This window comes from Gossypium arboreum, chromosome 7 (assembly GCF_025698485.1).
Source record: "Gossypium arboreum isolate Shixiya-1 chromosome 7, ASM2569848v2, whole genome shotgun sequence".
Taxonomy (NCBI): Eukaryota; Viridiplantae; Streptophyta; class Magnoliopsida; order Malvales; family Malvaceae; genus Gossypium; species Gossypium arboreum.
Genome location: NC_069076.1, coordinates 34,138,447 through 34,210,535, shown reverse-complemented (window position 1 = coordinate 34,210,535; position 72,089 = coordinate 34,138,447). Strand labels below are relative to the sequence as shown.

Below are 72,089 nucleotides of genomic sequence, written 5' to 3'. Positions count from 1 at the left end.
ACCAAATCAACCTCAAGAATTTACCTTCACTAAGTTCATCCGAATAATGGGGTACGGCATTTACGACCGTATATAAAGCCTCGTAAGGCGCCATCTTAATACTTGATTGAAAGCTATTGTTGTGCGAATTCAATCAAAGGCGATACTGCTCCCATGAACCACTAAACTCAAGGATACAACATCTCAACATATCCTCGAGTATTTGAATTATCCGTTCGGATTGACCATCGGTTTGGGGTGAAAGGCGATGCTGAAATGCAACTTGGTACCCAAAGCTTCTTGCAACTTTTTCCAAAATCGCGAGGTAAATCTCGGATCTCTATCCGACACGATAGAAATAGGCACCCGTGTAATCTCACAACTCGAGAAACGTACAATTCCGCTAATTTGTCCATTGAAAAATCCGTGACGTCACGGGACAAAATGGGCCGACTTAGTCAATCGATCTACCACGACCCAAACCGCATCCTTCTTACTTGCGACAATGGCGGTCCGGATACAAAGTCCATTGTGACTCGATCCCATTTCCACTCGGGTATCGTGATTGGTGAAGTAATCTGAAGGCACCGATGTTCCGCTTTCACTTGTTGACATATTAGACATCTCAAACAAAGTCGGAGATGTCTCGCTTCATACCATGCCACCAAAACCGACGTTTCAATTCATTGTACATCTTCGTACTCCGGGTGGATTGCCATTCGGCTACAATGGGCTTCATTCAGAATTATCGAAATGAGTTCAATTCTTTGGGACACACAGACGACTTTTGAACCTCAAACAATCGTCATCGTCGATTTGAAACTCCGAGTCCTTGTTCGAACACATGCAACTGTTTTGCAACCAACTCGTCGTCGACTTTACGAGCTTCTCGAATTTGGTGTGTCAATAATGGTTTGGCTTTCAATTCAGCCACTAACACACTTTCGGATCGGACGGACAAGTGCACATTCATCGCTCGTAAAGTGAATAACGATTTACGACTCAAGGCATCCGCAACCACATTCGCCTTTCCCGGGTGATAGTCAATGATCAGCTCATAATCCTTTAACAGCTCGAGCCAACGTCTTTGTCGCAGATTTAAGTCTCTTTGGGTCATCAAATATTTGAGACTTTTTGTAACAGCCCTAATTTGACCCTAGTCGGGATGTGGTTTCGGGACCACAAAACCGAGTCATAAAATTTAGTTAAAATTTTATTTGCATACCTTATATGTGTGGTAGTACTAGTATAAAAATTTGGTGATTCAATTTTTATCTTAGGAATGTGAATCTTGCTCGAAAGGATTTAGTTGAGAGACTTAGAAAATTTGATAGGTAAATAAGTGAGGACCAAATAGTATGGAATTATGAAAAGTTGGGTTTGCATGTCAAAATGCCCCAAACTAAGTTGAGTGGCCGGCCAAGCATGGCTTCATCTTTCCAAGGTCATGTTGTTATAATTATTTAATGTTGGTAAGATATTAAAATAGAGGAAATAAAGATTAATGATAGGAAAATGAACAAAAAAAAAGGTGTTCATCCTTGCTACCTCTTAGCCGAAAAACCAAGTGAAAGGAAAAGAAAAAGCTTTGGAGAAGTCGGCCATACTAGTATCCAAGTTGAGGTACGTTGGAGTTATTCCTTTAAATTCATGTGTATTGTTGGTTGTTAGTTTGAATTCTATCTAACCCATGGTGGGATTTGGGGTTGTTGGAGAGTTGGGATTTGACAAAAAAAATTAGTAGATACCTTGATGCTATTGACATGTTAGTTGTGTGGATGAACTAAGTTGCTTGTTATGTTAGCATGAAAATGAAGATGTTAGTCTTTTGTTGGAGGTGAAGCTATGCTAGATTGGAAAAAAAAGGGGTTGGTCAAGTGTGCATTAGAAGAATTTAGGTGTTTAGATGATGTTATAGATGACACTATACATATATACATATTCGCCATCAAAGGGAGTACATAGGTGAGGTTGAGTCAAATTTTTTGTGCACAATCGGGTATGTATATATATATATATATATAAGTATGCCCATTCATGATGTTACCTTTAATCATGTGTATAAACTACTAAATGAGTAATTAGTAAGAGAGGTTGCGAATCTACAAATATACATATGCATGTGTAATTGAAACTATAAATGTATAGCAAGATGATTAAACTAGTTTATTTATCTATTAAGCCCGAGAAGTTAAAGAAGGAGAAACAAGCAAGGGCAAAGCCAAGGACATCGAGTAGCCGGTCGGAACAGTTATACTCAACACAAGGTAAGTCTTTAAGCACTTGTTGTGAGAACTCCTTGATAGATATTTTTGAGTGATTCTCCTACTTATTAATATGATTATATGTACAAATTGAATTTAGTAAATTGCTTTACCATGATGAATTGACATAAGGCACAATGTGTGCAAGACTATGTGGCACTATGTGTGCCGATTGGAAGGTTGAGGCATGAGGCTATCTCAAATGCACTATGTGTGCGATTTACTATGGCACTATGTGTGCGATTCACTATGGCACTATGTGTGCGATTCACTATGGCACTATGTGTGCGATTTACTATGGCACTAAGTGTGCGATTTATTATAGCACTACGTGTGCGATTTGCTATAGCACTATGTGCGCGATTTGCTATAGCTCTATGTGTGCGAACATAATAAGCACTATGTGTGCCACATTCGGTTGTGGAAATAAATTGTGCATGAACGAGGTAAGTGATTGAGTTACTAACTAAATATCGAAATTGGGATTGTACGGTGTACGCATAAAATTATCTAGTGCATTGTTGTTCCAACTTGAGGAAACGGATCCAAATCGATTGGGCTGACTTGGCGTTTGATTTGGTTGAAGGATTGGGCATGAGATCGAACCAAAAAAGTTTAGAAATTGCAGTATAGTTTGTTATGGCTGGAAACATCTATTTTGTATTATTTGATTATTCACTTATGATTGCTATTGTTGATGGTAGAGTAGTGCTTACGACTTACTGAGTTATGTACTCATTTGGTGTGCTTATTTGTTGTTTATTTAGGTTCTTGATCCATTTTGCGTGCTCGGGACTGTCATCGAAGTCATCACACCGTCTAGTGACTTTTTGGTATTTTCTTCTTAGATGGTTTAAGAAAACATTTCGGCATGTATAGGCTATTATGTTTTGTTTGAACTTGGTATGTAAAATATTGAATAGCGATGCGAAAATGGCTTATAAATGTTTTGAGCATAATGTTATAATCTTTTGGTATGTATATGCTCATTAAGAGGCATGGAAGTGTTTGGCAATGACCAGCCATTAGAATGGGTCATCATGCTTATATTTTGGACCATATATGAAAAAGGGTGGTTGAATCATAGAAGCTATGTGTCGATGAGAAAGTCTACCCTAGAAAATGATGCTGGCAGCAACAGTGACGTGGATGTGAAAAATCACTAAAAATAGTAGGAATGGAATTAAATAGTGAATAAATTATGTAAATGAACCTTTATGAATCTATTTTCATATGGAGGAAACGAAACGGTTATATGAGTTGTATGTTAAGAGATATTTGGGTTTTAGTGAAACAGGGCCAGAACGGTTTCTGGATTCCCTGTTCCGACTTTGAAAATTCATTACAAATTAACCAGAAATAATTAGGAGTCATACCATATATGTATAAATTCCTCCTTTAGTCTAGTTTCTATAGAAACAAACGGCACCAGTATTGAAGTCCTGCACAGGGAGTTATTCGAGTTGTAACGCATGAAGGTCAGTGTAGTCGGCCCCTGTAACATGGGGAGTTTAACTAATAAACTGTACTAATTGGCTTGACCAAAATTCTAGAAAAAATATGTAGATGGGAATATGAGTCTAGTTTCAGAAAAAAATTACAAAGCTGATTTTCGAGTTGTAAAACTCAAGTTATGATTTTTGAAGCGACTACCACACAGATTGGCAGCTTGTCTGGAACTTCTCAATAAGTGGTTTGAAGTCTGTTGACACCTCGTGTTCGACTCCGGCGACGGTCTCGGGTTCGGGGTGTTACACTTTTGTGATCCGAGTATACATGGCACCTTTCACCAAATAAGTAATGTCGCCAAATCTTTAAGGTGAATACGATGGCGGCCAATTCGAGATCATGAGTCGGATAATTTTTCTCATGTGGCTTTAATTGCCTCGACGCATAGGCCACAACTCGACCTTCTTGCATTAATACGCAACCTAACCCAAGTAGAGATGCGTCACTATAAATGACAAACTCTTTGCCCGATTCGGGTTGCACTAGAATTGGGGCTTCAGTCAAATAAGCTTTCAGTTGATCGAAACTTTTCTGACATTTCTCCGTCCATTCGAACTTAACATCCTTTTGGAGTAAGCCGTCATTGGCGTGGCTATCGTCGAGAAACCTTTACAAATCGTCGGTAATAACCGCAAGCCCCAAAAGCTCCTAACTTCGTAACATTCCTTGGTGGTTTCCAATCGACTATGGCTGAATTTTGTTCGGTCCACCTCGACACCCGACGCGACACCACGTGCCCCAAAAGCTAACCTCTTTCAACCAAAATTCACATTTATTGAACTTTGCGTATAATCGCTTATCTCGTAAGATTTGCAACACTAGCCTCGGTGTTCAGCATGCTCGGCCATCTCTCGAATAGACCAAAATGTCATCGATAAATACAACTACGAACCGATCCAAGTATGGCCTGAAAATTCTATTCATTAAATCCATAAACACCGTAGGGCATTAGTGAGCCCAAACGGCATCACCAAGAATTCAGAGTGACCGTACCTCGTTCTAAAAGCGGTTTTGGGTATGTCCGATTCTCGGACCCTCAACCGATAGTACCCGACCTCAAATCTATCTTTGAAAACACCGAGGCTCCCTTTAATTGATCAAACAAATCGTCAATTCGTGGCAATGGATATTTATTCTTTATCGTCACTTTATTGAGTTGACGATAGTCGATGCACAACCTCATGGTTCCGTCCTTCTTCTTCACAAACAATACAAAGCGCCCCATGGAGAAAAACTCGGTCGAGCGAAACCTCTATCCGTCAATTCTTGCAATTGAACCTTCAATTCCTTTAATTCGTTAATGCCATACGACACGGGGCTATTGAAATCGGCGTAGTACCGGTACAACTTTGATGCCGAATTCCACTTCTCGAACCGGTGGCAATCCCGGTAACTCCTCAGGAAAAACATCTGAATACTCACAAACCACTGGTACCGATTTGAGTTTCCTTTCCGTCTCTTTACTTCCAAACACATACGCAAGGTATGTTTCACACCCTTTTCACATACCTCCGGCGGTCATAGAAGATATTATCGCTATGCCTCCTTTTAAATCGAGAGACTCGACTCGGACTACCTCATTATTTGCACTCCTCAAATCAATGGTTTTCCTTTTGCAGTCCACCACTGCATCATGTACGGTCAGCCAATCCATACCAAGAATAACATCGAATTCATTAAATGGTAGAAGCATCAGATCGGCCGGAAAGCAGATTCTCGAATTGTTAGGGGCATCTCTTGCACACTTTATCAACGAGCACGTATTGACCCAAAGGGTTTGACACTCGAATTCGAACTCGAGAGACTCAACAGTAGAGTCTTCTTTGGATGCTAAGGTTTCACATACATATGAGTGAGTAGAGCGGGGTCAATCAATGCAATCACAATAGTATCAAAGAGAGTAAAAGTACCAGTGATAACGTCGGGGAGGATGCCTCCTCTCGTGCTGGGATGGCATATGCTCTAGCAGAGTACGGGTCTCGGATCGGACAGCCAGTATTAGAGGCTCCTCTCGATTACCACCCCTACCTCCAGAGATTCTCGGGGCCTACCTCCACCGTCGTTCCACTAGGTCTTGCACCTTGCGTCTTATTCCTCTCATCTAGCTCCGTGCAATCTCTAATGAAGTGGTCCTTCAACCGCATCCATAACAGCCCTATTAATGACTTACCCCAACATTCACCTAGGTGTCGCCTTCCACATTGGGGGCATTCGGTCTCTCTTGACGATTATTGCCCACACTAGCTACTCAAGTAGCTCGAGTCCGTCAATGGTCGGGCTCTAATGGAAATTCCCGCATCGTCCTCGACTTCTTGGTGTCCTCCACGAACCTCTTTACACCGAGAACGGATCTTTACTCGTCGATCTTTTACGGTAATCTATTGCTTCAAATTCAGCCTTCTTCTTCTCCTTCCCAAGTTCTTCCGCTTGCGTGCTCGTTCGACTAGTGTCACGAACTCCTTTATCTCCAAAATTCCCACTAGTAACTTTAACTCTTCATTCAATCCTTCTTCAAATCTTTTGCACATCGCAACCTCATCACCACACACTCCCGAGCATACCGACTAAGTCTTACGAACTCATGTTCAGATTCGATATCTGATCATCCGGCCTTGCTTGAGTTCCAAGAATTCCTTACGCTCGATCGATGAACCGTTGACTAATGTATTTCTTTCGAATTGGATTGGAAGAAATCCCAAGTAACTCGTTCATTTGGGACTATGGAAATTAAAGTCCTCCACCAATAGTAAGTCGAGTCTCATAACAAGGATATAGCACACTTAAGACATTCGTCGGTGTGCATGACAGATCATCTAACACTCTAATGGTGTTATCGAGCGAACTCGGCCTTTTCGGCATCATCGGTAACTATGGCCTTGAACTCCTCGCCCCACGCTTCCTAATCAAGTCCACGGTGGTTTACTCAAATCACAGATCGATGAATCGGAGGCATTGCGGGCTCTTGGGTGGAGTATTTAAATTCGGAATGGTTGGACAGCCGGGTTGGTTCGGGCATATTAGCGACCCACTCATTCATCATGGTGAAGAAGGCTTGTTTCGCCCTTCATTTTGATTATTTGCGGATGATCGAGGCTCAACAGGCGGTGTCCCTTGCGCAGAGCAGCCGCTACACTTTCAACGCATCCGCCAAGGGTCTCTCTACCCGGGTTCCATTGCTAATCAAAACAAAAATTCCAACCGTCAAGTCATCACATTATTAAGCGCTAACAATTTGGCATGTATAGCTAGACTCACACGCGCTATGGTAGTCCTAGAACCGACTAAACCATAGCTCGATACCAATAAAATTGTAACACCTAACTCGTGACCGACGCCGTTGTTTTACACGAGGGTTAACGAGACAAATCCTCTTAAAGTACCGACCAATTTGGCATTTCGGACAGTTGGAAAAGCTGCGTCACCGTCAGCTTTAAAAATCATATCGAATCTATACCATAATACCTCGGACCTTTCGGTCCAATCTCGCACTAATTCATACATCCACATTTCATATTCTACACAACAAGATAATCAAGCATTTTTACACATTAACTCAATTTCCAAAGACAACCATACAATTTCAATCATCACATAGATTTAAGGCTTACCAAATTCAACCCCGAGCATGAACATATTTTCTATTCACAAGAGCTCGAGGTACTTACCCGATCCGCCGTCCGGGATTAGCTCGATAATGTCGCACACTCAAGTGCCAATTGTAATGCAAGAACATATAGTGAATCCGCACACTTAGTGCTATATGTATTCAACTCGCACACTTAGTGCTATATAATCAAACTCGCACACTTAGTGCTGTACAATTTTAAACCCGCACACTTAGTGCCAATCTTGTCACCGTGTCCATTTATACCCGCACACTTAGTGCCGAGACCAATACCTTATGTATTTTGCTGCCTTTATACATTCAACAATGGCATCATTCCTTACACATACATTTCCATTTACACACCAACTCATTTAAACACATTTGCATATATATATATTGATCATTTAAATCAACACCAAATATACGCTTAATGACTTACCTTGTGTTGGGTAAAAGCAGTCCAAGTCGGCTACTCGATGACCTTCGTCTTTCCCTTGCTTGATTCTCCTTCTTTAACTCCTTGAGCTTAATCAATAAATCAACTAGTTTAACCCTCTTGCTAAACATTCATAATTCAATTACACATGCATATGTATGTTTGTATATTCGCAACCATCCTCACTTATTACCCATTTGGTCAACAATCTAAGCCAAGATAAGGCTTCAATATGGTTGCCTCTAACCGAATACATGCACACCAATCTACTTCCTTTGGCCGAATATGCATGTCTATGTGGAGGCTAATTTTACACTTAATACTACACAAAAAAAACAGCATACATTTTCCTAATTAACGATTACATATTGTAGTTCTATACACATCTCTCATTTATTTCATAACCGAAACAACATCACAAGCAAATAGACACCTTAAAATAGTATACATGTCATACCAATTCATCATGTGCAAACATATATTCATGTAGGTGCAATGGCCAATTCTCAAGTGGCTTATATCCAAATATACACACATATCCAAAGCTTAAATCTTACTTACCATGCAACATGCATGAATCATACTTATGGATACAACATGGCGAATACCACAACACCATACCGCTTCAATTTGGTCATGGTTAAACAAAGAACTTAGTATCTCATTCAAAATGCTAAAAGAAAATCTAAGAATCCTCAATCTACCATCACATGAATCATTATCAAGCTTGATATTTAGCATGCAATGGCATTAACACCATATTCACTTTGGCCGAATTTCATTCCCATGACATAACAAAGATTTGAACCATGGGCTAACAAGAACATCAAGCTAGCAACTAAAATATACATGAATCTCATGGCAAAACATCAAACTTACCTTAATCTAGGTACAAGTATGGCCAAACCTCCTCCTAAACCTCTTCCAAACCAACATGAAACAAGAATTCCTTCCTTCCTCCTTAGAATTTTCAGCCCAAAGGAAATGAAAAATGATGAACAAAAATTCTTCTTTCTTTCTCCACACTCACGGCAACAAGGGGCATCCAAGCTCATCTTTCTCTTTTTTTTTTCATTTTTTTATGCTTATTTTTATTATAATACTTCCTACATAACTCACTAGCCAAACATGTTGGAAACATGTTTTCCCTTGCCCATCATGCCCACCTTGGCCGGCCACTATAGTCAAATTTGGGGGAATTTGACATGCAAGGACAACATTTCCTAGTGTGCATCAATAGACCACTTCCACATTTGCCTATCTCAATTCTAAATTTTCTCACACAAGTCCTTTCTAGTGAAATTCACCTTTATAACACTAAATCAATCATCATAAAATGTCATACATGAGCACACACATATTATAGGCATCAAAATAAATTTTTAATTATTTTTATGCCTCGGTTTTGTGGTCCCGAAACCACATTCCGACTAGGGTCAATTTTGGGCTGTTACACTCAAAAATGAAACAAATTAGATGCTTGCCCTCCCTCTTTAGGAGGAATCCATTTCCAAATGTCACATTCACAAAAATGAAAGAGGTTAGTGACAGCATGGATGATGAACTCGAAAGAACTTTCGGAATCGTTATGCACAATTTGAACAAATGTTCTTATGTCGGGATCAAAAATGGAAATCGGACTTACCTTTTTATCATGAATCAAAAATTACAATGAAGACAACAAACCGGAATCACTAAGTATTCAAGAGTTAACAATATTCCAATTTGCAAATCTTCAATGATCACCAGGATCAAATACAATAATTCTTCTTACCTTCTCAAGTTGACTCGAAAGTTTCATGGCCTGCAACTCAGAAAAATCATGTAGCAACTGAGAAACATAATCTTGCAAAACATGATTAAATCTTTTAAACCAAAATATAGGACATCCTTCGGAATAAAAAATGTAAGTTTGACTTTGCAAACCAGCAGCATTTATATCTTCACTTAACATCGACTTATGGAAAAATACTCCAGGTTTGAACACATAATTTTGATCACTTGTGTCACAATGCCACAGAAATTTCTTTTTCATCAAAAAGTCATACATGCCAAATAAAGAAGATGAAGGAAAAAACAAATTCAAACAATCATATATCTCAAGTTTTATTCGAACAAACTTACACAAATATGCGGAATTTACACAACAAATCAGCAAATTCAAATTTTCATCACACACAAGCAGATTATGCGTTTGACACGTCAACCTTTTATCGCTAATACCCAAATTTTGTTTGGGCTGATTTATTCGTACTTCATCAAAAATCTTGCCAATGTCAAGCCTATTAATAAGCAAATGTGTCGTACCACTACGTAACACAAAATCACCATCAATTAAAATATGACAATAATTCAAATCAAACTTTGTATGTGAATAATCTTTATGACACACAATCACACTTTGTTCATGCAAATTTAATCGAAAGTCTTCAACAGAATTGCCAACAACAAACTTATCATAGGGAAAAATTTTCATGGAATTAGTTGAAACAAAGTCATTAACAATAATAGATGAACGGCAATTAACCAAAACATATTGAGGAGATCTTTTGAAAACTAACTCATCGACATTTATCTCAATAGCATTCAAATTTGGTTGCCGTGATTCAATAACTAAAGACTCCTTACCTTGCTTACCTTTGAGCACGTGGGGAATAATTTCACCTTCAACCTTACCTTTTTCGATCAAATGGAATCGTCTCTCATCGAGAAGGTAATGAAGTTGAAAATTGTCATTTGAATTTCCAGAATCTTGAAAAGAAGAAATAATATGAGAACAACTCGCATGTTGGTTAGCAGAAACATTACTCATGTTTTCTTGCTCACTTTCACCTTTTCCACTTGTTTTTTTTTCAGGCTCTCTTTCATTTTCCACAATCTCATTTTTTTCTGTTGAAAAATCACTTTCATTCTTTATTTTGCTTTCTTTTTCAACAACTACACTCGTTTCTTAGACACTTTCTTTTCTTTCTTCAATCTCTCTTTCTTTTTCAACTTTCTTTTCTTTCACACATGATTTTGCAATTTTGTTTTTTTTTCATTCTCTTTTTTCACACATTCTCTTTTTATTTCCTTTTCTTTTCTTCCATGTCTTTTTTTCTTCTCTCAATTTCTTTTTCTCATTTTCTTTCATTACAAGAAGAAGTTAACGTAAAAGATTCAAAAAGTGTAACACCCCAAACCCGGCCTAGACGTTATGACCAGATCAGATGCGCCACATCGAAGCGTTCAAAACATTCCGGATTACTTAGTTTGGAAAAACTTAGTTGGTGTTGTAAAAGACACTTTTAAAAGTAGGTTAAAGTGAATGGAAGCTGTGAACCAGGTAGGAAACCGGGAAGAAGAGGAGGTGAGTCCGTCGGACTGCTTAAGTACCAAGCTCCCTTCGGATCCAATCCTAGACATGCACACCGCCATTGCCACACTCTAACATCTCGTATAATTTTGAGAGAACCGTTTGGTTATGTCCATCTTAAGAAAATGGTTAAGGTTGAAAATGTTTGCTTAGCGAAGTCTTACTTGTATTCGGGTTATTTTGAAATCACTTAATGTTTTTGAAAACGCGTCCTAGAGCTAATCCATTTCGTTAGTTATCATAGTTTAGTTTTATCATAATATAATTAAATAATAAAGAAACAACCCAAACCATAAAAATAATTAAGCGGCCTTATTACAAAAAAACCCAAAACCATAAACGAAAATATGGAAAATCTAGTTCACCAGAAGAAAACGAATTTGCGTAAAACGTGTGGCCACTCAAATCCCGCCTGACTCAAGTCCACCAACTAGGGCTCACCGCAAGGATGGAAGAAAAAGGGTGAGTTTGGGAAAACTCGAAGTATATCTGAAACCCATCCAAAGCCCAAATCAGCTCGAGCCCATTGGGCCTAAGCCCTATCCAGATAATAGTACATAGTGGACTGAAGCCCTATTCAATACAGTAGCAAGGCCTTCGCCCCTTTTTACATAACAGTGTGGCCCATAGGCCCAATTCAGTAACATAGGTAACAATAGTAGTAATGCATGCAAACCCATCTCGGAGACTACTCAATCCACCAACCGCTACACCGCCTGTGCACCACCCTACACTCCATGTGGGGAATATCTCAACCCACCCACCCTACACTCCACAGTTAAAAGAACGCCGCTCAAATATCAGTAAGTTGAGGCAAAGCCTCCAGTACGTGGATGAACCACTTTCAATACTTCCTCCATCAATACCCCAATCCCATGCAACAGATATTAATAGTAACAAGAACTTAAATATTCACGAATTGAACTAAGAAAGGGTGTTCGGTACACACCTGATTCGCGACGACTACTACAGAGATCTCTTCCGATGTCCTACAATTGATTAGCACAGTTCTTATTTACAAACCATAATCACTAAACCCCAAAACTTACTGATCCATGATCGAACCATGTCCCTAAAAGCCTTTGAAACCTTACCTTTTTGCTAAAATCGATAGCTAGCTCTGAATCCGATTGGTCCAACAACCCACGCCTTCAATCCAACACTTAAGAAGACACTAACCATTGACAGAAAACGTCAATTAAAAACCCTTAGAGCCACATGCCCAAATCGACAGCCTCCCTAGATTTTAGGTACTTCGGCTTTTCCTAACTTTGTAAAATATGACCAGATCTGAGATGATGAACACTTACCCCTTACTCCTTTTTGATCTCCACGCAATTTGATGCAGATTTATCTTTCAAACGACGGTAGAACTCGACTCCCGGAGTTTTGAAGTTTCGGCTATAAGCCCCCAAATCTATGGTTTTTCGGCTTTTGGGTGATGAAGGAGATGACAATATGAAACTATAACCTGGATGTAGAATTGTCGACAGGTCTCTAGAGTTTAGAAAGAATAATCATTGATTAATGGAAACACAATGTTAAAGGGTTTGGCTTTGAAGAAATCGGTACTTGTAATGTGTGTTCAAGATTTCGGCTTTTATGGATTCGGCAAAAGTATCGATGAACAGCAGAATTGATGAATGGTTTTGAAGAAGAAAAATAGAAAAAGAAGAAGGTGGTAGTTTCGGCTAGAGAGGAAGAAGAGAGAAAAGAAAACCTTGTGATGTCTGAGCAGAAGAGAACGGCACCACTCAAAACCCTAGGTGCCGAAATACTAACCTCACTACCCTCTGCCGATTTTTCCCTCTTCAATTCCCAAAATTCGGCCAACTCCTAGCCTGTCTCCCAATCCCTTAAATCTCTCCCCTTATCACTCCTTAATCCAAGCATTTAGACCGATTCAAACTCTCCTCTAGCGTAATCCACCGACTCCAACACTTACCCTCCAAAGATTTAAAAATAATTGCATCTATTTGTCAACACAGGGAATCGATCCCATGCTTTCCTCAATGCTCCGCACGCCACCTTTTTAGGAGCCTAGTGGCGTCACCCTTGCCACTCTACTAAGGCTCTTTTTGGGATGCAATTTACCCATAACTGTATACAAGGACCACCTAGCCAGAACCCCTAACTCCTAAGTCCAAAATTCAAAAATTCAACCGGGTTTTGGCCAACACATGGGCCTTCTATAAGCCCGTTTACCTACTCAAAATATTAATTTCACATCCAAATACAAAATTTTTAAAAATCTTTACAAAATATTGAAAACCGTGAATAAATCCGAAAATCAGGATGTTACAACTCTACCCTCCTTAAAGAAATTTCGACCTCGAAATTTTACTTTATTAGAACAGTTGAGGGTACTGTTGACGCATAGCCTCCTTAGTCTCCCAAGTAGCTTCTTCTTTGCCATGGTTTCTCCAAAGTACTTTCACTAGTGGAACTGATTTCCTTCTCAACACCTTGATGTCACGATCAAGTATTTGCACAAGTTCCTCTTCAAGGTTAAATCGATCGATTTGATTTACGAATCGGTATGATATGAGTTGGGTCGATCGATACCGCCTTAGCATGGATGCATGAAAACATCGTGGATACGATGCGATTACGTGGTAACTCTAGCTGATAAGCCACCGGTCTAACTCCGCTTAACAATTTGGTAAGGCCTAATAAACCGTGGGCTCAACTTACCCTTCTTACCAAATCTCAAAATTTTCTTCCAAGGGAAACCTTCAAGAAAACCATATCCCCAACAAATAACTCAATCTCTTTGCGCTTCAGATCCGTGATACGACTTCGCTCATCGGATGCCTCCTTTAACCGATCCCTTATCAGCCTAACCTTGCTTTCAATGTCTGCCACCAATTCCGGTCCAAGCACTCGTCGTTCACCCAACTCTGTCCAACACGTCGGCGTACGACATCTTCGCCCATAGAGCGCTTCATATGGTGCCATCTGAATACTTGCTTGATAGTTGTTATTGTAAGAAAACTCCGCCAATGGCAAGTAGTCCTTCCAACTTCCACGAAAATCAATGATACAACCTCTCAACATATCCTCCAGAACCTGAATAACCCTTTCTGACTGTCCATCTGTCTGTGGGTGAAAAGCGGTGCTAAAATCCAATCGTGTACCCAACGCTTCCTGTAACTTTTGCCAAAATCGAGATGTAAACCTAGGGTCTCGATCAGAAATTATCGACACTGGCACCCCATGCAGTCGCACTACCTCCGCCACATATAACTTGGCCAACTTTTGCAGTGAGTAGTCGGTACGAACAGGTATGAAATGAGCAGATTTTGTTAACCTATCCACAACCACCCACACTGAATCTTTCTTGGTGGGTGTCAAAGGTAACCCACTCACAAAGTCCATTGTTACTCTTTCCCACTTCCATAGCGGAATTTTCACGAGTTGCGATAATCCTCGAAGGCAATTGGTGCTCGGCGTTAACTCCTTTGCACGTCCGACATTTCCCAACAAATTCGGTCACCTCTCGTTTTAATCCGCCACAAAGACACCTCTCGCAAGTCTCGATATAACTTATTCCCTCTAGGATGCATGGCACGAGTCCACCATGAGCCTCTTTCGAATTAATCGCCTCAATTCGTGGTCCTTTGAATACAAACCCTTCCACGGAAGCAAAGAACTCCTTCAAGTGTTCAACCCAAAATCCTCGTTCTCACCATTCTTAACTTGCTGGAACCGAAGAGCTAATGAATCGTCCTTCAACTGTTTTTCCTTAATCTGCTCAGTCCAAGTAGGCCTTACCTGCAGTTCTACCAACAAGCTTCCATCGTAGTACAGACTTAATCGTGCGAACAAGGCTCTCAAATCAGTAACAACCCTTCGACTCAACGTATCCGCCACCACATTAGCCTTTCCTGGGTGGTACTCTATCGAATAGTCGTAGTCTTTAAGCAACTCCACCCATCTTCGTTGCCTAAGGTTCAACTCCTTCTGAGTCAACAAATACTTTAGGCTCTTATAATCTGTGTATATGATGCACTTTTCCCCATATAAGTAGTGTCTCCAAATTTTTAATGCAAAAATCACCGCTGCTAGCTACAAATCATGCGTAGGGTAATTCACCTCATGAGCCTTAAGCTGTCGCGATGCATAAGCGACCACCTTGCCTTCTTGCATCAGTACGCAACCTAACCCCACATGCGACGCATCGCTGTGTACAGTAAAGTCCTTCCCAGACATCGGTTGAATCAACACTGGCGCTTCGGTCAATACCTTTTTCAACCGATCAAAAGCTTGTTGCTGTTTCTCGGTCCAGACAAATGGTACTCCTTTCCTTATGAGTTTTGTCAAGGGTGCCTCCATCACCGAGAAACCCTCCACAAACCTTCTGTAATAACCTACCAACCCTAGGAAACTCCGAATTTTCGATACTGACCTAGGTGGCTTCCATTCCAGAATCGCTTCAATTTTACGAGGATCCACCTTAATCCCTCGGCGAGACGACATGCCCTAGGAAGGTTACCTCCTCAACCGTAATTCACACTTGTGAATTTCGCATAGAGCTCCTTTTCCTTAACACTTGCAGACAATACGGAGATGCTCATCATGCTTCGCCTCGTTTGAGTATACCAAGATATCGTCGATAAAGACGACTACGAACTGATCTAAGTAAGGTTGGAATACTCGATTCATCAGATCTATAAAAGCTGCAGGTGCGTTTGTTAGCCCAAATGGCATGACCACAAACTCATAATGTCCATATCGAGTTCGAAATACTGTCTTATGAATATCCCCTTCTTTTACCCTTAGCTGATGGTATCCAGAACGAAGATCGATTTTGGAGAATCTGAAGCTCCCTCGCTTGATCGAATGATCGTCAATCCTTGGTAGTGGATACTTATTATTAATCGTCAGTATGTTCAACTGGCGATAATCGATGCACATGCGCATCGTTCCGTCCTTTTTCTTCACAAATAGGACCGGTGCTCCCTAAGGAGACACACTAGGCCTAATAAAGCCTCTATCTAACAACTCTTGAATTTGAGCCTTTAGTTCCACTAACTCTTTCGGTGCCATCCTATAGGGTGCAATAGATACTGGAGCTGTTCCCGGCAACAAATCGATTCCAAACTCAACTTCCCGATTCGGAGGTAATCCAGGAAGCTCTTCCGAAAAAATATCCCGAAATTCCCTAACAGTTCTGATTGTCTCCACAGTCAGATCCTCAGTTTCAGCTTGGCTTACCAAAGCCAGCTATGCCTCGCACCCCTTGAGCATCAGTTTCTCAGCCCTCAACGCCGATACTACATTGGATAAGTAATCCCTTCGTTCTCCAATAATCATTACCTCTTCATCATTGACAGTCCTTAACACCATCCTCCTAGCTGCACAATCCAAAGTTGCCTTATGCTTGGTCAACCAATCCATCCCTAGTATCAAATCGAATTCTTCAAGCGGTAACTCCACCAAATCCCCACAGAAAACCCCGCCTTGAATCTCCAGAGGTACCTCCTTGAAGAGTTTCTCTACCTTAACCGAATGACCTAAAAGACTTATCACAGACACCCCACATACAGTCTCCTCGAAGTGCACACCCAGTGCCCCAGAAATGTTATATGCCACATATGAATGGGTTGATCCCACATCAATCAGAGCAGTGTAGGTACACCATATATAAAAAACGTACCAGTTATGACATCAAGTGCGTCACCCTCCTCGCGACGACGAGCAGCATACACCAAAGCTGGCTGACGAGCATCCGCGTTACCAATACCCCTGCCGGGTGCCCCACGTCCTCGACCATTACCACCGCGACCTTGTCCACGACCTCTTGGCAGCGGCGGTCCATCCCTCACAGGTTGAGTTGGTCGCGCAGCCCCTTGTTCGGCCACCTGAGCCTAAGTGGCCCTCCTAGGACAATCTTTAATCCTGTGCTCCTTAGACCTACAACGAAGACAAGCCCTAGAACGCTTCTAGCACTCTCCTTGATGCATTCTGCCGCAATCCCCACAAGCTTGCGGTCTACCTGTGTTCACCGGAACTACTCGAACCGGTTCCTCCATCCTAGCTCTCGTAACATTTCGATTTGCAGCACCTGCTGGTCCAGCATCCCTCCTGAACCGATTCCGATCCCTATCGCGATTCTTCCATTCGGTTTGTTTCACCTTCTCGGCTATCTTAGCCTTCTCTACCAGTGCAGTGAAATCTTGCTCTCTCTGCGGAGCTATGAGCACCCTTAACTCATCTCTGAGGCCATCCTCAAAACGAACGTTGCGCTCGTATTCGGTGGAAACGATGCCATTAGCATACCGACTCAATCGTAGAAACTCCGCCTCATATTCAAAGAATGGTCTTATTTCCCGAGTCGATTCAAGAACTCCTTTCTCGTGCATCCACATAGCTAGCTCCAACATATTTTGCCTTAAAGGTCTGTTTAAACAGCTCCCATGTTACCCTCTTAGCTGGGGTACCCTCTCTCACAGTAATCCACCAGCGACACGCTTCATCCTGCAAAGAACGACACCGCCCTTTCAACTTCGTTTCATCGAAAGTCCAGATCATCCATGATCCGCTCTGTGGCTTCCAACCAAGATTTCGGCCACATTTGGGGCTACCCCAGACACGCCCCTAAAAATCTCAGCTCCGTTGGCCCAAAGTCGTTCAGAAATGGACCCCCTATTCATGGGCCCGATGTTAGCTCCGGCCACCCTTTCCAAAACCCTTAACATGGCCTGAGACAAAGCGTCATCCCCTGCGGCCCGGTCATACGGCCCATTTTCATTAACCGGTGGTGGACGTACCTCGCCAGCTGGTATGTGTTCAGATGACGCAGATCCAGCTTGAGTGCTACCTCGGCCTCCACCACGGCCTCTTCCCCGAGTAACCCTTGTACTCATAATGGTTTATCTGTTTACGAATTTTATAACATTAGTTTACTGGTTCCACTGTTTATTACAGAATATCTTATGAGCAAATAGAGTTTCAGAGTTATTTTCGCGCAATCATAATTTAGCTATAGTCCCAGTTTTGTAGCCCTAATACTACATTATCACTAGCACTATCTCTAAGGCTTAGTACTATCTACAGTATTATTTCCAGTCCAGTTCCATATAAATATTTAAACCAGAAAAAGAACACTTACAGACTTGGTGCCGGCGATTCAGTGTGCCACTTCCTTATCAGTCCATAAATTTTTTTTTAAAAAAAAACCCATATTTTTGTTTACTGAAAATAAAAAGATTTGATTTGAAAACACTTTTATTTTAAAACTATTGATTTAACCCCGTTTAACAATAGAAAAACTTGAACATCTTCGAAAAACTTACCATTTCCAAAAATACCCTTCTTAGGCCTAAATTTTTTTTTGAAAAGATTTTTCGGACCCGATCCACGCCGAATTGTTGCAACCAGGCTCTGATACCACTAAATGTAACACCCCAAACCCAACCTAGACGTTATGACCGGATCTGATGTGCCACATCGAAGCGTTCAAAACATTCCAGACATTTAGTTTGGAAAAACTTAGTTGGTGTTGTAAAGACACTTTTAAAAGTAGGTTAAAGTGAATGGAAGTCATGCACCGTAGGAAACCGGAAGAAGAGGAGGTGAGTCCGTCTTGATCGCTAAGTACCAAGCTCCTTCGGATCCAATCCTAGACATGCACACCGCCATTGCCACACTCTAACATCTCGTATAATTTTGAGAGAACCGTTTGGTTATGTCCATCTTAAGAAAATGGTTAAGGTTGAAAATGTTTGCTTAGCGGAAGTCTTACTTGTATTCGGGTTATTTTGAAATCACTTAATGTTTTTGAAAACGCGTCCTAGAGCTAATCCATTTCGTTAGTTATCATAGTTTAGTTTTATCATAATATAATTAAATAATAAAGAAACAACCCAAACCATAAAAATAATTAAGCGGCGTTATTACAAAAAAACCCAAAACCATAAACGAAAATATGGAAAATCTAGTTCACCAGAAGAAAACGAATTTACAGAAAACGTGTAGCCACTCCGAATCCCGCCTAGCTCCAAGTCCACCAACTAGGGCTCACCTGCAAGGATGGAAGAAAAAAGGGGTGAGTTTGGGAAAACTCAGTGTATACAGAAACCCATCCAAAGCCCAAATCAGCTCGAGCCCATTGGGCTTAAGCCCTATCCAGATAATAACGATATCAATGGACCAAGCCCTTTTCGAATCACAGAGAAAGGCTTTCGCCCCTTTTTACATAACAGTGTGGCCCATAGGCCCAATTCAGTAACATAGGTAACAATAGTAATAATGCATGCAAACCCATCTCGGGAGACTACTCAACCCACCAACCGCTACACCGCCTCGTACCAAATTTCTACACTCCATGTGGGGAATATCTCAACCCACCCACCCTACACTCCACAGTTGCAAAGAACGCCGCTCAAATATCAGTAAGTTGAGGCAAAGCCTCCAGTACGTAGATGAACCACTTTCAATACTTCCTCCATCAATAACCTAAACCCATGCAACAGATATTAATAAAAGCATATCATGTAAAATACAGTATTAATCAATCATGCAGTTTAGCCCAATTTAAACCCTAGGGGTATTTCAGTAATTATGCTATTTAGGGGTAATTTCTTAACTTACGCAACTACACAAGCTACTTTAGTAATTTTTAGCAGTTTTATGCAATTTGGTTCCACCATCTAACTAACAGGCTAATTTGCCCATCTCTTACCCATATTGGTCCGTAAGCCCATTGGGCCCAGTTTTGGCCCATCGAGGCCCTCTTTTTTCGAAGTACGTTAAGACGTCACACAAACTTACTTACCACCTTGCGGTGCTAGATCTAACAATTACTCTATGTCTCGAGAGCATTCGCATACTCACAAGCCCATGAAATGCTGGGATTTCGGCATTTTGGCTTTTGCCGAATTGAACTAAGAAAGGGTGTTTGGTACACACCTGATTCACAATGACTGCTACTGAGATCTCTTCCGATGTCCTACAATTGATTAGCACAGTTCTTGTTTACAAACCATAATCACTAAACCCCAAAACTTACTTATCTATGATCGAACATGTCCCTAAAAGCCTTTGAAACCTTACCTTTTTGCCAAAATCGATAGCTAGCTCCGAATCCGATTACTCCAACAACCCACGCCTTCAATCCAACACTTAAGAAGACACTAACCATTGACAGAAAACATCAGTTAAAAACCCTTAGAGCCACATGCCCAAATCGACAGCCTCCCTAGATTTTAGGGACTTCGGCTTTTCCTAACTTTGTAAAATATGACCAGATCTGAGATGATGAACACTTACCCCTTACTCCTTTTTGATCTCCACGCAATCTGATGCAGATTTATCTTTCAAACGACGGTAGAACTCGACTCCCGGAGTTTTGAAGTTTCGGCTATAAGCCCCCAAATCTATGGTTTTTCGGCTTTTGGGTGATGAAGGAGATGACAATATGAAACTATAACCTAGATGTAGAATTGCCTACAGGTCTCTAGAGTTTAGAAAGAATAATCGTTGATTAATGGAAACACAATGTTAAAGGGTTTGGCTTTGAAGAAATCGGTACCTGTAATGTGTGTTCAAGATTTCGGCTTTTATGGATTCGGCAAAAGTATCGATGAACAGCAGAATTGATGAATGGTTTTGAAGAAGAAAAATAGAAAAAGAAGAATAGGGGAGGTGGTAGTTTCGGCTAGAGAGGAAGAAGAGAGAAAAGAAAACCTTGTGATGTCTGAGCCGAAGAGAACGGCACCACTCAAAACCCTAGGTGCCGAAATACTAACCTCACTACCCTCTGCCGATTTTTCCCTCTTCAATTCCCAAAATTTGGCCAACTCCTAGCCTCTCTCCCAATCCCTTAAATCTCTCCCCTTATCACTCCTTAATCCAAGTATTTAGACTGATTCAAACTCTCCTCTAGCAGAATCCACCTGGACTCCAACACTTACCCCTCCAGCACTTAAAAATAAATGCATCTATTTGTCAACACAGGGAAATGATCCCATGCTTTCCTCAATGCTCCGCACACCACCTTTTTAGGAGCCTAGTGGCGTCACCCTTGCCACTCTACTAAGGCTCTTTTTGGGATGCAATTTACCCATAACTCTATACAAGGGCCACCTAGCCAGAACCCCTAACTCCTAAGTCCAAAATTTAAAAATTCAACCGGGTTTTGGCCAACACATGGGCCTTCTATAAGCCCATTTACCTACTCAAAATATTAATTTCACATCCAAATACAAAATTTTTAAAAATCTTTACAAAATATTGAAAACCGCGAATAAATCCGAAAATCAGAATGTTACAAAAAGAGTAGACTTCCGTTGGGAAAGTGAGAAAGAATCTTCATACAAAACATGATTATCTCTTCGTGATAGATCCTCTATGGCCGAGTACTTTGATGCTTTTGAAACACATCTGCCACGTCGTAAACAATCCCCCACGGATGAATAAATTGATGCACTTGTAGAGACATATCTACCTTTTCGTTTGTCATCTCAAAGGAATCAAACTCGAAGTTTACTTTACTTTGTCTTAAAATCATCGACATATAAGACTCGCGATATGGATCTCTTCTTGAATACTCATGGGATGCTTGTCTTCGTGAGTATCTTATCTCCATTCCTTGACTTGGTGAAATTCGCTCCTGATAGTAGGAAGATGGGAGGAAACGTTTGCTTATTACGACTTTCATTTCAGACCAAGTGGACATCGGATGCTCTCTGTTTCATCTCCGGCTCATGGTAAATTGATCCCACCAAGTCATGGCATAATTGGAGAACTCGTTTGCTACAAGCCTCGCTTTCTTACTTTTTGAGTAGTCGTGGTACTCAAAAACCAATTCTACCTTATTTTCCCATTCAAGGTATGCCTCCAGGTCGGATCAACCTTGAAATGGTGGAACAGTTAACTTGTTACTCTTCAAATCACCATCAACACGTTCATGCTCTCCAAAGTCTCGAATTCTATGATCGCGTCGCCTTTCGCTTTGATTGGATACTTGGTATGATGGAACGAACCAACCACCAACAGCAGTAACTCTTCTTTCAAAACTTAGAGACATTTTTATTGAACCTCACTCCAAACCTCATTACAAATTCTCACAAGTTCACTTGGAATGAAAAATAACAGGTTTTCACTCACACTCGTGTTTACACTCTTTTAAAGGCTTTTTCTTACTCAGATGAGCTCACAACTCTCGTGCCTTTTTCTGCTCACTTCCTCCTCTCTAAGTTCTTAAGGAACTATTTAAACTTAAAAGCGGTTGTTGTGGGCCAGCTTGCAAAATTGATGTTCAGTTTTAAGTAGGAATGTTGTAGGACAAATGGTAGGCTTGAAACAAGAAATGAAAAGAATAGAGTGTGGACGAATGGTAGGTTGTTGATTTTGGGCAGAAAATAGAACTTTCAAACTCAGTAACAAGAACTTAAACAATTTTTTTTTCATTTGCAAAGATAAATATTCACTCCTTGAGTTTTGAATAGAGACTAATTTTTTTTTCACGAAACTTTTTTTCTTTTTGAATTTTTTCAAAGAAATACTATACCGTAATGCCGAAAACATCGATTTTTACTCTTAATTCACTAGCTTTGATACCAATTTGATACAAAATAGCCTCGGTGATAATTCGAGTTGTTTAGATGGCCAATCGTGAATTTAAGTAAGTTGTTCTTCGTTTCAAAACAAGATAAATTTAAACAAGAATAGGCTGAAAAAAGAAGGAAATGGGTTTTAAAAATAGGGTAGCAAAGTGGTTAAAACAAAGAAAATGGATAATTTACTAAAGCTAAAAAAGAACCAACAATATTGGATTGTTGACCCAAATCTCAAATACCTCTTAGGTGTTTTACGGTTTAAGGAAAATAGTAAAGGATAAACCTTGACCCACTATCAATTAGTGATAGGAACCAAAGGTATACGAATGCCACACTTGAAAGTGATAAGTTCGGTTAACAATGGAAATGATAGACGCCACAAGCAATACTTGATAAGTCAGATCAGTTCCAAAAGAACAAAGAGAATTGGATAACTCACAAAACTCAAGTTTAACATAAATTCAGCAAAAAGGTTCTCTTACAATAGGCTGATTACAACTATTTTTATAGTGTTAAAAGAGGCTAGCCGAATGGTCACATGTAATCATCTTAATGGGCTAATAATGAGCTAAAATAAAGCTCAAAAACTCTTGAAATTCTGAACCTAAGTAACTCCAATCTTCAATACACTTTAATTCAACTGAATCAATGGACTTGAATACTTAGGAAAATCTTTTGAAGTCTCCTTTGGCCAACCGAATAGACACCAGCATCTTGATGGAGTTTTGAATGCATTAAATGACTATTTAAGAAACAAAACAGTTGGTGTAAATGGAAAGGCTGCTGCTGAATTTAAAGAAGATATAATGCTCTTTTAATTGTTATAACAGCTCTTTAAATGATGTATAATGTCTCCCTTGTATGTAACCGAAATGTCCCCTTGTATGTAACCAAAAATCACTTGAAATGTCACATTAATGAATTTGTAACAGCCCTTGAATGTAATGGTTTCTAGCTGAAAAGACACCTGCAATTAAACACATTAAAACAAACATATTAAACACATTAAACACTTAACTTAATTAAATAAACTCAAAACTCATGCATCAATAAATTCTTCCAGCAACTAGACAACTCAATTAACTAAGATGCTTAATGCATGGTTTACAATGCAAACTAAATAAACATATGAGTTATTTAATGCAAGACTTAATTTAATAATGCAAACTTAAACTAACATGGGAGTTACATAATGCAAGTCATTATTTATGATGCATACTTAACTAACATGAAAGTTACATAATGCATTACTTTATTAAATACCGAACACACAAAGTGCAAGTTAAAATTAAAATATGCAAACTTATTAATTTAAATAAAACTTAATTAAATCAAAAAGTCCTTAAAAACATTGGCCTAATAATCAATTAGGCCTATGAGATGTTTCATCTTGCATTTGGGCCCTCAAGTTTAGGCCAATCTCGATGGCGTCAAGTTGCATCATAACATGATGGGGCCGGGATCGCATCAGGTTACTAGTTTTATCTATTACATAAGTATTACAATAGTTTCTTACAATAGTTAGACATGAAATAATGAATTGTCAGTACAAATTTAAACTTTAAATTGAAAAGATGAGTAAACACTTTGTAAAAATTAAACTTCTTCAAAATAAGCAAAAAAATTTCTCTTTGCTAAAAATAAGTCATAAGGCTGACTATATATTACCAATTGAAATAGTTTATTGCTAACTTATATATTAAAATATACACAAAAAATAATACTCCAATAAAGCGTAGCATTAGGGTTATATTTTGAAGCATATTTAAAGATAAAATTTAAGGGATTATAGAAAAACAACTAGAGAACGATTCTCTTGGTATGAAGTCATCTCTAGACAACACAGAAAAAAGAGGGAACGATTTACTTGCAAAGACAAGAAAATGGTTATTTAGAGTGTTTGATTTAAATATTTTGTTGTTTTCTCTCTTGATTCTTTTTTTTAATTGATTTTCAACTCGTTATCAATTTGGAGTTGGTATCATCTCCAATTGATGTTTTGATCTCTCTACTTTATAGATCACCTGAATGCCTCTTTAGGTAGCCTCAAGTACTCGTGCTTTCCTCAAAAAAGGAGGACAAAACCCCATCGAAAACTATATTAGACGTGTTGAGGGGTTTATTATACTCCAGACAGGCGGCAATTCAAATACTTCTCCTGTAACATTCCATACTAAGGTTTAGGAGTTTAAGGCATGGCAAGCTGGGGTTCGCTAGTGGGCCTGGCGAGCTGTGATCGTTGTTTTGGGTCGAGAGTCAAAAATAAAAGTAGTCAAAGGGTAATTATACCAAAATTAGGAAGTCAACTTATTTTTCTCTTCTTAACACCATCTATGCACGCAACTCTTTCCTACTTCTACTGTGACTACGGTTTCCTAAGGACATCAAAACACTTAATGCCTATAAATTAAGCCCTTTTCATTAAAATTCATATTCTTTTGAATGATAAAACTTTTACAATTTCTTCATTGATTATCTTGTTGTCAAGTTTCCACAAAAATAATAACCTATCACTTAGCTCTTAGGATTTAAGTAATACTCTGTTTCTCTATTCTGTAAGTAATTAAGAAAGGTTCACACTGAAAGAAACTAGGTTCGCTAAAAAACTAGCATGTGCGAACTTAGGTTCGCTTGTGTTTATGTATGATTTTTAATATGCTTTGACTGTTAGTGACTTGTGTATGTTTGTGAAATTGCTAACTTATAAATGAATCATATGAGTTGTTATATGAGTAAGATGATGCATGGTATGTATGCATATGAAAGCAAATATAGAAGTGTATGAATTAGTCTAGGGAGTGTATGGATCTGGGTTAGTGTAATTGATGTTAAGTGAGGAATTTATCCATTTGTGATGCCTCTAGTATGGCAGGTACATTGCTAACCGAACAGGCAGATCACGTTGATGATAAATATACTCATGGTGTAACCTTCGATGAAATGAAAATTGAACTAGTAGAACACAAGATGAGGATGTGTAAGTCTATGTAGCTGAGACCTATTGCATAATACGTCAATAAAAATACTCATGGTGATACCTCTAGTAAAATATGGACTAGGCCGGTAGATCACGATAAAAAGTTACGTATAAGACCATGTAGGAGAAACCCCATGACAATCTCTCAGATTGTCGAACGGGACAGTAAACATGTCATTCTTTATGACACCTTCGTGGCGTGTTCTACAAGGCCTTTATGGCATATTTGATAAAGCCTGTGTGGCTTATTCTATGATATTTGTGTTACATAATCTCAAAGCCCTTGTGGCGAAGTTTGGTCGAATGCGTTTGTGTCATGACCTGGGTAAACTTTGAGACTTCTTTGGTAACTAATGTGATGATAGAGAATTGATAAGTTTGATGATCTTTCTACATGGTTAGTCTTATAGTAGAATTTGAATATGATCCAAGTAAAACTTCTGAAAGAGTCTCTAGCAGTGTTATCTGAAGGGTGAATCTACCATAGTAGTCCATCAGTATAGGAAATTTTGCATATTCGTAACTATGAACAAGTTAGTGTTCGACAGTCTCGAGTTTGTCAATGCTGTGTATTGAAGATATTTAAATTCTATTATATCTGCCAATTTGAGGGCTTTACACCATATAAAGGTTATCTAAAGTTTAAGTTGTCTGTCAAACTTGGCGTTCTCATGATATTTGATATGGTTATCTATAATTCTTCTAGATGATCTAGAATATTTAATCATCAATATAAGTTTTGATTTGGGGTTGATGCAAGATATGATTTGATTGGTAATTTGATAGTTATCAAACTCAGTATGAGAATCCGCCAAATGTAAGATCAGCTAGTTTAATTAAAGTATTTAGTGTCTGTCTGAATGAGAGTATGCCGAAAAAGGTTCTATTTGGATATTCTTTTGAGGAGTACATTCATTTTCCAAGTAAGGAAATAAGGTCTGTATTGAGTGTTAAAGTCTAGAATCAGTTTAAAGAGTGACTTGTGAATAGATTGATCAAGCATGAAAGTTGATGAATATGTGTATGCCATTATGGGAAAGTATCCACCGAAGACAGAGATGGGACCCAAGGCCTTCAAGATGATTAATTCAATTAGAAATGCTTTAAGGTAATATGGAATCAAAGCTCACTAAGTTCGTTTGAACTTACAGGTGTTTGTTTATGCTTCAGGTTCTACTATAAGAATGGGTACGCTAGGAGAGACCAAGCCAGGAGTGCATTTGAGTAGCAATAAGTTGGGATATTATGCATACATAAGACATCTTAGGAGTATGGCACATAATACATTGCACCATAAGAGTATGTTTTTAATAAAGTTTTATGTTGTAACATTTTACACTGTTCCAAAATCTAATATAATTATTAATTACCCATTTTTATGTTAAATAATAGTTCAAAAGAAATAAGAAGTATGTTTTAATATAGATCACGCCAGATGTATAAATTTTTGTTAAGTGTTTTTGCGTTGTAACATCGATATCCGGATTTGGTGATTCGGGTCGGGTTCAAAGTGTTACAAGAAATTTTCTCTCTTCTTCATGTGTGATTAATTTTGATAAGATGGGACATTCTTATAATTATTAGCATGTTTAGGGCTATGTATGTGAATGGATATATGATATTATTTTATTATTATATATGATATATAATTTTGCCAAAGTTGTGCTTCCTAAAAAATTGAATGTAATTATTATTAATTTCTGGGCATGTATAATTAGATCGTGGACTATCATCTCTATGCAAGATTTATTTTATTGTTATAGAAAAAATTATGTAAGAAAAAAACATGCATAGGACTTTATGTAACCTATAAAGGAACTCAGAGAACCAACACACATCTAGGCTTATTGAGATGATGAAAACTCAACCTAACCAAACCGATAGTAGACGAATGGTGGTCTAGCAGTAGAGGCTACCAGTGGTTTAATGGTAATGATCGACGGTAAGAGTTGATGGTGGAGGTCAGCGGTGGTTGACGACGGTGGTCCAATAGTGGCCCAAGGCGGTCTGGTGGTGGCCCGTGTTAGATTTGGTGTCCTGAGTGTAGTATTTATTCGTTTGTAAACTTGTAATTTTTTCAAAAAATATTGGTTAATAAAACAATTCATGGATTACATTAATATTCTTTGTATAATTGTCCTCATGTGGTTTTCGCATATAAAAAAAAATAGAAGCAAATATTGGCTCATTGGTTGTCTAATGTTTAAACTAATACTAAACAGTATTACGTGGTTAGATTGTAATACAAAAAGCCAATTTATATTATTTGATGAACCTAAATATGTCTTTAGTCTAATAGGAAATGAACAAACCAATTAAAAGACTAATATTTCATTTATCAAGTCCAATTTGGGAGATGCTTTGTCTTGAGCATTGAAGCAAATGACTCTCAGAAGATAGAGTCATAGATGTGATTTATTGGACTGATAGTACATCGGACTAGACCCAAGAAGAATAGATCCTAAATCCATTTATAGATTTATTCACTTGTGATGTTCATAGTATGGCATACCTAAATTCTAAGTGGATGATGGACTATGTATATGTAACTCGTATAGTTTGATACAAGTAAAAGCCCGAGTTCAAATAGATAAGGAATCAAAAGCTGGTGCGTTGGGTATACGACTTCCGTAGTATGTAGCATCATTCACAATAGTAGAATTCTTACCCCGAGACATAGGTAAATGAAAAGTAAACTTGACCATAATTCGTTTGTCTTTGTGATGAATGACTTGATTACTATTTAATAATAATTTACTTTTCATGAAGGAAAAGGTAATGGTTGTCATGAGATAAAATAAGATCATATTGGGAGAACATATTTATCCCAAAAAGATTAAGGATATCCTATAAGGGTAACACAATTATGACAAGGTCAGTACACGAGCAATGATCGAGTTACTTTCATAATGGTATGCCATTGGGAAGAGCTCAGTCATGATACTATAATGGAATGAATTCATGACTAAATGAGTTTATAATTAATAGGTGAAAAGCTAGAACTTGATTATAAATTATTTGAGTCCTAATAACATATGGTCCCTTCACTAGTTTGTTGAAACTAGAATTGAATTGCTAGTTGAATTAAATGAACAAAAATGGAAAAAATGGTGAAAATAGGAATATGGGAAACATTTGTAAATGAATGAGGTTTTCTTCAAAATGAAAATGAAGAAATGGAAACATTTGGACATGAATGTAGATTTCTCCAAAATGAAAATGACCTGCAAATAAAGTTATGGTTTTTAAATTAAATGAAGTTCAAAAATGGAAATAAATCATTTGGTCATTGTAAACTCGTTGAATGTAGACATATTAAATATATTTTCTCATAGATTATTTTATAGTAAAGTCGTCATGATTTTAATGAAATTAGAATTGGGTTGAGAAAATTATTTAATTGGAAAATTAATTGAGATGTTTATTGTGGGAAATAGAAAAATAAATATCGAGTTGGATTGAATTATAAAGTATTAGATTAAAAGTCCAGAAAGTACTTCTAATTTGACTTGATATGAGAGAGGCCCCAAATTCCCTCATATTAAAAGGAAGCTCTATCTTCAAAGTGGACAACTAGTCACAATACTCAGTGAGATTATCCCGTGATGACTCATTTGTGGTGCATGATGCGATAGGTGTTGAGTTGATGGTTATACACTCAAGATCTTCTAGTTAAGTAACTTCCCATGAAGCTCTACTTAAGTTAGAATGATACCAAATGTTACACGGCTATTAGTATGTGTGAATGCCTAAGGAATTAGGTTCATATACTAATTGGGCAGAAATCCATGTTCTTACTAGTTGATCATGACCACCCCATGGTGGCTTAATTCAGTGGGTGTAGGAATTATCATTACAATGACTTATAAATGTTTTTAAGGTTTAATGCAAGACGCATGCATTATTTTAATGCATATCATAATGTTGCAAAACTTTTTCAAATATTTTCTTAATACGAAGATATTAATGAATGAACGTTTAATTTTTAGTTCGAAAATGACACCTACTCCTTTATTAAATATACTCACTGAAAACAAACTGAACAAAAATAACTATAGGAATGGAAAAAGAACCTGATGATTGTCCTAAGTTGTAAGAAACTTAAAATAATTCTTGATAATAAGTGCCCTTCGGCCACTCAAGCTGAGGCTAAAAGACGCTGAGAGGAGTCTGATAAGATAGCTCATTGTTATATGCTGACAAGCATGACCAACACCCTTTATAAGCAATTGGAGAGTTGTAAGACTGCCAAAACGGTTCTAGACAAACTAGAAGACATGTTCGGAGGCCAAGCTACCTTGGCTCAATACTCAGCTATTACTAGTTTGATGAATGCCCAACAAAAGGCCAACACTTCGATCAAAGACCATATGATTAATCTTATGGGATGCTTTGTCAATGTCATGGACAATAAGACAAATTTGAACCAGAACACTCAGATTGAGATGGTATTCAAGAGCTTGTCCAAGAATTTTTTCGGCTTTCAGGTTGTATAGAACCTTAGGAACAAGACTCTGACACTTACACAATTCATGAAGGAGTTATTGTAAAACCCCTAACCCGTATTTATCACTAGAACAAGGTTACGAGGCGTTATCGATCAACCACAACATAAATCATACAGTTATGCAATCATAATTAAAATTCATTCATATCATTCATATTGTCCCTTATAAGGCTTGACAAAACCTTAAAACTTGCTTCGAAGTGGTTCGAGACTAAACCAATAACATTTGCAAACTTTAGGAAACACTTAAAATTTTAAAACATTCAAGGGTCACATGCCTGTATGAACAGGCCGTATGCCTCACACGACTACCAGACACGCCCGTGTCACAGGCCGTGTGCAAACAGCGCATACATACTAACTTGTACCACATGATCGAGGACACGTCGTGTGCCATGGCCGTGGGAAAACTAGGGAGGTTACTGGTTTGGGTTACACGGCCGACCACAGGCCCATGTGCCAGCCAGTGTTCCACACACGACCAATAGTCACGCCCATGTGTCTAGGCGGTGTCAAAACTGTAGGGTAAATTAGCTTTAATTTGAAAGGTACCTTAGGGGATGCACGACTGTGTAACATGATTGTGCATCGTACACGGCTGAGACAACGCCCGCGTCTCTACCCGTGTGGACAAAAATTGGCCATTTGGAAAGCCAATTTGTCACCCTTTTCTCATGCACACCTAACCATCAAAATGGTATCATTTTAACACATATATAGACAACCAAAAACATGCCAATTCATACACATATCATGCCATCAAATCACAACCATTTCAACCACTCAATTCCATATTCAAATATACCAAATCATTATGCCAAAATCATCACAACTTACCTAATTTTTCAAATGCATTTACTCATCAACTTATCCTCTATTTCAAGTCACATAACTCACCATATCATCATCTTAAGTCAAACCACAATATGCCAACTTCCAAGCATTAGTACAACAGTTAATAACCAATCAAAAGAACAACCATTTAGCTATATCAACAACTATGGCAAAAATACCAAGATAAGCCAACATATAAGGCATTATATACATCACATACATATAATTTATCGAACACAATTCAAGCTAACTTAAATGGCCAGACACATCACCATTTACAAGCCAAATCTCATGGCTAATATCATGACTCAAAACATTCCAAAAATGACACTAGCCTATACATACCTTATACCATATATACAAAGCTTCAAAAATACCAACGAGATGATCGATATTGTGATGACGTTTCTCCACCATCCCCGAGTCTGAGTTAGCTTTGATACTCTATAAAACATAAACAAATAACACACAGTAAGCTTCATAGCTTAGTAAGTTCATACTAAATAAACTCAACAGTTCATAATATTCAAATCATCAATTAATAATCACTTAATATGTCTCATATCATTGCTCAATTCTAACCCATGACCATTTATCATATATATACACATCGATCAAGCTTCATACACTTAGTATCAACTACCGCATAGGTATTGTACGTACCTATACTCTCCTGTATTTATTAATTACATTTTCACCTCTTTGCTCCATACATTAATCCATCCAAAAATCTTTCAATACTCAAGAAACTCACACACTTAGTGCCAAAATGATTAGCCTAATCTATAACGATATCGGACACTTAGTGCCATCACATTAAACCGGTTATCTCAAGATCACACACTTAGTGCCACATATAGTGAAGCTATACTAATTCGCACACTAAGTGCTATTTATAGTGAACTATCTCAAAATGCACACCAAGTGCCAACATAGTTGATTCATCGTCAGTACACAACCATCGCCTCATTTATATAATTTATGCAATATTAAAGCATTAAAAACATAATTGTTGATCGCGTGATTCGTAACAAGTAATAAATATTTATAATGAATATCAAACCTAGACTAACTATTATCATGACGAAAAGGCAAGCACACCTATCAAACAATAGTATAGTAATGGCAAGACCGGGATATCGTACCCAAGGGAACCAAAAGTACTAGTAATAACTATCTTTTTATTATCTAGCCTAAGAATAAAAGGGGTTTGTTTTAATTAACAAATTATTTAAACTAAATACAGAGAAAAGAATTGGGGAATTGCTTTTGGGAAAATCGATTGACTTGAAACAATACCTAAGGAAAAATCCACCTAGACTTTACTTGTTATTCTGGCTCCGAATCGGACTATTTATTCATTCAACTTGTTCCGTAGAGATCCCTAAGTTATGTTATTATCCCTATTCAAGACTAATAACGTCTAATCCCTAGATTGAATAACCGAGACTTTTCTCTAATTAACACTCTAGGGTTGCATTAACTCGATCTATGGATCCCCTTATTAGGTTTCACCCTAGTCCAGCAAAATCTTGTCACCCTATTTCTAGGCACACAATCAACTACGCTTAATTATGGCAAATGTACTCTATTCCTCCTCTGAATAAGAGCGTGTCTTGAATCAGTATCCTGGGATATCAAAACAAGAATTAAGAACACATAATTAAGAACAAGTTAAATATTTATCATACGATTCAGAAAATAATAACAAGATTCGTCTTAGGTTTCATTCCCCTTACGTATTTAGGGTATTTAGTTCATAAATAAATAAGAAAACATCTCAGAAGAATAAAGAATACAAAACATAAAGAAAACCCAAAACTCCTGAAGGGGAATTGAGGAGATATCTTCAATCTTGATGATGAATTTAGCTTCTAAAATGGATCAATCGGCTTCATTGGGGTAATTCCTTACCCCTCTTCTTCGTCTCCTTTTTTCTCCTCCTCTAGTGTGTATTTATAGGCTTTGGAATGCCTAGAAACCCTCTAAAGTGGCCTTTTCTGAATTGGACTTAACTTGGGCTCGGCAGGGACACGACCGTTTGACACTGCCGTGTGACGTGATTACTAGGCCGTGTTCGATCCGTTAAATTGCACACGGCCATGTGGGTCAATAGCCAGGCTTGGTCAACACTCTCGAAAAACATGGGCGTGTGAGCTGCCCGTGTGGCAAGGCTTAGGTCGTGTCATCTTTTCGATTTGGTCCATTTTGTCCTTTTTTGGCTCATTTTTGTCTCCTTTTGACTCTTGGTGCTCTCCTGAGTACAAAACATGAAATTAAAGCATTAGGAGTATTGAATTCACCAATTCTAATGAGAAATCATCTATAAAATGCATTAAACATGGGGTAAAAATATGTATATTTTACGGTTTATCAATTGTAACAATGTCTATCACGTACGAACTTGCCTTGTACTCAGAATTGACGAATCGGATCGATTACTCGATAACCTTCGATTTTTCCCGATCTAAATTTGATTTCTTTTGTTCTTGATCTTAATCAAGCTACCTAGTTGTCGAACCCTAAAATGCTTCCAAACTCCCTTTTCTTTCTTTATATTCGGTTAAGGAAAACAAAGATGGACTAAATTTGGCTTTAGTTTTATTTAATTAACCTTTATTTACACAATTACTAAAATACCCTTAATTAAAACATTAATCAAACTTATAATGGATGACCATTTATGTCAAATTCCACTATCAATGGTCTAATATCAACATAAGGACATTTCATTTTATAAGCCATAACAATTAGACACCTTTATTAAAAAGAATGCAACTTTTGCATTTTACGCGATTTAGTCATTTTTCTCAAATTGAGCTATTAAATGATAAAATTAGCTCACAGAATTTTCACACATATAAATTCACATGCTATAAACACCAAAAATAACCTCAAATTTGTGGTCCCCAAGCCACTATTCTGATTTAGCAAAAACTGGGTTGTTACAGTTACAATCCTATGAGTTGGTGTTGAATGGGAGTCAATCGATTTAAAGAGTAGAAGCAAACATAACTATTGTTTCTTCCTCAAAACAGAAGGGAAAACACACTAAGAAATTCTGTGGGCCACTATAAGTGGAAATGAAGAGAACAAGGAGGCCTAAAGACTTATCTAAGTTTAAATACTTCTTCTGTAGTAAGAAAGGTCACTTTAAAGCGAACTGTAAAGAGTGGAAGGAGTACTTAACCACCAAAGGCCAAGGTATGAAACTCTTTATGATAGAAGCTTGTTTAGTGGAAGATTCAATAGACCATTTTTTCATTGATTCGAGAACTACTAATCACGTATGTGTTTCTTTACAGGGGTTTGAAGAGGCGAAAGATCTTAGAGATAATAGTCTATCGTTGTGCATTGAAAATGGAACAACTATGGTAGCTAAAGCAGTGGGAGATATACATCTTTATTTTGATAATTTTAAGAATATTATTTTGAGATACGTTTTCTATGTACCAAGTTTTAAAAGAAACTTGATTTCTATTGCATGTTTATATAAAGACTACTTGACTGTGACTTTTAATAGTGGTATTGCAATATTTAGAAATCGCAAACTTATTTGTAATGGATGGATGTCAAATAATCTTTATTTTATCAAATAAAAAATTGCACATATTACTTGAGACTAGAATTTTAAATAAAAGATGGAAAACTTCTCACTTTAATGAGGTGTACCTTTGGCATTTGATACTTGGTTATATTAACCAAGAAAGAATTATTAGACTTGTAAAAGGTGACACTTTAAGTTTGCTTAAAGAAGTTGATATTCCACAATGTGAATATTTCTTAGAAGGAAAGATAATGACTAAGTGATTTTTTAATGCAAAGGGAATGAGGTTTGTGAAACCTTTAGAACTTGTGCACATTAATGTATGTGGCCTCATGAATTTTAATGCAATAGGTGGTTACGAGTATTACGTAACCTTTATTGATGATTATTCTAGATATGGGTATGTGTACCTAAAGCACTGCAAGAGTGAAACCTTTGATAAATTCAAACATTTTCATATTGAAATGGAGAAACAACTAGGTTTACCCATAAAGGCACTTTGATCTGATTAAGGTGGGGAATATTTTTCAGATGAGTTCTAAGAGTGTAACACCCCTTACTTGTTTTCGATGCCGGAACAGGGTATGAGGCATTACCGAACTCACATCACAAGCAATCATACAATTCCGTGTCATAAATTTGTGTCCAAGCTAAAACCATTCACGTTAAATCATAAAGTCCCTAGTATGAGCCTACGAGGCCCGAAACATGCTTTGGAAGTGGTCGGGACTAGACCAACAACTCGGGAAGATTTTACAAAACTTAGAAAATTTTTCCACTAAACAAGGGTCACACGCCTATGTGGATATGGGACACGCCTGAATGGGCAGGCCGTGTGGTCACACACACTTGTGCCCCTAACCTGTGTAACTCTATGTTTTGCAATGCATGAACAAATTGATGTCACACGGCCAAGTCACACGCCCGTGTGTTAGGCCGTGTGGGTAATTTAATTTTCATGAAATAGGTGCAAACTTCGTACGCCCAGGACACATGCTCGTGCCTAAGGGCTTGTCATCCACACGGATAAGACATATGCCCATGTCTTTACCCGTGTGCTCAATTCTAAGCATTCTATTTCTCAAAATTAAGGTGTAGGGGACACACGGCCAGAACACATGCCCATGGGATAGACCGTATGTCACACATGACCTAGACAAACGCCCATGTGTCTACCCTGTGGACAAAATGAAGGCTATTTTACAAGCCATTTGCCACCCTTATTAACACAAACATTTGTACCAATTCAATAGCACAAATCCATGGCACACTTAGGCAACCAAACATCCACAATCATTGTAATAGCTCGAGTTTGGGGCAAGTCAGAATAGTGGTTTCGGAACCACAAATCAGAAGTTTAATAAATTATTTTATTATTATTTTGGACTCATTACATGTTTAAATTAGTGTATGAAAAATTTGGTGGGTTAATTTTGATGTTCGTGAGCTCAATTGGGAAAATGGACTAAATCGCATAAAATGCAAAAGTCCTAAATTGATAGCTAAGGTGTAAAATAGCTACAAAATAAAAATTGGGGGTCTTTAAAGAGAAATTAGACCCTGTTGTGATAGTTTGGCCTGCCATGGGAGGTAAAAATGTTGAAAAGTCAACATTAGGTATGTTGGTGACATAATGTGTAATATAATAATACCCTAAGCGCCTAGCCTTCATCTTTTTCATTTATTCTTTCTTCTCAACAAAAATTTTCAGCAAGAAATGGGGTTTTAAGAGCTTGAAATTTTAACAACTTTAAGCCTTTACAAGTAAGTATTTTTATGGCTTTTCTTGAATATTGTCGTACTTTTGAGACCTTGAAGCATAAGCTTTCAAATGAGAGTACTATTTTTCAAAATGATTAAGAGTTTAGGGTTTTTCCATGAAAGGATTTGTAATGTTTGTTGAGTTTTTATGGAAGAAAATGAGTCTTGTGTGTCTTATGACCTACTTTTGTGAAAGGTGTTAGTATGAAAACACCTAAAAAAACTATATTGCATAAATTGTAGAATAGATGATAAGTGTGTGAAATAGTGGGTATTTGGAGTTGGTATAAGAGTAGAAAAGTTTCAGCTAAGCTTAAGGTGTGAAGAAATTCGATAAAAATCAATTTCCGAGTCTAGGGGTAAAATGGTCATTTTGTCAAACCTTAGGGACAAAATGGTCATTTTACCAAAGTTATAAATTTTCGATTTGCCTAATTTTAATTAGTGAATAAATAAGTACATTTTGCTATTATAGATCAAGAAATATTGAATCTGAACCTAAACCAGGGGAAAGCCAAGCAAATTGACTAAATCGACTAGTTGCCACATTTTGTAATCCGAGGTAAGTTACATGTAAATAATACAACTACAATGTTAATGTATGTGTTGAATTGTACTTGAGATTAATATAGCATGAATTGCTTGATTGTGGAATTGAGAAAGCATAATGGTAATAGAGATAGTAGAGTTCCCGTTTGAACCTAGGAAATAAATCGAATATTCATGTCATAACATATGGGTTATTGTGAGATAGTGCAAGACATGTCTGGGACATGCATCGGCCTCGAGACATAAGCCAGTGTAAGACATGTCTGGGACATGCATCGGCCTCAAGACATAAGCCAGTGTAAGACATGTCTGGGACATGCATCGGTTATGAGAGGTGTCAGTGTAAGACCATGTCTGGGACATGGCATCAGCATTGAGACGAGTGCTAGTGTAAGAAATGTTTGGGACATGTATCGGCCATGAGACGTAAGGCAGTGTAAGACATGTTTGGGACATGCATCGGGTACGAGAGGTGGCAGTGTAAGACCATGTCTGGGACATGGCATCAACACAAATATGCTAGAGCTTGTGTAAGACCATGTTCGGGACATGGCATCGACACGAATATGCTAGAGCTTGTGTAAGACCATGTCCAGGACATGGCATCGGCATTGAGATGAGTGCTAGTGTAAGACATGTCTGGGATATGGCATCAGCAACTGCACCCATGTTTGAGGCTAAATGAGTATCCGATAATGTTCTAAATAGTTCAATGGTAAAAGAATGATTTCAAGTTAACAAGGAAAGTATAACCTTGTTGTGAGTGACTCAGGTACCTATTTGGTATGTATGGATGTGAGCTCAATATATGCTATATGAGGTTTATTGACTATTGATTAGTAAGTTTTACTTATGCCACTTATGTATTATGATACTTGTTGATGAATGGCAAAGTTATGTTGTATAATTATTTATGTGCAACTTACTAAGCTTTATACTTACTCCCTCTTCTTTTCCATTTTCTTATAGTGCCACCTATCTAGCTCAAGGATCAACGGAAGTCTGAGATATCAATCACACTATCAATCGAAGCTTTCTGTATAGTTTGATTTATATTTTTGAATATGGCATGTATAGGGAACTAGACTTATGTTTTGTGTCTTTATAAGTTTGGCCAAATGTGTTGGTTTGGGATAAATCCCTCATTTTGTATTAAACCTTGAATGATGGCTAATATTCATTTTGATTTATATACGAAGATTTCATTTTCAGAGATAAGTAAAATGCACACATGGAATGTTGTTTATTGTGGCTGAATTGGTTGCACGAGATAGCCTTGTATTGTTTTTGGTTCCTAATGTGTAGGAAGTGTAAATAAAGGTGGCAAAGAGGCTTGGTAAATAGCCTTATATTGTCCACACGGATAGGCACAAGGGCATGTGTCTAGGCCGTGTGTGACACACGGTTTGCCCTATGGTCGTCTGGTCTAGCCGTGTGTCCCTTGCACATAAAGATTTCAAGTCAGTATGCATGATAGTAAACACACGGGTAGAGACACGTCTTTGTGTCTCAGCTGTGTGATAGACACGGCCTAGCACACCGGCGTGTGCCTTGACCGTGTGACATTTTGGAGATGTTGATGTCAGAAATAGAATGTCCATGTTTTTGCACACGGGCTAGGATATGGGAGTTTCATTGTCGTGTGAAGGACAAGGGCCAGGGACACGGGCGTGTGCCAGGCCGTGTGAAAACCCCTATAGGTGTGCATTTAGAATTAATTCAACATGAGTGGAGGACAAAGGCGGGTCCATGAATTGCTTAGGTAGTGTGAGCCACACGGGCCATCAGCACGACCATGTCGAATTAGTCACACGGGCGTATTACCCTTCCCATATGGGCGTGTGGCCCTGTATCTAGTAATGCTTTTTAGACTTTGTGGGAAGATTTGAATCATTCCTGAACAGTTTTAAATGATGTGCCTTTGTTAGGAAGTCCTTGATAAAGAGTCGAACAAGTTTTAAATTTGACTAAATTATTACGACTAAGAAAAGGGTGTTTGTATGCGATCAATTTAGGTAACACCTCGTATTCCGTCCTAGCGTAGGGCACAAGTGTGAGGTGTTACATTTAGTGGTATTAGAGCTATGGTTTAGTCGGTTTTAGGACTAACATAGCAAGAGTACGAGTCTAGGTATACATGCTATAACTGTATATTGATAGTGTGACGACTTCTAACGGTTATAAAATTGTATTTTCATATAATAAATGGATCTTGATAGAGCTACGGCGGATGACGTGGAGAGTAATGTGTCGGCTCCCGCTGAAGGGACCGCGCTATTTAAGAGTGAGCTCGTGACTATGGGCCAATAGAGGCTAGAGAAGCCTATCTCCGAATGGTGGACGCTTGGTACACATAGTTCATTCGTGCGAATCCAAACGCTCCACCTCCCACACATCCTTCGATTCCTTAATATGACCCGGTAGCTCCGCAAGGAGTGGACTTAATTAGGAGAGAGAAGCCTACAGTAGACAAGATTTAGAAACAATGGGCTGAGGAATTCCAGGCTAACATAGATGACGACCCGAAAAAAGCAGAGTTTTGGCTAGAAATACCATCAGAGTATTTGATGAACTATCGTGCACACCTGAAGAATGCATAAAGTTTAACACCCCGTACCTGAGTCCGTAACCGGAGTCGAACACAAGGTGCACACAGACTTAACTTAATTGTTTTCACAATCCATAAAAAAATTTCGACAAGTTTGGTTCTTGCATCACTGTCGCCTTAAAAATCGTATCTTGAGTTTCAAAACCCGAAAATAAGTTTCGTAATTTTTCCCTGAAACTAGACTCATATGTCCATCTACATATTTTTTTCTATAATTTTTTGGTTAAGGCCAATTAGTACAATTTATTAGTTAAAGTCTCCCATGTTACAGGGGTCGACTACACTGACCTTCGCGCGTTACAACTTGAATATCTCCCTGTACAGGGCTTCAATACTGATGACGTTTGTTTCTATAGAAACTAAACTCAAATAGGAATCTATACATATATGGCATGACTCCTAATTATCTCTGGTTAATTTATAGTGAATTTCCAAATTCGAACAGGGATCCAGAAACCGTTCTGGCCCTGTTTCACGAGAACTTTAATATCTCTTTACATATAACCCATATGACCGTTTCGTTTCTTCCATATGAAAGTAGATTCATCAAGGTTAATTTAAATAATTTATTCCCCATTTAATTCCATTCCTACAAATTTTAGTGATTTTCAAATCCACACCACTGCTCTTGTCAAGATCTGTTTTCAAGGTAAACTTTACCTATTTCGTGGTTCCCATGGACCAACTAGAGTTTTGTCATACATAGGTCCACATATAATCATATTTAGCCATTCCAATGGCTGATCATTTGCCCAACACTTCCATTCCAGTCCATAGTCACATCATGAAACCATACATATATACATAAACACAAATGGTCTAATGCCATACTCCACTTCTACGAGCCATTTTCGCATGGCCGTACACACATACATCACAAAAAGTACTTGAAAAACAACAAAGGGTAGTCCTATACATGCCATTTCAAAGCTCAACCGAAATTGTACCAAAAGGGGCTTTGATAGTGTGGGAGACTTCGACTTCCAAAATCCTGAGTCGATGGTGACGAGCCAAAATCTATAAAACAAAGAAACAAAGAAACGGAGTAAGCAATTTATGCTTAGTAAGTTTGAGCGAAGAATTTAAGCACAACCGAGGTATAGCATTCATATAACTAAATGGATAATTCCGTATATACATACTTTCAAATCATTTCTACTTTACATTCCAACCCCTATGTTCATACATAAGGGATCATCTTAGCCAAATACCGGAAGCTCATTACTCAACTGAGCGAATATTATTCGAAGGAACTCAACTATTCCAATGCACATACGAACATACCTCATTGCTGGAATTTTTGCAAGTGTATGAATTGAAATTTTTACAGCAAGATTGCTCATTCCCGAATCACGTACCTTCGGAATTTAACCGGATATAGCGACTAGCTCGATTGTCTTTGGGACATTTCCCGGTTATAGTGATTCGCACAATTGCCTTCGGGAATTAGCCCGGATTTAGTAACTCGCACGAATGCCTTCGGGACTTAACCCGGTTTTGGTAACTCGCACAAATGCCTTCGGGACTTAACCAGGTTTTAGTCACTTAGCACAAAAGCCTTCGGGACTTAGCCCGGATACCATTCGAATAACCAAGCACATATATCAACAAATCAATACACATTCTTATTACATTCTCATTACCAAAGCTCAAACACAAGACACTTATCATATTTACAATTTCGGCTCAATAGCCACACACAAAGAGCATGATTTCGATTTTCTTAAAACATGATCTAATCAAATCATAATTTAAGCTCTATTACTCAAGAACTTACCTCGGATGTTGTTAAATGATTCCGATGGCTATTCAACCACTTTTCCTTCCCTTTATCGGATTTAGCTCCCTTTGCTCTTGAGCTTAATTTAACAAGTAAATTGATTTAATCATTTGAGCATCGAAGAGGAATTCAAGGTACTTAGCCCACATATTTTCATTAGACATTAAAGTCACATATGTACGAAATCATGAATCAACTCAACACATTAGTTAGTACTCTCCTTAGCCGAATTTTCCAAGCCAAGAATAGGCATCAATATGCTTGCCTCTAACCGAATGCATGCACACCAATCCCCCTCATGTGGCGAATATGTATGTCCATGTTGAGGCCAATTATACACTAATACCACACATAAACGGCATACATTTTACTAACTAACGCATTCCATATTGTAACTCAATACGCATCAATCATTTACTTCATAACCGAAACATCATCATATGAAAATATATACCTTGAGATAGTTTATATGTCATACCAATACATCATGTGCAAACATATATATATATATATGCTAGAGCCGAATCTCAAAGTTGATTATAACTAAACATGAACATAAATCCAAAACACAAATCTTACCTACCATGTAATAAGCATAAATTATACTTATGGATGTACCATGGCCGAATACATCACAACGCCATACCATTTCAATTTTGGTCATGGTTAAACAAAGAACTTAATGTCTCACTCAAAAATGCTAAAAAGAAAGTCCAAGAGCCATCAATCCACCATCACATGTATCATTAGCAAGCTTCATATTTAACATGCAATGGCATTAACACAAAATCCACCTTGGCCGAATACCACCCCCATGACATAGCAAGGATTTGAACCATGGGCTAATTAGAACTCAAGCTAGCAACTAAAAACATGCATAAATCTCATGGCACAACCTCAACATACCTTAATCTAGATACAAGTATGGCCAAACCTCCTCCTAATCCTCTTCCAAACCAAGCATGAAGCAAAAACCCTTCCTTCTTCCTTGAATTTTCAGCTCAAAGAAATGAAAAAAGGATGAACAACAATTTTTTCTCTCTTTTCTTCAACTCACGGCAATGGGGGTAACACACACATTCTTTCTTTTTTTTTCTTCCTTTCATTATTCAATTCCCATGCTCATTATTTTTTTTTCTCACATACACCATTGTCACAACATGTTTCATGACATGTTTTGCCCATAATCCCTTGTCATGGCCGGCCACTAGCTATTGGGGGGGGGGAAATTTGACATGCAAGTCCTCCCTTTTGATTACATGCACTATTAGGTCCTTATAGATTAGCCTATGACATTTCAAAAGTGTCACACAAGTCCTAATAACTGAATTCACATACAATCAACTAAATCGAAGCTTGAAATTTTCACACATTCATAAATACATATTCTAGACAATAAATATTACGTTCAAACATTTCGGTGACTCGGTTTAGCGGTCCCGAAACCACTTCCCGACTAGGGTCAATTTTGGGCTGTCACATATAGTGTGCAATATCGCTCTTGAGAGATTCAGTCTACCAATGGTGGAACACTCTTGTGTTTATGGTACCGGGAGAGAGAGAGTAACTTGGGAATTCTTCCAGGAAGAGTTTCGAAAAAAGTATAGTAGCCAAAGGTTTATAGATTAAAAGAGGAAGGAATTTCTAGAGCTAAAGCAAGGCTGAATGTTGGTGACGAAATATGAACATGAATTTGTGAGGCTCAGTAAGTATGTGCGGGAGTACGTGTCTTCAGAAGCCATTATGTGTAAGAGGTTCGAGGTTGGTCTTAATGAAGATATCTGAGTATTTGTTGGCATCCTAAAACTAAGAGAATTTGTGGTGCTTGTTGAGAGAGCATGCAAGGCAGCGGAGCTGGTAAAAGAGAGGAGCAAAATGGCTTTTGAATCGCGAGATTCAACGAAGAGACAGATGGGGAAGTCACATCAGTCTTCATCTAAGAGATTAAAGGAATTCACTACATGATCAAATGCTTCAGTGGGGTTTTCGAATAGAAATAAGAACCGACAGAACACAACTTCTAGAGCCCAAAACACGTCTGTCACGAGTGTCGGTAGTGCTCGGCCAGATAGGGCAAAATGTTCGTAATGTGGTAGACGCCATTTCAACGAGTGTCGAGGTAAAGAAAGAGGGTGCTTCAAATGTGGGTTACTAGGCCATTTCATCCGAGACTGTCCTAAAATAGAAGAGAGAGAGAGAGAGAAAAAACAAGAAATGAAGACAAGTAGTGCTCTATTGAGGGGTAAACCACAAAAGAATTCTGGAAGCGGGGTTACTAGCAGGGGTACGCTGGTACGTGATATTCGTGACAGGTTTAAAAGATTTAAGAATGAATCATTCTTGAGACTAACTTATTATCACGATTAAGGCAAGTGTACCTATCGAACAGTAGTATAGTTCAGCAAGACCGGATTGTCAAACCCAAAGGAACCACGAGTACTAGTATTTACTTCCTTTTTATTATCTAGCCTAAAAATTAAGAGGTTTGGTTATCTAAACTAATTACTAAACTAAGAATGCACAAAAAATTTGGGAAAATACTTTTGGGAAAATTCGATTGATTAAGACAATACCTAAGGAAAAATCCACCTATACTTCACTTGTTATTTGACTTTGAATTAGACGATTTATTCATTTGACTTGATCCGTAGAAATCCCTTAGTTATATTATTATCTCTCTTGAGACTAATAACGTCTAACCCTAGGTTGAATAATTGAAATCTCTTTCTAATTAACACCCTAGAATTGCATTAACTCGATCTATGGATTCCCTTATTAGGTTTCACCCTAATACGGCAAAATCTTATCACCCTATCTCTAGGTGGGCTATCAACTCCGCTTAATTATGACAAATTTACTTTTAGACAGTGTCTATTCCTCCTCTGAATAAGAGCTTAACTTGAATCAATATCCTAAAATATCAAAACAAGAATTAAGAGCACATAATTAAGAATAAGTCAAATATTTATCATACAATTCAGATAATAATAGCAAGATCCATCTTAGGTTTCATTCCCCTAGGTATTTAGGGGGTTTAGTTCATACTTAATGAGCTCGTAAGGTGATGTTGAGATTACCAGTCTAGGCTAAATCTCTTATAGTCACAACACCCTTAATGAGCTCGGATCTGAATTACCAGTCCAGGCTAAATTCAGACCCTAATCAGATTACCCGTCCGGGCTAAATCTGTAATGCACATATATTCTTCGGGAGGCTTGATCATTCAAGGAACACCCGTCCGGGCTAGATTCCTTTTCATACTTGAGATCACGGATTACCCGTCTGGGCTAAATCCTTACTGCAACACATGCAGGATCTCAGTTCACATGTCAATGAGGGATTATCCATCGATTTCCCTTTGTCAACCTCAACCAAGATATTTTTCACATGTTATCATCAATATACATTTCTATGACATTTCATGCCAATATTAAATGCAATCACCAAGCATTCATAAAGCATACAATTATGCACATTAAGGGTTTACTTCAAGTTACCCAAACTTACCTGTATTCTTTTCAGGATTGTGTTTCAGTTATTTCGAAACTTTGCGTTTACCATGATCGACCTCCGAAATTTGTTCCTCGAGGTCTATAACAACAAAATTAATTCATTAATACTCCACATTGTACATTTCAAGTTTAATATCTACCCCCAGTTCAAATGACTGTTTTGCCTCTAACCTATCACATTTTTACGGTTTAGTCCCTAGGCTCGGATAATGAAACACATAACTTTCTATCTTACCCAAGCCTAGCCAAGCAATTTTTCCTTCTTATGGTAGCCCACATTATCCATTAATTTCTCATTTCTACCACACATTTACATCTTTTGCAAAATGGTCCCTATAAGGGTTTCTTATGAAAATTAACTAGAAAAAGATATTTAACACACATTAATCTTTCATATTTCTCCATAATCCATCAAAATGCAAGCAAATCATGCATGGTTAAAATTTTTAAACATGAACCTTAGCATGAAATATGGGTAGAAATGGAGAGAGCAAGTTACCGGGATTTCAAAAATATAAAGAATAAGAAAAACGAGGCTTGGGAGCACTTACTATTAAGCTTGAAAATGTTGAAAACCCTAGTTATGGTGTCCCTTCAATTTTCGATAGCCATGGAGAAGAAAATGGCTGATTTTGGTTTGATTTTTCCCATTTTAATTCATTAAAAGACAAATGACCAAAATGCCCTTATGCCCTTTCTTTAAAATTTCATCCATGCAAGCCGCCCATTTTTGTCCAAAAATTTAGAATTTGGGCAAATCGCTCTCCAAGACCCTATAATTCATAATCTAGAGCAATTTCATACAAATTGCCTTTAGAATCCAAGTTTTGCAATTTATTCAATTTAGTCCCTAATTTCCAATTGGGTATCTTATACTTAGAATTTCTTCATGAAACTTTAACACATGCATATACTCATATTCTAGGCCTCATAATAATCATAAAATAAATATTTTGATGTCAGATTTGTGGTCTCAAAACCACTATTCTGACTAGGCCCTATTTCAGGATGTTACATTTCTCCCCCTTAGGGACTTTCGTCCTTGAAAGTCTTACCAGAAAATAGATTTGGATATTGGTTTCTCATGGTTTCTTCCAGCTCCCATGTAGCTTCTTCAACACCATGTCGATGCCATAAAATTTTTACAAGAGCCACATCTTTATTTCTCAACCATTTAACTTCGCGAACCAATATCTTAACCGGTTCCTCTGCATAAGTCATGTCCGATCAAATTTCAATTTGATCGGTATCTCTTTAACATGGATACATGGAACACGTCATGAATATTTTCCAATTCGGGTGGCAACGCCAAACGATAGGCTAACGATCCGATTCTTTCGGTAATCTCATACTATCTGATAAATCGTGGACTCAGTTTACCTTTTCAACCAAATCTCAATATCTTTTTCCATGGAGATACTTTCAAGAATACTCTATCCCCAACTTGAAACTCAATTTCCTTTCTTTTCAGATCAGCATAAGACTTTTACCTATCTGATGCTGCTTTTAAACAATCCCATATCACTTTAACTTTTTCTTCAGTTTCTTTGATCAGATCAACTCTAAGAATCTGATTTTCCTTGAGTTCTGTCCAATACAATGGAGTTCGGCACTTCCTACCATACAAAGCCTCATAAGGTGCCATCTTCAAACTTGTTTGGAAACTGTTATTGTAGGCAAATTCTACCAATGGCAGGTATTTTTCCCAACTACCCTGAAAATCAAGGATGCAACAACGCAACATATCCTCAAGAATCTCAATCATCCGCTCAGACTAGCCATCGATCTGAGGGTGAAAAGCTGTGCTAAAGCTCAACTTTGTACCCAAGGATTCTTGTAACTTCTTCCAGAATCTCGAAGTGAACCTCGGGTCTCTGTCTGAAATAATTGACAGTGGTACTCCGTGCAATCTTACTATCTTAGAAATGTACAAATTGGTCAATCTATCAAGAGAATAATCAGTCCTTACCGGAATAAAATAAGCCGACTTTTTCAATTTATCCACTATAACCCAAATGTCATCTTTCTTTTTCGGAGCCATAGGTAGTCCTGTCACGAAGTCTATGGTAACTCTGTCCCACTTCCATTCGAGGACCATTACAGGTTGTAACAAACTTGAAGGCACTTGATGTTCAGCTTTAACTTGCTGACACACCAGGCATTTCGATACAAATTCGGATACATCTCTTTTCATACCGTTCCACCAGTACATCTTCTTTAAATCGTTGTACATCTTGGTACCTCCCGGGTGAATAGACAAACGACTGTTATGTGCTTTTTGCAAAATCTTCTGAATAAGTTCATTGTCCTTGGGTACACAAACCCTATCTCTAAACATTAAACATCCATCAAGACTAATTCAGAAATTTGACTCAACCCCAGACTTACATTGAGTTCTTTTTGTGACAGCCCTAATGTGACCCTAGTCGGGAAGTGGTTTCGGGACCACAAAACCGAGTCATAAAAAATAATTAGCTGTCATGTTTGATGCTTATTTTATGTATATATGCGTGTGTGAAAATTTCATATTTGAATTTTGTTAATTCTAGGTGAATTTTAGTAAATAGGACTTATGTGAGAAAATTTAGAAATGTGCTAGGCAAATGTAAAATGGCCTAATAATGCATATTATAAAAATGATGGGTTTGCATGTCAAATTACCCAAAAAATTAAGCTAGTGGCCGGCCATGCTATGGGTGGAAACATGTTGTAAACATGTTGTGTTAGTGTGTTATGTTAGAAAGAATAAAAAAAAGGGGTTAGTATTAAAGTAATGCAAAGGGAGGAGTGATGAAAAAAAAATTGTCTCATCCATGTTTCCCCCCCCCCTTTTGCCGTGAATTGAAGAAAGAAAACAAAAAAAAAAGAGAGAGCATTCGGTGATGAAAACAAGTTGTGTTCTTTGGTTCTTCTTGGCCGAATTGAAAGGAGGAAGAAATGAGTGAAGCAATCGGTCACCTTAGGTCAATATTAAGATAAGGAAGTTGATACTAGTTCTTGAAATCCTAGTTGATATTGAGTGAGATATCAAGTTATTGTTGGTAACCCATGTTGAAATTGTGATTTTGGAATAAGTAAGGTTTTCGGCTATGGAGATTAATAAGGGTGATGGTTGTGTTTCATGCTAAATCTAGATGAACAATGGTAGTTTGCTTACATCTTGATATCTATGAGTTCCTTTCTTGGTTCTACCTTAGATCCATAAGTATGATTTATGCTTGTTATGTTACTCATGGTTAAAATGATTGGCTATGGTTCATCTAAAATAAAATATACATGTGAATTTGGTTATTATATTTGGTTGAGGTGTTATACATGATTTGGTATTAAATGATATTAGGTTATATTCGAACATAGAAAGAGTTTATTTTGGTATGCTTATATTTGGTTAATGATTTATTCTTGTGAAGTATAAATTTGTAACATGAATTGAGTTGGAAGCTACTATAACGTACTTGTGCATTCGGGTATATGATGAAAATATATGAGGTGGTTATAATCAACTTTATGATTCGGCTCTTGCACATATATATAGTTGCACATGATGTATTGGTATGACATATATATTATCTCAAGGTATATATTTATATATGATGGTGTTTCAGTTATGGAGTAAATGCTGGGTGCGTATTGAGTTATAATATGTAATGCATTAGTTAGTAAAAGGTATGCCATTTATATGTGGTATTAAGTATATAATTAGCCTCAACGTAGACATGCATATTCGGCCACATGAGATGGATTGGTGTTGCATGTATTCGGTTAGAGGCAAGCATATTGATGCTTTTATCTTGGCTTAGATAATCGGCTAAAAGAGAGTGTGGGCTAATATGTTGAGTTTGATTCATGATTTCATATATATGTGACTCTAATGTCTAATGTATATATGGGTTAAGAACCTTGAGTTTCTCTTTTTGATGTTCAAATGATTAAATCAATTTATTTGTTAATATTAAGCTCAAGAGCAAAGGGGAACTAAATCCGATAAAGGGAAGGAAAAAGTGATCGAATAGCCGTCGAAATCGTTCGTCAACATCCGAGGTAAGTCTTTGAGTAATGGAGCTTAGATTATGATTTTATTAGATCATGTTTTAAGTAAATCAAAATCATGCTCTTGTATGTAGCTATTGAGCCGAAATGATAATGCTTGATAAGTGACTTGTGTTTGAATTCTAGTTATGAAATTGAAATAGAGATGTGTCATGATTTATTGATATGTGCATAAATATTCGGATGATAACCGAGCTAAGTCCCGAAGGCATTTGTGCTAGTGACTAATTTCGGGCTAAGCCCGAAGGCAATTGTGCGAGTTATTATATCCGGGCTAAGTCCCGAAGGCATTTGTGCGAGTTACTATAACCGGGCTATGTCCCGAAGGCATTCGAGCGAGTAGCTATATCCGGTTGAATTCCGAAGGTACTTGATTTGGGAATGAGAGATCTTGCTGTAATAATTTCAATTAATACGCTCGTAAAATCCCAACAATGAGGTATGTTTCATATGTGCATTGGAATAGTTGCTTCCTTTTGAATATTATTATTCGATCGATTAATGAGCTTAGGTCCTTGGTTAAGTTGATCCCTTATGTATGAATATAAGGGTTGGAAATGTAAGTAGGACTGATTTTTGAAAATATGTGTATATGAAATTATCCATTTAGTTATATGAATGCTATACTTGATTGTGTTTAATTTCATTGCTCAAAACTTAATAAGCATTAAATGCTTACTCCGTCCTTTGAATCTCTGTTTTATAGATTTTGGTTAAATCACTATCGGACTCGGGATTATTGAAGTCAAGTCGCCCACACTATCAAAGCCCTTTTGGTACACTTTTGGTTGAACTCTGAAAATGGCATGTATAGGACTACCCTTTTGTTGTTGGTCATATACCCTTGGTTTTGTATAAATTTGGATAGCCATGCGAAAATGGCTTATATACACTTTAGCGTAGTATTATAATCGTTTTGTATATTATTCATTAAGAGGTATGGTAATGTTTGGAAACGATTAGCCATTGGAATGGTTAATCATGATCATATTTTATGCTATATATGCTAAAAGGGCTAGTTGAATCATGGAAACTATGAATTAGGTAAAGTTTACCTTGAAGGCAGATGCTGACAGCAGCAGTGATGTAAATTTGAAAAATCACTAAAAATAGTAGGAATGGAATTAAATAGTGAATAAATTATTTAATCGAACCTTGATGAATCTACTTTCATATGGAAGAAACAAAACGATCATATGAGTCGTATGTTAAGAGAAATTTAAGTTTTCGTGAAAAAGGGCCAGAACGGTTTCTGGATCCCCTGTTCTGACTTTGGAAATTCATTATAAATTAACCATAGATACTTAGAAGTCATTCCATATATGTATAGATTCCTTTTCGAGTCTAGTTTCTATAGAAACAAACGGCATAAGTATTTAAGCCCTGTACAAGGAGATATCTAAGTCGTAATGCATGAAGGTCAGAGTAGTCGAACCCTGAATCAGGGGAGACTTTAACTAATAAACTGTACTAATTGGCTTGACCAAAAATTCTAGAAAAAAATTTGTAGATGGATATATGAGCCTAGTTTCAGGAAAAATTTACAAAACTGGTTTTCGAGTTTTGAAACTCAAGATATGATTTTTAAGGCAACAGTGACGCAGTTAACCAGCTTATCTGGAAATTTTTAAATGGACTGTGGAAATAAGTGAGTTAAGTTCGTTCACACTTCGTGTCCGACTCCGGCAACGGTCCCGGGTACGAGGTGTTACACTTTTTGCTTGCAAGGCATTATCATTAAGCTGAGCATCATAAATTTCTGGTAGAAATGTGGGCTTAGCCTCTAGCTTGGCCAGAATTGAACCATCATCAAGCAAAATCAAACGAGTATCCATAGCTCTCAAAGCATACAGGGATTTTCTACTCAATGCATCAGCGACCACATTCGCCTTTCCCAGGTGATAGTCGATAATTAGGTCATAATCCTTAATTAATTCTAACCATCTTCGCTGTCTCAAATTTAGTTCTTTCTGAGTCATCAAGTACTTCAAACTTTTGTGGTCTGTGAATATACGGCAGGTCTCGCCATACAAATAATGCCTCCAAATTTTTAAGGAAAAAACAATAGCAACAAGCTCTAGGTTGTGGGTTGGATAATTCTTCTTATGAGGCTTCAATTGCCGTGAAGCATAGGCTATCACCTTGCCATCTTGCATAAGCACACACCCCAATCCACTTAAGGATGCATCACTGTAGACTACAAATTCTTTTCCCAATTCAGGTAGCACTAAAACAGGAGCTTCGATCAGCAATGTCTTTAACTTCACAAAACTTTGCTGACACTTCTCTGTCCATTCAAACTTAACATCCTTCTGTAGCAGCTTCGTCATTGGAGTCGCTATTATGGAAAATCCTTTTACAAACCTTTGATAGTAACCGGCTAAGCCCAAAAAGCTTCTAACCTCGGTTACATTCTTAGGTGATCTCCATTCAACAATTGCAGAAATCTTACTTGGATCAACTCGGATGCCTTCACCCGAAACTATATGACCCAAAAATCCAACTTCCTGGAGTCAAAACTCACTCTTGCAAAACTTAGCATACAGTTGCTTTTCCCGCAAAGTCTGCAACACAATTCTTAGATGCTTCGTATGCTCTGTCTCATCTTTAGAGTAGATCAAAATGTCGTCAATAAACACAACGACAAACTTATCCAAATATGACCGAAAGATCCAATTCATTAAATCCATAAACACAGCCGGTGCATTCGTCAGCCCAAACGGCATGACAAGAAATTCATAATGGTCATACCTCGTTCTGAAAGCTGTCTTAGGTACATCCGAGTCTTTAACTCGCAGCTGATAATAGCCAGACCTCAAGTCTATCTTAGAGAATACCGTGGCGTCTCTCAATTGGTCAAATAAATCATCGATCCTTGGCAAAGGATACTTATTCTTGATAGTCACCTTATTCAATTTCCGATAATCGATACATAGCCTCATTGAACTATCTTTCTTCTTTACAAACAACACGGGGGCACCCCAGGGTGAAAAACTTGGCCTGGAGAATCCTTTATCCGTCAGTTCTTGCAACTGTACTTTTAACTCCTTCAGCTTTGTAGGTGCCATTCTGTAAGGACAATGGAAATGGGGGTCATCCCTGGCACCAATTCAATACCAAACTCTATCTCTCTTTCAGGAGGTAATCCGGGTAACTCCTCCGGAAACACATTTGGGTACTCACATACTATCGGCACAGACTCAATCTTCAATTCAATTTCCTTAGTGTTTAGTAAAAATGTAAGGTAGGCTTCATATCCTTTTCTCATATATCTCTGGGCAACCATTGCCGTGATTACAACCGGCGGCGAACCCTATTCTCTTGATTCAATCTGTAGAGTCTTACCATCCTGACATTTCAACTTAATATACTTACTACCACAATTAACAATTACATCATGAAGGGCTAACCAATCCATACCAAGTATTACATCAAATTCATCAAATGGTAACAACATAAGGTTACCCGGAAGGCAATGACCTTGAATCGTTAAAGGACAATTCTTACAGACTTTATCAACTAGGACTAATTTGCCTAGTGGGTTCGATACTCTGATGATGAATTCTGTAGGTTCAACAGATATGTTCATACTAGACGCCAATCTCATGCAGATATATGAATGCGTCGACCTCAGGTCAATTAAAGCAACAACACTGGTATTAAAAAGAGAGAAAGTTCCCGTAATAACATCAAGAGCAGAGGCTTCCTCTCGAGCATGTATCACATACATTCTTGCCGGGGCTCGAACCTCTAGTTTTGTAACGCCTTTTGTCTCGACTCGACTGCCACTAGCACTCCTAGGATATCTCGAAGGTCTACCTCATGAAATGGGAGCATTCATTTTCTGAGCTAATTCCTCATCTTTTTCAGCTCGTTCCGGGCAATCTCTAAGGAAATGATCAAGAGAACCATATCTGAAACATGCGCCGCTTTTCATTCGGCATTCTCCGAAGTGAAATTTGTTGCAGCTCTTACACTTGAGTTTTTGATCGTCTACACTCCCTACACTAGTTACCATCAGGAAGGATGACTTTTGACCTCGTCGCTTAGAGCTTCTTAATCTACACGAATATCCCACTAATAAAGTGGAGCGTTCATGTAGGCTCTTAGCTCTCTTCATGGACAACGAGAGTGTCTTATCACTAGACCCCTTGCTCACAAATCGAGCCTCTCTCTTAGCTTGTTTTCTTTCATTATTAAGTTCCTCGGCCTTCTTGGCTCGATCGGCTAATACTGCAAACTCCCGTATTTCCAAGATCCTAATCAACAACTTGATGTCCTCATTCAGACCTTCCTCGAAGCGTTTACACATTTTTGATTCCGTTTGGACCCATTTAGTTGCATACTGACTTAGTCATATGAACTCTCTCTTGTATTCCGCTACAGTCTTGTTTCCTTGTTTGAGTTCTAGGAACTCCTTTCGCTTAAAGTCCAAAAACCGTTGGCTAATGTATTTCTTCCTAAACTCAACTTGGAAGAAATCCCAAGTGATATTTTCTTTCGGCACAACTGAAGATATGGTTTTCTACCAATTGTATGCAGTATCCATCAAAAGGGATACAACACACTTCAAACACTTTTCGGGTGTGCATGACAAATCATCTAGCACCCGCATAGTATTCTCAAGCCAGAACTCGGCTCTTTCAGCATCATCATCAACTTTCGCGCTGAATTCCTCAGCCACTGTAACACCCCGTACCCGAGACCGTCGCCAGAGTCAGACACGAGGGGTTCGCAGACTTAAATCACTTATTAGCACAGTCCATTTTAAATTTTTCCAGGCAGTTGGCTAACTGCATCACTGTCACCTTAAAAATCATATCTTGAGTTCCAAAACTCGAAAATCAGTTTCGTAATTTTTTCCTGAAACTAGAATCATATGTCCATTTACATATTTTTTTCTAGAATTTTTGGTCGGGCCAATTAGTACAGTTTATTAGTTAAAGTCTCCCCTGTTACAGGGTTCGACTACACTGACCTTTTTGCATTGCGACTTAGATAACTCCTTGTACAAGAATTCAATACTTATGCCATTTGTTTCTAATGAAACTAGACTTAAAAAGGAATCTATAAATATATGGTATGACTTCTAATTGTCTCTGGTTAATTTATAGAGAATTTCCAAATTCAGATCAGGGGATCCAGAAACCATTCTGGCCCTGTCTCACGAAAACTTTAACATCTCATAATATACTGTTCATATGAACGTTTCGTTACCTTTCTATGAAAATAGATTCATCAAGGTTCGATTACATAATTTATTCACTATTTAATTCCATTCCTACTATTTTTAGTGATTTTTCACATCCACATCACTGCTGCTGCCAGCATCTATTTTTAAGGTAAACTTTACCTATTTCATGATCCTCCATGGATCAACTAGAGTTTGTCATACATATACCAAAAATGATCCTGAATGACCATTCCCATGGCTAACCGTTACCAACATTTCCATACCTCTCGACGAACAATATACAAAACGATTATAATGCTATGATCAAAGTATATTTAAGCCATTTTCGCATGGCTATCCAAATTTACACAAAACCGAAGGGTACATGACCAATAACAAAAAGGGTAGTCTATACATGCCATTTCAAAGTTCAACCAAAAGTATACCGAAAGGGGCTTTGATAGTGTGGTCGACTTCGACTTCAAAATTCCCGAGTCCGATAGCTGACGAACCAAAATCTATAAAATAGAGGATTAAAGAAACGGAGTAAGCATTAAATGCTTAGTAAGTCTTGAGCAAAGAATTTAAGCACAAGCGAAGTATAGCATTCATATAACTAAGCGGATAATCCCATATATACATATTCTCAAATCATTCCTACTTCACATTCCAACCCTATATTCATACATAAGGGATTATCTTAGCCAAATACGGAAGCTCATTACTTGACTAAGCGAATATTATTCAAGGAATTAACTATTCCAATGCACATCTGAAACATACCTCATTGTTGGGATTTTACAAGCGTATTAACTGAAATTTTACAGCAAGATCACTCATTCCCGAATCACATACCTTGAATTTAACGGATATAGCTACTCGCTCAAATGCCTTTGGGACATAGGCGGTTATAGTAACTTCGCACAAATGCCTTACGGACTTAACCGGATTTAGTAACTTCGCACCAATGCCTTGGGCTTAGCCGAAATTAGTAACTTCGCACAAATGCCTTGGATCTTAGTCCGATATAGTCACTTAGCACAAAAGCCTTGGGACTTAGCCGGATATCATTCGAATAACCAAGCACATATATCAATAAATCATGACACATCCGTATTTCATTTTCATTACCAAAGCTCAAACACAAGACACTTATCACACTTGCAATTTCGGCTCAATAGCCACATACAAAGAGCATGATTTTGATTTGCTTAAAACATGATCTAATCAAATCATAATCTAAGTTCTATTACTCAAAAACTTACCTCGGATGTCGTAGAACGATTTCGATGGCTATTCGACCACTTTTTCCTTCCCTTTATCGGATCTAGTTCCCCTTTGCTCTTGAGCTTAATTTAACAAATAAATTGATTTAATCATTTGAGCATCGAAAAGAGGAACTCAAGGTACTTATCCCATATATATTCATTAGACATTAAAGTCACATACATATGAAATCATGAATCAACTCGACATATTATCCCACACTTCCTTTTAGCCGATTGTCTAAGCCAAGATAAAAGCATCGATATGCTTGCCTCTAACCGAATACATGCAATGCCAATCCATCTCATGTGGCCGAATATGCATGTCTACGTTGAGGCCAATTATATACTTAGTACCACATATAAATGACATACATTTTACTAACTAATGCATTACATATTATAACTCAATACGCATCCATCATTTACTCCATAACTAAAACACCACCATATATAAACATATACCTTGAGATGATATATATATGTCATACCAATACATCATGTGCAAATATATATATATATATATATATATGCAAGAGCCGAATCACAAGGCTGATTATAACCATCTGTAACACCCCATACCCGATACCGTTGCCGGAGTCGAACACGAGGTGTTAACGGACTTAATTCATTAATTAAACAGCTCATACAATTCATTTTAAAATTTCCAGACAAGCTGGCTAACTGCATCACAGTCGCTTTAAAAATCATATCTCGAGTTAAAAAACTCAAAATCCAATTCTGTAAATTTTTCCTGAAACTAGACTCATATATATATCTACTAATTTTTTTCTAGAATATTTGGTTGGGCCAATTAGTACAGTTTATTAGTTAAAGTCTCCCCTGTTTCAGGGTTCAACTACTCTGACCTCTGTGTATTACGAATCAGATATCTCCCTGTACAGAGCTTCAATAACTATGCTGTTTGTCTCTAATAAAACTAGACTCAATAAGGAATCTGTAAATATAAAGCATGACTTCTAATTATCTTTGTAAAATTTATGGTGAATTTCCAAAGTCAGAACAGGGGATCCAGAAATCGCTCTGGCCCTGTTTCACAAAAATTTAAACATCTCATAAAATATAGCTCATATACCTGTTTTGCTTATTCCATATGAAAATAGACTCATCAAGCTTCGATTCCATAAGTTATTCATTATTTAATTCCATTTCTACTATTTTAGTGATTTTTAAACTCACGTCACTGCTGCTGTCTGAATCTATTTTATGGTAAATTTTACCTATTTCATGGTTTCCATGGATTAGCTAGCAAATTGACATACATAATACCAAATATGATCATGATTAGCCATTCCAATGGCTAATCATTACCAAGCATTTCTATTTCCATACCACTCAATAACCATATCATAAGACCATATATACAAAATGATTATAATGCTATACATGCCATACTCAAAATATACAAGCCATTATGCCAAGATGGTATACGGATAGTGTGGCGTGCCTCCCGACCGTTCCGATTTCGAGCTGGCTTGTCAACACTACAAGGAATGAAAAGGAGGAGTAAGCATAAATGCTTAGTAAGCTCACATGCAAATAGCAAGTAACATAACCATATAAGCAAACATAAAACATCATTTGCATAATCATCACCAAGACATTCATATCACCTTTTCATTTATCATCTTACCATATTGTTGTTATATTGAGTTTTCAACCCGAGGGTTAAGTACATACTGTTCAAAGTATCCATTTCACAACACTTACCAATACGTCCCTTTCATCTTGAGTATTCCTCCATTTGAGTAGAACTTTACCCGTTGAACACATCGGAATATAATTCGGATACATGGATAACTTGCACATAAGTGCCACATATGTAGCCAAGCTACCATGTAACCCGCCCATAAGTGAACTCGGACTCAACTCAACGAGCTCAGGCGTTCGCATCCATAAGTGAACTCGGACTCAACTCAACGAGTTCGGATGCCTAGTTACATCTCACGAACTCGGACTCAACTCAACGAGTTCGGATGCCCAAATATCCCAGTGACATGTCACTTGTATCCTAATCCATTCCTAAGGTTCAACGGGACCTTTTTCCCAATCATGTGTCTCAACCATCTTCTACGGAATGCCGATACCGATACTCGGTAGTATTTCACATTTTCCAAGTATATCACATAATTTGACATATTATCAAACAATTATCACAAGTATAATATTTCATAATAATTATCATATCATTTAAAAAACATTAAAACATTTAAAATAATAACTATGTTACCAACACTTACATATGAACTTACCTCGTATGCGAAAATGGCTATTTTACCATTTCGTCCACAACTTGTATTTTCCCCATTTTAGCCCAATTTCAAGTTTCCTTGCTCTATCATTTAAAATATAGTCTAATTAGGACTCACATTATTCAAATTGACCCAAAATCATATTTTGGAAAAATTACAATTTTCCCTAAACTTTTGCATATTTACACTTTTGCCCCAAAGCTCGTAAATTAAAATTCAGCCTATTTTCTTATGTTTTATGACATGCTGATCATTTTTCCCTTCTATGGCAACATCAAATTCTCACTCTAACATGTACTTATGACTATTAGGTATTTTTACCGATTAAGCCCTTTTGCTCGTTTTCACTTAAAACCGAGTAGCACAAGTTGTCTAACATAATTTAAAACCTCATATTCTATCATAAAACACCAAAATACACAAATTTCACCTATGGGTATTTTTCCAAATATAAACCCTAGGTTAAATTATTGCTAGCATAAGCTAAATCGAACTCTAGGGACTCCAAAAATGTAAAAATCATTAAAAGCGAGGCTAGAAACGGACTTACAATCGAGCTTGGAAGCTTGAAAACCCTAGCCATGGTTTCTCCTTGCTATATTCGGCCATGGGGTTGAAGATGAGCAAAATTGGCTTTTAATTTTGTATTTTAATTCATTTTACCTAAATGACCAAAATGCCCTTACTACTAAACTTTCCAAAATTCCATCCATGTCCAATTTTGTCCATAGACTTAGAAATTGGTAAAATTACTCTTTAAGGACCTCTAATTAATAATCTAATTCAATTTTATGCAAAATACTTCTAGAACACAAGTTTTGCAATTTATTCAATTTAGTCCCAAATTTCAAATTAAGCACTTTATGCATAAAATTTCTTCACGAAATTTTCACACAATCATGCAATCATATCATATACCTTAAAATAATCATAAAATAATTATTTCTATCTCGGATTTTGTGGTCACAAAACCACTATTCCGACTAGGCCCAAAATCAGGATATTACACCATCTCATATATTTTCATCCCATACCCGAATGCACAAGTACATTATAATAGCTTCCAACTTAATTCATTATAAATTTTCTTTTTTTTTTTCATGGCCGAATGCTACTTCTACACCATTTACCTTCACAAAGCATGAATTTCATCATCCAACTTACAAGCTTACAATCTTATGAAGTTTAACCTCATAGTATCTATCAAACTCTCACTCATTAGCTTCTATCATAAACCTCCAACAACACCAAATAAACATATACTTCGTGGGTCTATGGTAGAACCAAGAAAGGAACTCATAGATATCAAGATGTAAGCAAACTACCTTTATTCATCTAAGTTTAGCATGAAACACAACCATCACCCTTATTAATATTTTATAGCCGAAAACCATACTCACCCCAAAAATCAAAATTTCAACATGGTTTACAAAAATCACTTGATATCTCACTCAATATCAACTAAAATTTCAAGAGCTAGTACAAACTTCCTTACCTTAATAGTGACCTAAGATGACCGATTGCTTCACTCCCTTCTTCTTCCTTTCAATTCGGCCAAGAAGAACCAAAGAACACAACTTGTTTTTCTTTCTTCCTTAGAACATTTGACCAAGAGAAATGAAAAAAGATGGACACTTTTTTTTTTGTTTTCTTTCTTACCTTCACGGCAATGGGGAGGGGGAGAAACAAGCACACACATTCTTTCCTTTTTCCATTTCTTTATTACCCAAACTCCTTATTTTATTGTTCGTAACATACATCACTAACATAACATGTTTGTGACATGTTTCCACTCATAGCATGGCCGGCCACTAGCTCAAATATTGGGCAATTTGACATGCAAACCCACCATTTCTATAACATGCATTAATAGGCCACTTTACATTTGCCTAGCACATTTCTAAATTTTCTCACATAAGTCCTATTTACTAAAATTCACTTACAGTTAACAAAATTCAAACATGAAATTTTCACACATGCATAAGTACATATAATGAGCATCAACTAGGACGGTTAATTATTTTTTTATGACTCGGTTTAGTGGTCCCGAAAGCACTTTCCGAATAGGGTAAATTTAGGGCTGTCACAGCCACATACTTTCTAAGTTTATCTACCGGGGCTTTACCGATTCTCACTGGTGCCATACCACGTGGCACACCCTCATCAGTTTGGTCAGGGGGCGGGGGAGGTCTTGGTATATTAGGGCGATTTCTTAGATAATCCGAAAACCATTCATCCATCATATCAAAGAAGGTAGCTCGGGCCTCTTCTCGGCCTTCTGACATCAGCGTTCTACTACTACTGGATACAGCTCGTTGTACGAAAGCTGGAGCATGGCTTTCAGCTCCCTCGGACTCATCTTGTGCTTGATTGGAAGACATTTACTATATTCAAAACAATTTAAACAATTAGGAGACGTCACACTATCAACACTCAAACAATGGCATGTATAGCGAACTTTAACAATCCTCTACGGTAGTCCTAGAACTAACTAAATTATAGCTCTGATACCAATAAATGTAACACCCCTCACCCGTATCAAACTCCGGGATAGGGCTCGAGGCATTACTAGACTTAATTATTCATAACATACAAAACCGGGTCACTAAAATTTGCCCAAAATTAAAACTTTTAGAACATATACTATCATCCCTTAAACAGGCCATCGAGGCCTAAAACTTACATTAAGGCGGTTCGGGACAAAACCAAAAACATCCGAGAAACTTTGGGTGACTTAATTAATTTCTAGCTTTGGAGTGTCACACGCCCGTGTATGAGGGGCCGTGTGATTACCCACGCCCGTGTGGTCTAGGGCACATCTATGCCTTTAACCCGTGGGTAACATTGACTTCTAGACACGGCCAAATGCCCATGGGCTTACCCCGTATCCAAAAATTAAGCATTCTGTTAAATCGACATGGCCTAGACACAAGCCCGTGTGTCCTACCTGTGTACTAATTTGACTCAAATTTTTAGGTGCAGGGGACACACGGCCATACCACACGCCGATAGGGATGGACCGTGTATCACACACGGCCTAGACACACGCCCGTGTGTTGAACTATGTGGGCTTTAATAGGCTATTTTCCAAGCCTTTATTCACCCCTTTCTACTTCTTTTTCTAAAAAATAAAAAAATTCAAAGTAAAACATGATTATACACTTGCAATTTATCTTGATGAAGTTAGTTGTATGGAAACCTTATATTATTGGTTTCATACAAAAAGGTCATTTCCCATCTAGTATTTATGGGTTCTTATATTATTGTAGCACATTAAAAAATTTGGCTTGTCTTTGAACTCATTGCCACTTGTAGCATTCCATCGTAATGGAGCATGAATATGCAGATAAAGGAAGGTCATAGCCTACTTCAAATATGCCAATTTCCATGGCCTTATACAAAAAGATGAATACATATTTACATGCCTTCATTTGGCAATTCAAATGACACATATGACAAAATGCTCAAAGCCCTATACATGCCATTAACAAAATAGAAGTGTCTTTATACCAAGCTTGACTAGTTGATAGTGTGTTGCTTCTCCAACCGTCTTCCAAATCCTTATGAGTCCTCGTACTCTGAAAAATAGGGAAAAAGAGAGAGAATAAGCATTTTCATGCTTAGTAAGCTCGATTAACCAAAAAGTAGACTTACCAAGTAATTAGCATACATCCATACTTAAATCATGAATCCATCCAATATGAAATGATTTCCTATCACATGCACTCAATCAATGAGTTAGTCACATAATCATATATCATGTCATTTAACTAGATGAGCTCATCATTCAATATTTCATTCATGTACGTATATCCCATGCTGTTCTCGTTGAGTTTCCAGGAAACCTCGATGGAATACCCGTTATCCGTCAATTCATAGGAATGATCATTCCATAAATACACTCCCGCGAACCTCACATCATATGGCAGGATTAACAGTCTAGGCTAAATCCCCCATATCATGAACTCGTAAGGTGATGTCGAGATTACCAATCTAGGCTAAATCTCTTTTAGTGACAGTACCCTTAATGAGCTCGGATCTAAATTACCAGTCCAAGCTAAATTCAGACCCTAATCAGATTACCCGTCCGGGCTAAATCTGTAATGCACATATATTCTTTGGGAGGCTTGATCATTCAAGGAACACCAGTCTGGGCTAGATTCTTTTTCATACTTGAGATCATGGATTACCCGTCTGGGCTAAATCCTTACTGCAACACATGCAGGATCTCAGTTCACATGTCAATGAGGGATTATCCATCAATTTCCCTTTGTCAACCTCAACCAAGATATTTTTCACATGTTATCAATAATATACATTTCTATGATATTTCATGACAATATTAAATGGAATCACCAAGCATTCATAAAGCATACAATTATGCACATTAAGGGTTTACTTCAAGTTACCCGAACTTACCTGTATTCTTTTCAAGATTGTGTTTCGGTTATTTCAAAACTTTGCGTTTAGCACGATTGACCTCCGAAATTTGTTTCTCGGGGTCTATAACAACAAAATTAATTCATTAATACTCCACATTGTACATTTCAAGTTTAACATCTACCCCAGTTCAAATGACCGTTTTGCCCCTAACCTATCACATTTTTACGATTTAGTCCGTAGGCTCGGATAATGAAACACATATACTTTCTATCTTACCCAAGCGTAGCCAAACACTTTTGCCTTCTTATGTTAGCCCACATTATCCATTAATTTCTCATTTCTACCACACATTTGCATCTTTTGCAAAATGGTCCCTATAAGGGTTTCTTATAAAAATTAACTAGAAAAAGATGTTTGACACGTATTAATCTTTCATATTCCTCCATAATCCATCAAAATGAAAGCAACTTATGCATGGTTAAATTTTTAAACATGAACCCTAGCATGAAATATGGGTAGAAATGGAGAGAGCAAGTTACCAGGATTTCAAAAATATAAAGAACATGAAAAACGAGGATTGGGAGCACTTACTATTAAGCTTGAAAATGTTGAAAACCCTAGCTATGGTGTCTATTCAATTTTCAGAAGCCATGGAGAAGAAAATGGCTGATTTTAGTTTGATTTTTCCCATTTTAATTCATTAAAAAGACAAATGACCAAAATGCCCTTAGGCCATTTCTTTAAAATTTCATCCATGCAAGCCCATTTTTGTCCAAAAATTTAGAATTTGGGCAAATTGCTCTCCAAGACCCTATAATTCATAATATAGAGCAATTTCATACAAATTGCCTCTAGAATCCAAGTTTTGCAATTTATTCAATTTAGTCCCTAATTTCCAATTGGACATCTTATACTTAGAATTTCTTCATGAAACTTTAACACATGCATATACTCATATTCTAGGCCGCATAATAATCATAAAATAAATATTTTGATGTCAGATTTGTGGTCCCAAAATCACTATTCCGACTAGGCCCTATTTCAAGATGTTACATGCATTGTAAGTATTACTATAAGGATTATTTTGAGATCGAGGATTATTACCCATGTACTTTAACTGCTCATTCTCCATGTTGTGGGTGAACCTGTGAAGAACTAAAAAAACCATCAATTTTCTTATTCAAGAGTTCTACCTGATTAGAGAGCATGGTGACCGAATCGACGTTATAAACGCCGGCTGTTTTTGTTGGCTTTGTCATCATGACTTGCCACTGATAGTTATTCAGTGACATCTCCTCTATAAATCCATAGGCATCTTCAGGTGTCTTATTATTGATGGTTCCGCCAGCAGCTATGTCAACCATTTGTCGAGTCGAAAGATTCAGGCCATTACGAAAGGTTTGAACCTGTAGCCAGAGTGGTAACCCATGGTGGGGGCATCTTCTCAAGAGGTCCTTGTATCTCTCCCATGCATCGTAGAGTGTTTCTAAATCCATCTGCACAAAAGAAGAGATACCATTACGTAATTTAGCAGTTTTAGCCAACGAAAAATATTTTAATAAAAACTTTTCGGTCATCTATTCCCAAGTAGTGATTGACCTCCGTGGTAATGAATTCAACCACTATTTAGCTTTGTTTCTCAATGAACAAGGGAATAACCGAAGGTGAATGGTGTCATCAGAAACGCTATTAATTTTAAATGTATCACATAGTTCCAAAAAGTTTGCCAAGTAAGCGTTGGGATCTTCGTCCTACAAACCATCAAACTGAACAAATTGCTGTATCATTTGAATTGTGTTAGGTTTTAGTTCAAAAGTATTTGCAACTACAGCAAGTCTAACTATGCTCGATTCAGTTCCTGTTAAAGAAGATTTAGTATAATCATTCATAGTGCGCGGAGCAGGATTCTGATTAACAGCAATCGTAGGAGGTAGCAGATTTTCTTGGTTTTCAGCCATCTCATTGGTTGTGGTTGAAGTATTGTCCTCTTGCTCTTCCTCTGTGTATCGTAAGCTTCGCCTTATTTCTCTTCGATTTCTACAAACTTTGCTACCGATCTCACTATCAAACAGTAATGGTCCTGACGGGTTTCTTCTGGTCATAAACTAGAAAAACCTGTCAGAAGAAAATAAATGAAGAATTAGAAAATAAAATAAAAATTTAAATTGAAATAAAAGTAAAATGGCTAAAGTAATAAAAATCGAGTGTTCCTAATAATATCCTAGTTTCCCAAAAACGGCTCCAAAAACTTGGTACGTGATATTCGTGACAGGTTTTAAAGATTTATGAATGAATCGTTCTTGAGACTAACTTATTTTCATGATTAAGACAAGTGTACCTATCGAACAGTAGTATAGTTCAGCAAGACCAGATTGTCGAACCCAAAGGAATCACGAGTACCAGTGTTTACTTCCTTTTTATTATCTAGCCTAAAAATTAAGAGGTTTGGTTATCTAAACTAATAACTAAACTAAGAATGCACAAAAAATTTGGGAAAATACTTTTGGGAAAATTCGATTGATTAAGACAATACCTAAGGAAAAATCCACCTAGACTTCACTTGTTATTTGACTCTAAATCAGACGATTTATTCATTTGACTTGATTCGTAGAAATCCCTAAGTTATATTATTATCTCTCTTGAGACTAATAACGTCTAACCCTAGGTTGAATAATTGAAATCTCTTTCTAATTAACACCCTAGAATTGCATTAACTCGATCTATGGATTCCCTTATTAGGTTTCACCCTAATCCGGCAAAATCTTATCACCCTATCTCTAGGCGTGCAATCAACTCCGCTTAATTATGACAAATTTACTCTTAGACAGGGTCTATTCCTCCTCTGAATAAAAGCTTAACTTGAATAAATATCCTCGACTATCAAAACAAGAATTAAGATCACATAATTAAGAACAAGTCAAATATTTATCATACAATTCAGATAATAATAACAAGATCCGTCTTAGGTTTCATTCCCCTTAGGTATTTAGGGGTTTAGTCCATACTTATGAAAGAAAATATCTCAAAAGAATAAAGATAACAAAACATAACAAAACCCAAAACTCCTAAAGGAACTTGAAAGGAGATCTTCAGTCTTGATGATGAATCCGGCTTCTGAGATGGATCAATCGGCTTTCCTTGAGTACTTCCTTGCTTCCTACTCTGCGTCCCCTTCTTAAGTGCCTCCTCAGGTGTTTAAATAGGCTTTTGGATGCCTAAGAGCCCTAAAAATTGGCCTTTTTCGAACAGAACTATACTTGGGCTTGGCAGGGACACGTCTGTGTGACACGCCCATGTGCGATTACTCCAGCCCGTGGTCAAGGCTGTTGAATTGGCACAAGCGTGTAGTCTACCTGTGTAAGTCGTACATCAATCCTGCCAAATGGATACGGCCATGTAACACGCCTGTGTGAGGAAGTCCAGGCAGTGTTGATTTCCCATGTGGGTCTATTTTCTCCGTTTTTGGCCTGTTTCTCGCTCTTTTTACTCTCCTATGCTCTCCTAAGTATAAAACATGAAATTAAAGGATTAGGAGCATTGAATTCACCAAAACTAAGGAGAAACCATTCATAAATGGGCTAAGCATAGGATAAAAATATGAATAAATTATGATTTATCAGGCGCCAAGAGATGTTACAGTGAGGTCCGACTGCAGAGCGCCTGCAAGAACTTACGCTATCTGTGCCCGTGAAGAGGCAGAATCTCTAGACGTGATCACGGGTACCTTTTCTATTCATGATATATCTGTTGTTGCTTTAATTGACCTAGGGTCTACCCACTTGTAACAACCCAAACCCGGCCTAAAAGTTAAGCCTGAATCTGATGTGTCACATTGAAGTGTTTTTCGAAAACCATGTTTTCATTGAAAAAACCTTTTTATTTGAAAACTTGAGTAAAATCTCGGTTATGTTAGTTTATTTTAAAAAGTGGTATATTGAGAAGTTATTAATTCTATTCCCAAAATTTCTTTTAAGTTGCGGAAGCTAATTTTAAAAGTAACTGATTTACGAAAATGTGATGTCAAAAAAACTAAGTTGCGAAATTGTTCCGAAAATGTTGCGAAAACATAGTGTTGTTTAAAAATAGTTATAAATCGAAGGAAATAAAAACCCAAAGTTAAAATATAGAAACTTTAAGAGGCCTTATTACAAAAGTTGAAAACCTAAAATGGAATCTAAAACATAAATAAAGTCCAAAGGCAGTCGTGTGGCCATCTTCGAGTCCCTCGCAGCACCGATCATCCTAATGCTGGGGATTACCTACACAGTTAATAAACGAGGTGAGTTTGTGAAAACTCAGTGTGTAATCCCCTTACTAGAGTAACAATCAGTATACCAAAACAAAATCAGAAACAGTCTAGGCCAGAGCCCTTTAACAATAACAGTACAGTCCAGTTCAGAGCATACGTGGGCCAAAGCCCACTACAATATCATTTGGGTCACAACCCATAACAAAATCGATTGGGCCTAGCCTAAACCAATAACAAAAAAAGTGGGCCTAAGCCCAATAAAGTGATAGATCTCATAAACAGATATACAACAGTATGAGGATGCATCCCACCCCAATCCAGCCAACAAACCACCCGTACCAACCCTACACTTACGTAGGGATAAAATCGACCCACCCAGCCAGCACACCAATGTTAGCACCGATTGCAACACTAACCGAAATCGCAGCAAAGCTGCTAGTATATATGCGGCTCTAAGCCTTCAGTGGCGGTATTATAATTGGCACAAGGCCATCGGTAATTGTATTATGTTTGGCACATAGCCATCAACGACGGTAATAAAATCAGCACACAGGCTTGGGTAAATATGGTCGGTACAGAGTCATCAATATGTATGTTAGGCACATAGCCACAGGTAAATACGTTTAGCACAAAGCCATAGTCAAGATGGCAAAAGCCATTTTTAGGTTGGCACAGAGCCATAATCAGATTACGCGGCTTTAAGCCTTCCATCGGTCCATAGTCGTCTTGTGCGACTCGTATGACCTTAATAGATCAATACTGGATCGACAGTCATTTCGTACGACCCGTGCGACCCTATCAGAATAGTACTTCCTCCACATCAATGTCCCAACCCCATGCAATATGTCGTGTATGTCATGCTCAATCATCACACTTGCATGTAGAATGGCCATGTTCAGTAACAGTTATTTAAACATATATTAAAAGCGTATCAGTTTTACAACCACAGTCAAGTCAGTTAAAACACAGTCATACAATCACAGTCAAATTAGTCAAATTCATAGTCTAAGCTGATCATTTACCCACAAGGGCAAAATAGTCATTTTACCCTACAGGGGTATTTTAGTAAATTTACAAACTGGGGGTATTTCAATAATTTTACAAATTGGGGGTATTTTAGAAATTTTATAATTCGAGGGTATTTTGATAATTTTACAATCCGAGGGTATTTCGGTAATTTTATAAACCGAGGGTATTTTGGTAATTTTACAAATTCAGGGTATTTCGATAATTTTACAAATCGAGGGTATTTCAGTAATTTTACAAACCAGGGTCTAATTGGCACAAAGCCATCGGTAACTATATTATGTTTGGCACATAGCCATCTCGGCACACAGGCTTGAGTAAATATGGTCAGACAGAGTCATCAATACGTATGTTAGGCACATAGCCACGGGTAAATACGTTTAGCACAAAGCCATAGTCAAGATGGCACAAAGCCATTTTTAGATTGGCACAGAGCCATAATCAGATTACGCGGCTTTAAGCCTTCCGTCGGTCCACAGTCGTCTTGTGCGACTCGTATAACCTGAACAGATCAATACTGGATCCACAGTCGTCTTGTGCGACCCGTGCGACCCTATCAGAATAGTACTTCCTCCACATCAATGTCCCAACCCCATGTAATATGTCGTGTATGTCATGCTCAATCATCACACATATATGTAGAATGGCCATGTTCAGTAACAGTTATTTAAACATATATTAAAAGCGTATCAGTTTTACAACCACAGTCAAGTCAGTTAAAACACAGTCATACAGTCACAGTCAAATCAGTCAAATTCATAGTATAAGCTGATCATTTACCCACAAGGGCAAAATAGTTATTTTACCCTACAGAGGTATTTCGATAATTTTATAAACTGGCGGTATTTCGGTAATTTTACAATTTGGGGGTATTTTGGTAATTTTACAAATTAAGGGTATTTCAGTAATTTTACAAACCGAGGGTATCTCAGTAATTTTACAAACCGAGTCTTAACGACCCAACAGACGGTCCACTGTCTCCCCGAACGACTTAAATAACCTAAACAGACATAACGGTGCAAGTGGGCCTAAGGCCTATTACTCGACCCAAGTGGGCCCATACGCTCGTGTTGCCCATTTAGCTTAAATTTAGATACGACAATATGTACACCATAGTCCGGTTCATTAATAGTCACTTACCGCAGGTTTTATCCGTGTGGGCCTATGAGCGCAGTGGGCCCACACAACCCATTTCAGCCCATTGAGGCCAAAAACAACCTAGGTCATGTGCAAGACATGATAAGTCTATCTACTTCCCGCTTAACAGCGAAATTTACCCACGCGGGCCCACTGGCCCATTGAATCCAGAACTATTCACGACTGTACAAACGACGTAGCCCAGTCCAAAACTTACCATATAACATACATTTTATCCGTGTTGGCCCATAAGCCCATTGGGCCCACACGGCCCAGTCCGGGCCAACGTGGCCCAAAATGACCTATGCCATGCACGTGACATGACAAGCCCAACTATATTCCACCTAGCAGTTGATTTGACACAAGCGGGCCCACGAGCCTATTGGGCCTATTCAGCCCATTTTATGTCCAAAGTGGCCCACTACGGCCTAAGCCCACGAATTCGCTCATAGTGGCCTTCCTCGTCGTACACCCACGTTCCGTGAGCTTGGTTCACCACACGCATGATCGCATGCTCGTGTGGCATTATACACAATATTTTTGGCTTTTCGGCATTTTGCCGATCTACAGTCATACGTTTCGGTGTACAATTACACACCTTGCTAACGAAAAGGCGCAGAAAACCTCTAGCACAAAACCTTGATTGAACAAGCGTGGTCTAGCCCACTAAATATGTTGACGAAATCAGATAATAGCCCCTTGATAAATATCAAAATGTGGCACTACAAAAGTGTAACACCCCAAATCCGGCCCAGACGTTATGGCCAGATCTGACGTGTCACATGGACTTACGACTTAGTATGCATTCATTGGTGTAAGTGATTGGGGTGGTCTTTATAAAAACAGCGGTTGAATGAAAAGTCGGTTTATCAATCTTTAGGCTATCCATTTGTTGTGCTTGTTGAGTCTTGGAAACATTCATTAATTTTGAAAACCCGTGCAGCCTAATACTAGCAGTTTCGACCTAGTATAAATATAATCAGAAAATAAAACCATAGCGGAAAAAGAAATTTAAATAGCGGCCTTATTACAACTTAAAACCCAAAATTAAATCAGAATATAAAAATAATAAAAATAAACTAACTTAGAAAAACCAACTTTGCAGATGATGTGGCCACTCAGAATACCTCACAGCTGGGGATTTCCTACAGAGATGAAAATAAAGGGTGAGTTCGTAAACTCGATGTGTAACATAACCCAACCATAGCCCAAAGCAGATCAAACCTCGAGTCGACTTATACGGGCCTTGGCCGATCTGATGTCGAGAATGAAACCCATAGGCCCATAGCGGATCTGAACAAATATATCATGAATGCGAAATCCCAACCCGAGCCATCCATAACACCCGTACCGCCTTACACCTGTGAAGAGACTACTCGACCCACCCAACCGCTACATACCACGAAATTGCAGCGAAGATGCGGATATTGTGACGAAGTCACTAGATACTGAATATTGTGGCTAGGCAACCAAAACAGATATATATATATATATATATATATATATATATGTGAAACCACCAGTTATGTGAGTGCGGATATTGTGACGAAGTCACGGAAACAGATATATGTGGCGAGGCCACCAGTTATGTGAGGTTTGCGAGCGCTTCCTCTATCAATATAAACCCATGTCCCATGCAACAGAAATAATATGTCATGGCATATGTATACAGAAACAGAACATCATGCTTTTCAGAAAAAAAATAACCCTAGGGGTAAAATCGTAATTTTGCATGCATAAGGGTATTTCAGTAATTATTACCTATTGCTAAGGTTCCATGCTTATTCTAACATTTACCAAGTAATCAGAAGTACTTACCTCGTCTTTTTACCAAAATGGGCTCGTTGGCCCATTGGCCCGTTTTCGGCCCATTAAGCCCAAAAATACCATTGTACACGAAAATGCACACTCTGCACTCTAATCATCCAAATGCACCATATTCATTAACAACTGTCTCACGAGCGCTCGCACACTCGCGAGTTCACAAAATAAAAAAGTTTCGGTATTTCGGCTTTTACCGATTCAGTCTAAGGGAGGGTGTCGTTTACACACCTGGTTGATGACGATTGATGATGATATCTCCCACGCGATAATCCTACAATCGATTACTAACACATTAGACTTATGAATTAACAATAACTAACATAAATCCATGTCAACTAACCCAATCATCACACAAGTTAGTCATTTACGCACGAGGGGAAACATAGTCATTTTACCCTCCAGGGGTAATGTAACACCCCATACCCGAGACCATTGCCGGAGTCGGACACGAGGGGTTTGCAGACTTAAATCACTTGTTTGCACAGTCCATTTTAAATTACCAGACGAGCTGGCTAACTGCGTCACTGTCACCTTAAGAATCATATCTCGAGTTCCAAAACTCGAAAACTAGTTCCATAAATTTTTCCTGAAACTAGACTCATATGTCCATCTACAAATTTTTTCTAGAATTTTGGTCAAACCAATTAGTACAGTTTATTAGTTAAAGTCTCCCTGTTTGAGGTTCGACTACTTGACCTTTTCGCATTACGACTTGGATATCTCCTGTGCACGGGCTTCAATACGATACCGTTTGTTTCTATAGAAACTAGTCTCGAAAAGGAATCTATACATATATGGCATGACTTCTAATTATCTCTGTTTAATTTATAAAGAATTTCTAAAGTCGGACAGGGAATCCGAAACCGTTACGGTCTGTTTCATGAAAACTTAAATATCTCATAATATACTGTTCATATGATCGTTTCGTTACTTTCCTATGAAAATAAATTCATCAAGGTTCGATTACATAATTTCCATCACATTCACATTCACATCACTGCTACTATCAGCATCTATTTTTAAGGTAGACTTTACCTATTACATAGTTTCCATGATTCAACTAGCCCTTTAGCATATATAGCACAAAATATGATCATGATTAACCATTCCAATGGCTAATCGTTCCCAAACATTTCCATACCTCTTAACGAACATCATACAAGACGATTATAATACTAAGCTCAAAGTGTATATAAGCCATTTTCGCATGGCTATCCAAATTTATACAAAACCAAAGGGTCCATGACCAACAACAAAACGGGTAGTCCTATACATGCCATTTCAAAGTTCAACCAAAAGTGTACCAAAGGGGGCTTTGATAGTGTGGGCGACTTTGACTTCAATAATCCCGAGTCCGATAGCTGACGAACCAAAATCTATAAAACAGAGATTCAAAGAAACGGAGTAAGCATTTAATGCTTAGTAAGTTTTGAGCCATAAAATTTGACACAACTAAAGTGTAGCATTCATATGGCTAAACGAATAACTTCATATGCACAAATTCTCAATATCATACTTACTTCACATTACCAACCCTTATATTCATACACAAAGATCAACTTAGCCAAAGGCGGTAGCTCATTTATCGATTGACGAATACTATTTGTAAGGGATCAATAATTCAAAGCATATCTGAAACATACCTCATCATTGGGATTTTACGGCGTATTAATTGAAACTATTACAGCAAGGTCGCTCATTCCCAAGCCAAGTACCTTGAGTTTAACCCGATATAGCTACTCGCTCGAATACCTTGGGACATAGCCGGATATAGTAACTTCGTACAAATGCCTTGGGACTTAGCCCGAACTAGTAACTTCGCACAAATGCCTTCGGGACTTAGCCGGAACTAGTAACTTCGCACAAATGCCTTGGGACTTAGCCCGGATATGGTAACTTCGCACAAATGCCTTGGGACTT

At 37.8% G+C, this 72,089-nt stretch overlaps 1 non-coding gene across 1 annotated transcript; it reads left to right on the top strand.

The window, feature by feature from the left end:
• Window positions 1–63,355: 63,355 nt before the first annotated feature.
• LOC128296045 (small nucleolar RNA R71) lies at window positions 63,356–63,462 on the top strand. Its single transcript, XR_008286593.1, has one exon. It is a non-coding gene; the product is annotated as a small nucleolar RNA R71 (small nucleolar RNA).
• The last annotated feature ends 8,627 nt before the right edge of the window (window positions 63,463–72,089 follow it).